Below are 71,402 nucleotides of genomic sequence, written 5' to 3'. Positions count from 1 at the left end.
GTTGTATCCAAACGCCCAACGGAGTGACATAAGACAGCTCGGAGTTATCAACAATAACCAATACACTAGTGTATACCTATTCTCAGTTCGTTTCTATTGTTGTAATTTGCTCAAGCTACGGGTTCTTACAAAATATTACACAATAGCCCTTTCATTCATTAAATCGACCAAGTTGAGTTTTATTCAGCATTTGGAGTAACAAATTTTTTCGCTTATAAAATACATCTTAGTATACACTTTAATGAGTGGTTACTACAAGAATCAAAACAAGCAGACTGACTTGGATCCAACAAATGTATCGTAATAATACCAGTTGCACTATACATAAGCTGTTTTATACATAATTACATAATTCCCAATTCAAAGCGGTTATGTGAATGGCTAGACAATTTACTTGAAACATAAAGTCAACTTACCTACGGGTATTAGCATGCAAATGCACACCAACTTAAGATTATAAACCAGTTGACAAACTCATCGATCGTCCATTGAATCAAATCCCAATAAAATCACATAATTCCAAAAACAAGGACACTAAAATTCGATAACCAAATACCACAAAAATTAGTTCATGATTTTAAAATAGCAACATTACATCAGTCACGAGGCATCCCTCGCCTTCAAATCCAGCATCCTCTCATCAAGGCTGTTCATCGATGGGACGATTTGCTGCGTAGTCTCGAATGTAGTCTTCAAAGGAATGTCCAGACACGTTGAACCCCGCTGAAGCAAATTGTCCATAGCATCGACCATAGCCATCTCCCAAGGATTTTCCACTATCTTCAACACCCTTTGAAGCTCATCCTTCAATTCCCCATTATCTTTCACGACAGTCTCATGAGCCGTTCGAAGGTCAGCCAACTCCTTCTTCAATGCCTTATGCTTTAACCTCTCCTCGTTCCTTGAAACCTCGACGTCCTTCAGCTTCTTTCCCATGCTCTCAGCATCCTTTGTCAAGATCACATTTGAAGTTTAAAGATCATTCACTTATATACAAAACATTAGTCAATCAATCCATAAAATATAACCTCAAAGCAATTAACAAATAAAATATATAAATATATTTATCTATACCAAAAATATACCTTAGATTGATACCCGGAGTTGGCTCTGGAAAACTTCCCAACATAGATCTTTAGCTCATCCAACTCACCCTCAAGCTTCTTCTTCTCATCATTGAAAATAACTAATTCCTCAGCATTCGGTGAAAGAAAATTCCGGTCTTCATCAGCCTTATACTCCTCAAGAATATGCATGACATCAGACATATATTGCATGCCAAATATACAAAACACAAGAATTTATACATTAAAAATTAACTCCGTAACAAGAAGAAAAATTCCGTTGATAAAAAGTAACTTGTATTACCCGAACAACACGGCCCAAACATCGATTCATGAGCTCGCTACGAGATCTCTTCGCATAAGCACTTGCATCTTAAGGAAGGTTAAACAGTTGGAATGCGCAAAGAGGTACTGTAGAACTAGAAGTCCAACGTTCGCTAGGACGAATCTCCACTCGAACAACCTCTTTACTCGCTAGTGGATCATGGCCATGGGTGGGGGTCATTATACCTCGGTTACCGACGATTGTCAAAGTTTTGCTTCCACTACCTCCTTCAAGCCCCTGTTTTGTCAAACCAAGTGAATTTGGAGCCTCGTCTCCTCTATGTCTGTCACGAGACACTTTTTTCCACACCCTCAAGAACACCAACAATCCGTTCCGAACCACCAACAACCTTTTTTCTGGAATCATCTAACAGTTCAATAGATACTGAACGAACAAGACGCACATCTTCAAACCTCGGCTTATTCGCAACTCTAGAAGCTGACTTCTTAACCAACATCATTATAGCCTTGTCCATATCTCCATGAAACCCACAATCCAAGTGCTTTTTCAACGACCTACCTGCAACTAAGAAAAACATAAAGAAAGAAAAGACGAGCAAAATGTTAGATGATAATCAACAAAAAAATTTAATGGCATGGATAAAAACATTCACATGACAAAAACAGTGAGTCCCAATGAAGTTAAAAGATTAATCCTTACGGTTATGATCCTCTAAAACTTAGTATCCTTGAAGTCAGTATGAGTAAATAAAGGTCTCCAACCATGAAAGGAATCTAAGTAAGAAGCCTCATATTTCTTTAAACCATTCAAATATTCGAGGGTCGCGGTCGTTATCTTTCGACATGGATGAACAAATTCCAAATCAGGTCCATTAAAATAAGTCCATCGAGGGTGATACCCTGAGTTTGATAACCGAACGCTAACAATTTTAGATCTCTTAGTCCTCGTATCAAAGAAAATCTGACCATTGTAATACCTCACCCCGTATATCGAGAAAAATTACTTGATGAAAGGAATCTTATCCCTCTCACAGCAAGTGCGATGAACCCACTTACCTGGAACAAATCATTAGGAGTCAATTATGAAATACCACACTTGATAGCCTCAAACATGGCCAAATAAAATGGGTGCATAGAAAGTGGAAGCCCGAACTCGAACAAATTTAATGGTATCCCATGCATACCAAACTCAGACATCATCCAAACTCTATCATTGGGCCTCGGTACCAAATGCTTGTAACCACCACTCAAATATATCCATGATTTCAATTTGTCCATATTTACCTACCTTATGCGTGACAAAATAGCTAATATTATCCAAATTACAACCTTGAGAAATTTCTATTTGACCTAATGCAAGACTATCGCATACAACACCTTCCCAATAAGCCACGGTATCAGGACTTAATGACGGGGGAGCTCTAGGAAGCACATCTACAACAGAAAATAGTTCTTATTCATTCATAAAATCAAATGAAATGCAAGAACTAAGATTGGGGATCTCCAAATCATTAAGTTTACACAAAAACTCTTCATCCCCCTCGGCAAGAGGACGTTTCTCAGGATTACGGGTAGCAAAAGTCTTGGATGAAGAAGAGCTAACATCGGTCATGATTCTATAACAACTCTAAGAATTGCAAATACACTATACTGACTATTAAAGATCCTACTAATAAGATGCTAAATGGATTAAACGAGCATATAATGTAGAGAAAAAGAGGGAAATGTTAGAACTTACAGAAAAGGAGAGCAGAGAAACCAAGAGATACCCAAGAAATATGCAAATCCGCGACAAGCCCTTTTATGACAAGGGTGGGGAAGCCGAACAGTTAAGTAAATTTCAAAACACCCAATAAAAAAAGGAAAAAAGAAAGAAAAATAATATATATACAAAATAAATATGTATGTGTTATAAACCTTGAATTGAAAATATTAGTTATGTTTGATGTAGAGGAAGTACAGGAGAATAGAAGATGGAGAGAAAAGTTATGTTTTATTTCATTAGCTAAATGAGCTATTTATAGTAGTTGGTTTACAAGGTTTACTAAGTAAGCTATTCAAATCTTCTTTATTAAGTATTACAAAACTTTCTCAATAAGCTTTACAAGTCTTCGTTGATAAGGTTTACAAGTCTTCCTCGATAAAATTTGAGAGACTTCCTCGATTCACTTTGGCAATCACTTTATATTTATTCAAATATTTTAACACTCCCCCTTAATTGTCAAATGCGAGTTATTGCAAAGATTGACTGCCTCGTTAAAACCTTGCAAGGAAAAACCCAGTGGGATAAAAACCTTGACGAAGGAAAAAGAGTACAGCCTCCCCCTGAATAAAATGTCTCACATTCTGACATTTTGATGTAGCAAACTTTTTAACCTCCGCATACCCATATTATTTCTCAGCTTCTCAAATGTTGATGTAGGTAGTGACTTTGTAAGTATATCTGCCAGATTATCGCATGAGCGAATTTGTTGAACATTAATATCACCATTTTCTTGAAGTTCATGAGTGTAGAAGAATTTTGGCAATATGTGTTTTGTTCGGTCCCCTTTAATATATCCTTCCTTAAGTTGTTTGATGCAGGCCGAGTTATCCTCGAATAGAACAGTAGGACTGTCTGAAATACTTGATAATCCACGTGATTCTCGAATATGTTGAATGACCGACCTTAGCCAAATACATTTTCTTCTTGCTTCATGAATTGCTAGTAATTCTGCGTGGTTTGATGAAGTTGCAGCCATATTCTGTTTTGTAGACTTCCAAGAGATAGTAATATCACAATATGTAAATAGGTAACCTGTTTGTGATCGCCCAAAATGAGGATCTGACATGTATCCAGCATCTGCGTATCCAACTAGCCGTGATCTTGAATTATTTGGGAAGAATAGTCCAAGATCGATTGTCTCTCGAAGATATCTGAATATATGTTTTATTCCATCCCAATGCCTTTTAGTAGGGTCAGAACTAAATCTTGCCAACAGGTTCACTGCAAATGCAATATCAGGCCGTGTGTTGTTTGCAAGATACATGAGAGCGCCAATTGCACTGAGATATGGAACTTCAGGTCCAAGAGTCTCTTCATCTTGCTTTCTATGACGGAAAGGATCCTTTTCAACCTCGAGTGATCGAACAACCATTGGTGTGGTTAGTGGATGAGCTTTGTCCATGTAGAACCGATCAAGAATCTTTTCAGTGTAGTTTGATTGATGAACAAATATTCCTGAAGATAAGTGCTCCACCTGTATACCTAAACAAAATCTTGTCCTTCCAAGATCTTTCATTTCAAACTAATTTTTCAATTAGTTAGCAGCATTAGTAATATCTTCAGTAGTACCGATAATATTCAAATCATCCACATATACAGCAATAATAATAAAATCAGTTGATGATCGTTTAATAAAAATACAAGGACACACTTGATTATTAACATATCCATCATTCAATAAGTATTCATTAAGCCTGTTGTACCACATATGACCAGATTGTTTCAAACCATACAATGATCGTTGTAATTTAACAGAATATAAATGTCGAGGCTTAGTGTCCTCAATATTTAACCCTTCAGGAATTTTCATATAAATATCACTATCAAGTGATCCATATAGGTATGCTGTCACAACGTCCATCAAATGTGTTTCCAGTTTTTCCATACAAGCCATACCCATTAGAAAACGAAAAGTAACTCCATCCATCACAGGAGAGTATGTTTCCTGGTAATCAAAACCAGGTCTTTGAGAGAATCCCTGGGCTACTAGCCGGGCCTTATATCTCACAATTTCATTTCTCTCATTTCGTTTTCGTACAAACACCCATCTATTCCCGACAGGGACTACACCAGCTGGTGTTTGGACTGCAGGTCCAAATACATTTCTCTTGCGCAAGGATTGCAATTCTTCTTGAATCGCAATTTTCCATTTTGGCCAATCATCTCGGTGTGACACTCTTCCACACTTTGTGGTTCAGGATCGGAGTTCATAATAATATCAGATGCCACGGAAAAAGCATATACATCATCAACCTCAATACTTCCACGATCCAGTAATTTCGCGTTATGGACATAATTCATTGAGATCTCATAATTTCCAGGTACCTTTGCTTCTGTGAAAGCATTTGCCACTTCTGGGGCATATGCCACTTCTGGGGCAACATTCTCTTATGGAGGGAATCCCACGTCTGGGAGTTTTGTTACAGCCACTTCAGGGGCTTGAACCTTTTCAGGAGGCAATACCACTTCTGGGGTATTTTCAGAAACTTTTGCCACTTCTGGGGCAATTCCAATCAATTTCCGTTTTCGTGGTACAATATCTTTTGCACCAATAGGTCTACCACGCTTCAGGCGTGGCTTTGAATCACCAATCAATTCTTCAGGAATTGATTTCTTAGTAGGGATTTCAACTCGTGCCGGAGCATTAATAGCAGGTATATGTGACCTTATAATATGTCTAGAGTCACTAAAGGCATCCGGCATTTGATTAGCAATATTTTGCATATGAATAATTCTTTGAACTTCAGATTCACATTGATTAGTACGTGAATCAATAGAATTTAATCCTGACACATTCCATGATATTTCGGAATTTAATTTATGCAAATCATTATCTTCCCCTAATTTAGGGAACATGGATTCATCAAAATGACAATCAGCATAGCGAGCAGTAAAAACATCACCAGTTAATGGTTCCAGATACCGTATAATAGATGGAGAATCAAAACCAACATATATACCAATTCTTCTTTGAGGTCCCATTTATTTCTTTGTGGTGGTGATATAGGAACATACACAGCATAACCAAATACTTTTAAATGAGATATATTAGGTACTTGACCAGAACTAATTCTTGAGGGGATTGTTTGTGGTAAGCAGAAGGCCTTATTCTAATTATATTTGTAGCATGAAGTATTGCATTACCCCAAACAGATATAGGTAACTTTGCCCTTAGGAGTAAGGGACGGGTAATAAGTTGAAGTCTTTTAATTAAGGATTCTGCTAAACCATTTTGTGTATGTACGTGAGCCACCGAGTGTTCGACTGAGATTCCTACTGACATACAATAATCATTAAAAGTTGCAGATGTGAATTCAGCAGCATTATCTAGTCGGATTGATTTAATGGGATGGTCAGGAAATTGAGCTCGGAGTTTAATTATTTGGGCAAGTAATTTGGCAAAGGTTGTATTTCGGGTTGTAAGTAGACATACATGAGACCATCTAGTTGACGCATCAATTAAAACCATAAAGTACCTAAATGGGCCAGAAGATGGATGAATAGGACCACAAATGTCACCTTGAATTCTTTATAAGAATTTTGGGGACTCGGTTTGAAGCTTAACCGGGGATGGTCGGTGTAACACCCCCAGATCCGGGGTCGGGGATCCGGGTCGTCACGGTCTTTCTTTCCACAATATCACTTCACTTAATCAATAATAAATAACCTTATGCAGTGACCCCACACTAACACACACCACACCCCGTTATAGTCTCAGAGATGAAATTGAAATAAGTACAAGTCTTTGAATCCATAATTTAAAAGTTATTACAACCCAAAATGATTACTTGATAAATTTACAGTTAATTACCATTATCTGCCACAAGTTATAATTATACATAATTTGATTCTCAAAAGTAGAGTGCCTGGGTCTGCTGGAGTCTGGCCATCTTTCCTAACTGTTGTTGTGTGATGAAGAAATAAAGCAAGAGTGAGCCTTACAGCTCGCAAGATAATATATAGTGATAACAATAATATAAGTATCTAAATGGATACTTACTAGAATCTTTTATCATGTGTAAGATAATTACTTACTAGATATAAGTAAAAACAAGGGATAAAGTTACCAGATACTTCACTACACTTATATCATTTATAAAGCTACTTGAACTACCACTGTTCAAAGTATAATGAGCTTTCAACAGTTCATCACATAGATGAGACTACAAGACAAGATTTGAATAGATTAAATCTTTGAAATATTATTAAAGGAAATGAAGTTATGATATACTTCATTAAGTTCTAATATATATATATATATCCACATATACATCTTCTTTATACATTTCCTGAAAACCTCTGTCATGTAAAGTATGAACAGAGTTTGAAACATCCAATAAATTTTGGGAAAGGAAAAGAATTTTGGCATAAACCAGGTATCTTGCTGATCAGGCAAGGATACCAATAAGTAACCTTTTCTACTAGTAGATGGACGAATTCCCCACTGGTCATCACCCTGGTCGTAATAGGACCTTATGCTGGACTGCCACTCAGCCACTTATGCATTTGATGGACTCCCACTGAGCCACTTACACTATCATGGACGCCCACTGAGCCCATGTTGCTTATGCCGACTCGATAGATGGACTTACTTCCCGAGTGTTGGGTAAGTAATCAATTCATTTACCAAAACTGCAACCTTGTTGCGAATATAAAATACACCACAGAGCCGGATCCCACAGATTTTGAGCGAGTATTTAAATCCCCTTAAAAAGGAAGATCTTAAATATAAAAAATGAGTTTTGGGATCCGCTCTAACTTTTAAAAATCATTTTGAAGACTCGAAAATACTTTAAAGAGTGTTTGGAGTAAAGCTGATTTAATGAAGTAAATCAGTCCCCAGTATATTTAGAAAATGTCTGAATATTATTATTTAAATAATATTCTCATAAAGATAATCTTTATAAAAATAATCGAAGTAGAAGTATTGAAACTTATACTTGAAATGGTTATTAAATAACCAAAGATATACTTATATGAAAGTACTATCTTTATTTGAATAATCGAAAATAAGTTTGATTATTGACACCTTATTCTTTAATAAAATAAAGAATATATTGCAGTAATAAGCGGAGTCATAATACCTCGAATGAATATTATAAATAATATTCATAAAATAAAGGAGTCATACATCCTCAAATGAATATCCAAGTAATATCCAATAATAATATAAAAGAGTCATAAGCCCTCGAATAATATTCGAAATAATATTCAATAAATAATATAAAGTTATCGAATAACCCTTATTCGATTAATAGTTTTGAAAACTATAACCATATATATATATATATGAATATATATATATATATACATATATACAAAATCTACTCGGGATCCTCGACTCCCGGTTTTAGAAAATGTTTTCACCTTTTGGGTCCTTATAATAAGGGTATATGCAAAATACTGCTAACCTCTAGCATAGTTATTATCAACTGAACCAACAGATATATATATGGCAAGAATACGAAACAGGCATGCATATGTACCATATAACATGCTACAAAATATCGCAAGAATCTGCTATAACAAATATGCATTTAACGCAAGATCATGCATATACACAAATACATCACAACAACAGTATAACGGATAGAAAACTTGCCTGAGCGACTTGGGGTGATAAAAGGCTCGGGATGAGTTTGGTAACCTATAAACAACAAGTAAGTTGGAATTAAACCAAAGTCACTTGTAAATCTATACTTTAACTAACTTAGACTCTAACGCTTGTTTTGCGCTTATTGATTCTCTTAAGTCACTCGAGTACCCTCGGCTCCACCATTTTTAATAATTTAACCTTTATGAGTTTTAAGGCGATTCCTTCGCGAGTGTCTTACTAACTGCCTAACACACTTACCATAAATGTTTCATACATTAATTAACCCTTTTTGTTCTTTAACCTATGTTTCAAAGTAAGGCGAGGGGAAAAGTTTCGTTCGCGAAACGCCGTTACTTGAAACGGTCGTTTCTCCTAAACTGTGCATCGGAATCGAACGAACTACATATCAAAACGAAGCTCGTAACACGAGCTATCTAGATATGGCAATGGTCAAAATCTAACAGGGGGTTCTCGGGTCCTAATGTTATGCACAAAAGCAGTCCAAAGAAAATCGGACGTTATGACGGTAATATTTACGCGATTTCCCAATTTAAAACCATTCAAAACCAACCCAATTCAACCTCAAATCAAACATACAACCAACATCCATCCTTATCACATCATATCAGCCCCAACCAATTCAATTTTAACATTCATACTTATGCCTAAGCTTGAATTTAACTATACTACAATCTTTTAACCAAAACAACAACATTTACCATTCCATTTCAATACCATTTCAATCCCAAACTCTAAATCACAAACATTAAGCTACAATATCACCCTACTAATCAAAATCATCTTATAATACATAGGAATCTAGGGTTTGGAGATGATATACCTTCCTCGAAGTGGTGGGAGGAGCTAGGAAGCCTTAAGAAGCCTTGAGAAGTCTTAGGAATGCTTGGATCTTCAAGGAAATCAAGAAAAATTTCAAGTTAAAAACTTGAAAACACTATTCATTGTCTTCTTCATTGATTAAATGAAGAAGATTGAGAAGGAATTGATGGCTCAAACTCATGATATAGCCCTAACTAAGCATAAGGATGATTAGGGAATTAACTCACCAATTTAGGAAGCTTGGATCTTGAGTTTTGAATTTCTTGCCCTTTTGCAATAGTAAAAGCCGAGAGCAAGCTTGCTTGGATAAGAGAATGATTTTTGTGTTTTGATGAAAATGATTTGCTTGGCTTGGTTGGTTTGATTTTGTTTTTGTTTTAGTAAATTACCTAGTTGCCCTTGATTTTGTGTGGTTAAAAAGCCACCACATCTCCTTCCTTCCCATGTCATGCCTATGTCATGCTGTGATGTCATCCTTCCCTCTTTGTCCTCCTCTCATTGGTTGGGTGACATCACTCTCTCTCTAATCCCCTTTGATTAACTTCCTAATTGTTTGCCTAATGACCGCTGATCTGCTATACAGTTCGCTTAACTTTCGTTTTCATTTATCGTTTGAAGGATCATACCCGGGATCTTATTACTTAGGTTCCCTTAACCTTTCTCAATACATTATATTCCTTTTTATGATCCTCTATTATAATCCTTTAATTTAAATCCTTTTTATCCTGCTACCTTATACTCAATTCTTTCCGTATCTAGTGGATTTCCGGGAAAAACCAAAGTGTTCGGAAATTGGATTCTGACGATCTTTACATACACTCATATACCATATAGAGTACTAATAAAATCTCAGAATATTCATAATAGAACCCCTACATAGTGTGGCATGAAAAGTTTTCTCATTCAGCAAAAACACTATTCACAAGGGTTACAAAAAGTTGAAAATTTTGGGGGTTATTACAGTCTCCCCTCCTTAAAAGGATTCCGTCCCGGAATCAAACAGAAAACAAATGGGGGTACTTTTCTAGCATTGTGCTCTCTAGTTCCCAAGTTGATTCTTTCACATTATGATTCTGCCATAGTACTCTGACTAGCTTGATTACTTTGTTCCGAAGCACCTGCTCCTTCTTATCTATAATCCTTACTGGCTTCTCCACGTAAGTTAGATCTGGCTGCATATCCACCTGCTCGTACTCCACTATGTGTCTGGCATCCCGATGATACTTCCTTAGCATTGACACATGGAACACATTATGAACTTGTTGCAAATTAGGGGGTAAGGCTAGCTCGTAAGCTAACTTTCCAATCCGTCTTAATATCTCAAAAGGTCCAATGTATCTTGGGCTTAGTTTTCCTTTCCTTCCGAACCTCATTAATCCCTTCCAAGGGGATACCTTTAGCAGTACTAAGTCCCCGACTTCATATTCCTTGTCCTTTCGGGCTAGGTCTGCATATTTCTTCTGTCTGTCTTGGGCTGCTACAAGCCGTCCTCTGATGAGATCCACTATATCTTTGGTCCTTTGGACCACTTCGGGTCCGAGCATCTTCCGCTCTCCTACTTCATCCCAGTATAAGGGAGATCGACACCTTCTTCCGTACAGGGCCTCATAAGGCGGCATTCCGATGCTAGCATGAAAGCTATTATTATAAGAAAACTCGATCAACGGCAAGTGATCATCCCAACTCCCTTTAAAGTCTATTGCACAGACTCTCAACATATCCTCTAGTGTCTGGATGGTCCTTTCACTCTGCCCATCCGTCTGGGGATGGTACGCGGTACTCATATTTAACTTGGTCCCCGCACATTCCTGAAAGCTCCTCCAAAATCTGGAGTTGAACCTGGGGTCTCGGTCTGAGACAATGGACGCTGGGACTCCATATCGCGTTACTATTTCCTTAAGGTAAATGTCCACCAGTCTATCGACTGTGTATCTCTCATTGATAGGAATGAAATGAGCTGACTTTGTCAGTCGGTCTATAATTACCCAAATGGCGTCGTGATTGGCTTTCGTCCTTGGCAAGCCTACAACAAAATCCATCGCTATCTGTTCCCATTTCCATTCGGGAATCTCCAGGGGTCGTAAGAGTCCACTGGGTCTCTGGTGCTCTGCTTTTACCCTTTGGCAAGTCAAACATTTATTTACCCATTCTGCTACGTCCCTCTTCATGTTGGGCCACCAGTAATACTCCTTCAAATCCCTATACATCTTGGTACTTCCCGGGTGAATTGAATACCTTGAACTATGGCTTTCATCCAAAATCTCATCTTTAAGCTCTTGAACATTCGGAACCCAAATCCGGTAGGAGTACCTCATTATCCCTTTATCATCTTTCTCAGTATGGATCTCCTCTCCAGTCATTGACTCTGTGCCTTCATTCATTATTTTCTCTTGGCACAATCTGATCTTTTCCAATAACTCTGGCTGCATTGAGATCTCAAAAAGCTTTTCAGTTCCGGTTCCGGTTACCTTTACTTCTATTTCCATTCTCTCAAAATCCCTTATCAATTCTTCCGAAGTCGTTATCATTCTGAGTCTTTCCTTTCTACTAAGGGCATCAGCCACCACATTGGCTTTCCCTGGATGATAGAGAATCTCACAATCATAGTCCTTGATTAGTTCTAACCATCTCCTCTGGCGCATGTTGAGCTCTTTCTGCGTAAATATGTACTTGAGGCTTTTATGGTCTGTGAAAATCTCGCACTTCTCTCCATAAAAGTAGTGCCTCCAAATTTTTAAGGCAAATACTATTGCCGCGAGCTCAAGGTCATGAGTAGGATATCTAACCTCGTATTCCTTCAATTGTCTCGATGCATACGCAATCACTTTACCGTGCTGCATAAGCACACATCCTAATCCTTTGTGCAACGCGTCACTATATATCACAAAATCTCCTTTTCCGTCCGGCAATGCCAACACCGGAGCCGTTATCAACCTTTTCTTTAATTCCTGAAAACTGTTCTCGCATTTCTCCGTCCATTCAAACTTCTCTGTCTTACGAGTAAGTCGGGTCAAAGGGGCTGCGATCTTCGCAAAGTCCTGTACAAATCTACGGTAGTAGCCGGCCAATCCTATGAAACTCCTTACCTCTGTGGGTGTGGTTGGCCTTTCCCAATTTGAGACCGCCTCTATCTTGGAGGGGTCGACCAATACTCCTTCTTTATTGATCACATGTCCTAAAAACTGTACTTCATTCCGCCAGAATTCACACTTCGAGAATTTGGCATACAACTGCTCCTCTCTGAGTATTCCTAGAGCTATCCTCAAATGCTCTGCATGTTCTGCCTCAGTTCTTGAGTAGATCAAAATATCATCAATAAAAACTATCACACATTTGTCCAAGTACTTCTTAAATACTCTATTCATTAAATCCATGAAAGCCGCTGGGGCGTTGGTTAATCCAAAGGACATTACCAAGAACTCATAATGCCCATACCTGGTACGGAACGCTGTCTTGGAAATATCTTCGGGTTTAATCTTTAGTTGGTGATATCCAGTTCTCAGGTCGATCTTGGAAAAATAAACAGCATCCTTTAGCTGGTCGAACAGATCGTCTATTCTAGGTAATGGGTACCTGTTCTTTATGGTTAGCTTGTTCAACTCTCGATAGTCTATGCACAGCCTCATGCTCCCATCTTTTTTCTTAACAAATAAAACTGGTGCTCCCCATGGAGACACACTGGGTCTTATCATACCCTTATCCAAGAGTTCCTGCAATTGGATAGCTAATTCCTTCATTTTTAACGGGGCTAACCGGTAAGGTGCTTTTGAAACTGGCGCCGTCCCTGGGGCCAACTCAATAGCAAATTCAATCACTCTATCGGGTGGTAATCCCGGAAGGTCTTGTGGGAATACATCTTCAAATTCGTTGACTACTGGAATATCTTGTAAGTTAGGCACCTCCTTCTGCGTGTCCACCACATAGGCTAGGTAGGCCTCATTTCCTTTTCGTAGCATCCTTTTGGCCTGGGCCATAGTCAAAAATTTCTGCGTCTGCCTCTTTCCTCTAAATATAACTTCTTTCTTCCCTGGGATATTTAGCTTAACTTTCTTCCCTTTACAGTCTATCTGAGCATCATTGCTAGATAGCCAGTCAATTCCCAAAATTACATCAAACTCCCCTAATTTAAAAGGAATAAGATCAACACTAAAGGATTGCTCCCCTATGCCTATCTCACAGGCGGGGTGAATCTGGTTAACAGGAATAATTTCATGATTGGCTATTTCTACTTGTAAGGGTTCTATCAAGGGTTCAGCCTTAAGTCTTAACTTACGCGCAAGGTCCTTTGATATAAAAGATTTAGTTGCTCCCGAATCAAATAAAACGTTTGCACTGACTGAATTTAGAGAAAGGGTACCTGCTATCACATCTGAATCTTTCATAGCATCCTGTACTGTCATGTTGAAAGTCCTCGCAGTAGGTGGCTTATTAGAAGCAGCCCTGCTTGCTCCCGAAGCTGCTGGTTTGTTCATTGGGCATTCCCTCTTCCAATGACCTGGGCGTCCACACTGATGACAAGTGGTGGTTGGAATGACGGCTGGGGTTGATGATGGGCACTTAGTTGAATAGTGGCCTTCCCGACCGCACTTAAAGCAGGTTACTGGCTTTCCTTTACACTTCCCAGTGTGATTCCTTCCACATATGTTACAGGCTGGCAATGGGGGTCGAGACTGGTTGGAATAGGACATTCTTGATTTCACCCTCACACTCATTGGCCGCTTAAACCCAGTGTTCCTTCCTGGTAGGGACACTGCTCCTCGATTAAATCTAGTTGGGAAGCTCCTTCCTGCGGAACCTCCACCCATGCTCATACTTTTCCTCTTTATTCCTTTCTTCTCTCTTTCCTTCTGCATTTGTTCACTTCCGACTTCTACAATCGTTGCCTTTTGCACCAGAGTGGCATAATCCGTAAGCTCAAGGATTGCCACCCTATTCTGAATCCACGGTTTCAGTCCCTGCTGAAACCTCCTAGCTTTCTTTTCCTCGGTGCTCACAAACTCCGGCACAAACCTTGATAACTCAGTAAATTTCACTTCGTACTCTGCTACAGACAAGTTATTCTGCTTTAGCTCCAAGAACTTGAGCTCCATCTGGTTTTCCATAAACCTCGGGAAATACTTTCCCAGAAACAACTGACTAAATCTCTCCCAGGTTATAATAGCATCTGTCTCCATGTTTTTCTTGGCCTCCCACCAGTAGTTAGCTTCTCCTTTCAGAAGGTAGGTAGCAAATACAGTCTTCTGTGCCTCATCGGTACTCAAAATCTCAAAGGATTTCTCCATTTCCTTTAACCATGCCCTTGCCTCAATTGGGTCGGCTGATCCGTGGAACTAAGCCCAGAAAGAGTTTGCCACAGTATTGTTATTTCCTTGAGGGGGTGGGTTGGGTTGACGTTCCAAATTCTGCCTTAGGAGTTGCATGAACTGGCCTATGGGATCCATGCCCGAGTTTGGTACCGGTTGCTCAACCTCAGTTTCTCCTTCTTCAGCCTCTATCTCAAATCCCTCAACATCATATGTTTCCTCTTCCTCTTCATACAGGGAGTCATCCTGTTCCACATAATCCTCATCTTCCTCTTCACTGTGTTCCTGGTTCCTATCATCCTGGTTATGGCTTCCCTGGTCCTCAGATCCAGGGTTCGCCCTAGTTCCAATCTTTCTTGGCGGCATGATTCTGATAATAAAAAAAAAATTTGGGAAATTCAACGTTAGGTCACAATCATATACAACATTGTGCCTTGCACAGCTTCATAATGGGGAGAACGTATATCGCAATTCTATTATTTTAAGAAAGTTCTAATACGAAGTGCAGTAATAATAATGATAAAAACAGTGACCTCGTCACTAAGGAACTGAACCGAAACGAAACAAATATATACTTAATGCGAGAAATACATAGTTTGATCTAGTCAAAAGTACAACAGTGCTACAGTCATCTGTCCCAAAAGTGATACATAAGAGTCTATCTGTCTAGTCAGAAAAAGGGATGCTATATACAAGTTAACTATCCCAGAAAATTGGCTCCTACTAAGGCCTCGGCTAACTAGACAACTAGACTATTCCATCATCAATCCTGAATCATACACCGGAGCGGGTCAGCTCCCATACCCTTTCCATCGCACGACGGAAGATATAGTCGGCCTGCCGGCTGGAGATCCTACCATGCCTGTCCCCCTGGAGCGATCTGAGCCTCGCTCGGGATGTGAGCTCTATCCCCGTAAGCTCCCTCCTCAAGGATCGGGGTATAGAAGCCCTAGTCTCATAAGCTCGGGTACGCCTACCCGCCCTCTCTGCATCCAACTCTCTCCTGGCCTCATCCAGTCGGCCCTCGGCAACAGCCACTCGGGTCCTCAGAACATCCTGAACATATCCATGAGCTAACGAAGACTGCCTGTGGGCAGGGTCAAGAGGTGGTGAATCCGGAGCCGCTGAGGGTGCCTCCTCGGTCTGCCTAGGATCGGAAGTATGGGTCTCTGAGCTGTCATCATCGGGAATCCAAGATAGTGGTGGAGGGGTAGGGGCTCTGACCACCGGAAGTGTGGGTAATGGGGTACCAGCATACACTACCATAGATCCAACACGCTCCTCAGCTACTGGGACCTCATCCGGGTCCTCCTCATCTGGAATAGCAATAACCTCTGTCTCTGACTCCTCTGAGGGGTCCTCCTCATCTGAAATAGCAATGACGTCCGTCTCCGACTCCTCTGAGGGGTCGTCCTCATCCTCCTCCATCTCAGGCTCCTCCTGATCCTCAACATCTAGCAGTGCCTCATCATGCTCACGCTCGAACATCTCAGGGTCCTCTATCTCAGGCGCCTACACATTAAACGAGCTAAGTTACTATCATGATACTTATAAGGGTTCCCGTAAGGGTTTTAACTGTCAGCACTACTTTAAGTAGTCCGACCATGAACTTGGCAAGAGTTCTTATTATCTTTGTGAGTTTATTATTATATCGTCGCATCATCTCTGAGGTTTATAACGCTTAGCTCTGATACCATTTCTGTAACACCCCCAGATCCGGGGTCGGGGATCCGGGTCGTCACGGTCTTTCTTTCCACAATATCACTTCACTTAATCAATAATAAATAACCTTATGCTGTGACCCCACACTAACACACACCACAACCCGTTATAGTCTCAGAGATGAAATTGAAATAAGTACAAGTCTTTGAATCCACAATTTAAAAGTTATTACAACCCAAAATGATTACTTGATAAATTTACAGTTAATTGCCATTATCTGCCACAAGTTATAATTATACATAATTTGATTCTCAAAAGTAGAGTGTCTGGTCTACCAATAGATCTACCTCTGCAGCTATAGCAGCTACAACATCATCGGGAAGATGCGGGACGCTTCCCACGCGCTTGCACTGGGTCTGCTGGAGTCTGGCCATCTTTCCTAACTGTTGTTGTGTGATGAAGAAATAAAGAAGAGTGAGCCTTACAGCTCGCAAGATAATATATAGTGATAACAATAATATAAGTATCTAAATGGATACTTACTAGAATCTTTTATCATGTGTAAGATAATTACTTACTAGATATAAGTAAAAATAAGGGATGAAGTTACCAGATACTTCACTACACTTATATCATTTATAAAGCTACTTGAACTACCACTGTTCAAAGTATAATGAGCTTTCAACAGTTCATCACATAGATGAGACTACAAGACAAGATTTGAATAGATTAAATCTTTGAAATATTATTAAAGGAAATGAAGTTATGATATACTTCATTAAGTTCTGATATATATATATCCACATATACATCTTCTTTATACATTTTCTGAAAACCTCTGTCATGTAAAGTATGAACAGAGTTTGAAACATCCAATAAATTTTGGGAAAGGAAAAGAATTTTGGCATAAACCAGGTATCTTGCTGATCAGGCAAGGATACCAATAAGTAACCTTTTCTACTAGTAGATGGACGAATTCCCCACTGGTCATCACCCTGGTCGTAATAGGACCTTATGCTGGACTGCCACTCAGCCACTTATGCATTTGATGGACTCCCACTGAGCCACTTACACTATCATGGACGCCCACTGAGCCCATGTTGCTTATGCCGACTCGATAGATGGACTTACTTCCCGAGTGTTGGGTAAGTAATCAATTTATTTACCAAAACTACAACCTTGTTGCGAATATAAAATACACCACAGAGCCGGATCCCTCAGGTTTTGAGCGAGAATTTAAATCCCCTTAAAAAGAAAGATCTTAAATATAAAAAATGAGTTTTGGGATCCGCTCTAACTTTTAAAAATCATTTTGAAGACTCGAAAACACTTTAAAGAGTGTTTGGAGTAAAGCTGATTTAATGAAGTAAATCAGTCCCCAGTATATTTAGAAAATGTCTGAATATTATTATTTAAATAATATTCTCATAAAGATAATCTTTATAAAAATAATCGTAGTAGAAGTATTGAAATTTATACTTGAAATGGTTATAAAATAACCAAAGATATACTTATATGAAAGTACTATCTTTATTTGAATAATCGAAAATAAGTTTGATTATTGACACCTTATTTTTTAATAAAATAAAGAATATATTGCAGTAATAAGCGGAGTCATAATACCTCGAATGAATATTATAAATAATATTCATAAAATAAAGGAGTCATACATCCTCAAATGAATATCCAAGTAATATCCAATAATAATATAAAAGAGTCATAAGCCCTCGAATAATATTCGAAATAATATTCAATAAATAATATAAAGTTATCGAATAACCCTTATTCGATTAATAGTTTTGAAAACTATAACCATATATATATATGAATATATATATATATATATATATATATACAAAATCTACTCGGGATCCTCGACTCCCGGTTTTAGAAAATGTTTTCACCTTTTGGGTCCTTATAATAAGGGTATATGCAAAATACTGCTAACCTCTAGCATAGGTATTATCAACTAAACCAACAGATATATATATGGCAAGAATACGAAACAGGCATGCATATGTACCATATAACATGCTACAAAATATCGCAAGAATCTGCTATAACAAATATGCATTTAACGCAAGATCATGCATATACACAAATACATCACAACAACAGTATAACGGATAGAAAACTTGCCTGAGCGACTTGGGGTGATAAAAGGCTCGGGACGAGTTTGGTAACCTATAAACAACAAGTAAGTTGGAATTAAACCAAAGTCACTTGTAAATCTATACTTTAACTAACTTAGACTCTAACGCTTGTTTTGCGCTTATTGATTCTCTTAAGTCACTCGAGTACCCTCGGCTCCACCATTTTTAATAATTTAACCTTTACGAGTTTTAAGGCGATTCCTTCGCGAGTGTCTTACTAACTGCCTAACACACTGACCATAAATGTTTCATACATTAATTAACCCTTTTTGGTCTTTAACCTATGTTTCAAAGTAAGGCGAGGGGAAAAGTTTCGTTCGCGAAACGCCGTTACTTGAAACGGTCGTTTCTCCTAAACCGTGCATCGGAATCGAACGAACTACATATCAAAACGAAGCTCGTAACACGAGCTATCTAGACATGGCAATGGTCAAAATCTAGCAGGGGGTTCTCTGGTCCTAATGTTATGCACAAAAGCAGTCCAAAGAAAATCGGACGTTACGACGGCTATGTTTACGCGATTTCCCAATTTAAAACCATTCAAAACCAACCCAATTCAACCTCAAATCAAACATACAACCAACATCCATACTTATCACATCATATCAGCCCCAACCAATTCAATTTTAACATTCATACTTATGCCTAAGCTTGAATTTAACTATACTACAATCTTTTAACCAAAACAACAACATTTACCATTCCATTTCAATACCATTTCAATCCCAAACTCTAAATCACAAACATTAAGCTACAATATCACCCTACTAATCAAAATCATCTTATAATACATAGGAATCTAGGGTTTAGAGATGATATACCTTCCTCGAAATGGTGGGAGGAGCTAGGAAGCCTTAAGAAGCCTTGAGAAGTCTTAGGAATGCTTGGATCTTCAAGGAAATCAAGAAAAATTTCAAGTTAAAAACTTGAAAACACTATTCATTGTCTTCTTCATTGATATGAAGAAGATTGAGAAGGAATTGATGGCTTAAACTCATGATATAGCCCTAACTAAGCATAAGGATGATTAGGGAATTAACTCACCAATTTAGGAAGCTTGGATCTTGAGTTTTGAATTTCTTGCCCTTTTGCAATAGTAAAAGCCGAGAGCAAGCTTGATTGGATGAGAGAATGATTTTTGTGTTTTGATGAAAATGATTTGCTTGGCTTGGTTGGTTTGATTTTGTTTTTGTTTTAGTAAATTACCTAGTTGCCCTTGATTTTGTGTGGTTAAAAAGCCACCACATCTCCTTCCTTCCCATGTCATGCCTATGTCATGCTGTGATGTCATCCTTCCCTCTTTATCCTCCTCTCATTGGTTGGGTGACATCACTCTCTCTCTAATCCCCTTTGATTAACTTCCTAATTGTTTGCCTAATGACCGCTGATCTGCTATACGGTTCGCTTAACTTTCGTTTTCGTTTATCGTTTGAAGGATCATACCCGGGATCTTATTACTTAGGTTCCCTTAACCTTTCTCAATACATTATATTCCTTTTTATGATCCTCTATTATAATCCTTTAATTTAAATCCTTTTTATCCTGCTACCTTATACTCAATTCTTTCCGTATCTAGTGGATTTCCGGGAAAAACCAATGTGTTCGGAAATTGGATTCTGACGATCTTTACATACACTCATATACCATATAGAGTACTAATAAAATCTCAGAATATTCATAATAGAACCCCTACATAGTGTGGAATGAAAAGTTTTCTCATTCAGCAAAAACACTATTCACAAGGGTTACAAAAAGTTGAAAATTTTGGGGGTTATTACAGTCGGACAATCAGTTTTCCTATGGAACATGCTGAACAATGAAGTTCATCTTGAGATATTATCTTTTGAGTTTTAAGAGGATGTCCCACAGAATTTTCAATGATACGATGCATCATAGATACTCCTGGATGACCGAGTCTTTCGTGCCAAAGGGAAAGTAGTTTCGGGTTTATAACTTTGGGGATGTTGACACTATGAGATTCAAGAACTCGTATACTCGTAACATATAATCTTGAAGAAACCGAGTGGAATTTTTCTAGGACCCTTTTATTGTCAACGGTGTTTGAGGTGATGAGAAGGTATTATTTTTCATTCTCATTAGTAGTTTCAACGTGAAACCCGTTAAGACGGATATCTTTAAAACTCAATAGGTTTCTAGTTGACTTGCTAGAGTATAGAGCCTCTTGTATGAGTATGTGTGTCTTGTTTGGTAGAAGAAAACTAGCTTTCCCAAAACCTTCTATTATATTTGATGTACCTGATACCGTCCAGACATGTGAGTTGGTTTTAGTTAATTGTGAGAAGTATTTCTGACTCTGTAAAATAGTGTGTGTGGTTGCGCAGTCAACAATGCATATATCTTCCATCTCTATACATATATAAACAAAAAACATCTTTATTAAAAACACACCGAGTACATAGAACAACAACATGAAACAAGTACATAAAATGAGTACATAATGGAAATAAGTAAAACATAAAGGAAATAAGTAAAGCAAGACAATACATATAAAGTCTAGTCGTCTAAATCATAATAAAGATCAGCACCAGTGTTTATTTCATTTGAGGCCTTATTGACTGGTTCATTAACTAGATTATAATTAGCGAAGTTGGTTTCCACTCTCTTTCCATTATTCCTTTTGGATGACTCGTAGAGATCAACAAGATATTTGGGTGTGCGGCAAGTACGTTGCCAGTGCCCCTCAGATCCGCACCTATGACAGATGCCTCGGTTCTCTCTTTCTTGGGGTGCCTTTCTTTTATTTGGCACTTCACATTGCCATTTCTGGTGGCCGGAGTTACAACCATCACGTTGCCACTTCAGGTGGCCAGAATGATATTGATTGTGAAACCGACCACGAAAATTTCCACGTCCACGGTTTCGTCCATAACCCCGTCCTCCTCTATGCCCTTTCCCACATTCATTCTTCAGGAATGACGTGTTATGTACTTCAGGTAACTGGGCAGAGCCTGTGGGACGTATCTGATGATTTTTCAGTAGCAACTCATTATTCTTTTCAGCCACAAGAAGGAGAGATATCAGCTCACCATATTTCTGAAAATTACGCTCCCTATATTGTTGAGCCAGGATCATAGTGTTGGGGTGAAAGGTTGAAAGGGTCTTTTCAATCATTTCAGCATCAGTAATATTTTCAACACATAAAATTAATTTTGAGCTTATCTTGAAAGAGCATAATTATATTCAGCTACAGATTTGAATTCTTGTAACCTCAAATTAATCCAGTCATATCGGGCAGATGGCAAGTGAACAAGTTTCTGGTGATCAAATCTATCCTTGAGATTATTCCAAAGGGTGAGTGGATTTTTGATAGTGAGGTATTCAGATTTTAGATCTTCGTGGATGTGATGCCTAAGAAAAATAATCGCTTTTGCATTTTGTTCAACGGTTGGGATTTTTTCCGGGTCAATAGTATCTTTTAGGCCATTAGCACTAAGGTGTAATTCTGCATCAAGGACCCATGACAAATAATTATTCCCCGAAACATCCAAGGCAACAAACTCAAATTTTGCAAGATTCTCCATTCTGAATAGATTTTAAATAAGATATAATATGTCACATAATATTTAAACAGGCAAGTTGAAATAATAACTTTATACAAAAGTTACGACGACTATAGCCGGCCAGAAAACTTTTGATTATTACTTGACGGCAGCGCCATCTTTATAGTAGTATTACTTGACGGCAGAGCCATCTTTATAGTATTATTTGACAGCATAGCCATCTTGATAGATTTCAATCAGTAACATAAATATGTAGTGATATTTAGAATAAAATGAGGAAAAGAAAACGTACCTCTTTTATGAAATAGTTTTAGTTGATAGGGACTCGTTGGTCAGAATAAGTCGTAGCTCTTTCGAGAATAAAGCTTTAGTTGGCAGAGACTCGTGCTGATAACGTGTTATAAACCTTGAATTGAAAATATTAGTTATGTTTAATGTAGAGAAAGTACAGGAGAATAGAAGATGGAGAGAAAAGTTATGTTTTATTTCATTAGCTAAATGAGCTATTTATAGTAGTTGGTTTACAAGGCTTACTAAGTAAGCTATTCAAATCTTCTTTATTAACTATTACAACACTTCCTCAATAAGCTTTACAAGTCTTCCTTGATAAGGTTTACAAGTCTTCCACGATAAGATTTGAGAGACTTTCTCGATACACTTTGACAATCACTTTATATTTATTCAAATATTTTAACAGTATGATCAACACCCGCATACGCAGAAAATAGCAAATGTTTTTACCGACTTTCATTTTCCCCGCATTTTATTTTATTTTATTTTTTCTTAGTTTATTTTTATTTCGGTCTTATTTTAAAATTTTCCACAGAAAAACATTTTCTATTTGTTACCTCCTGTTTCTTGTAGATTTAAGAACAAATCAAAAATCGTGAATCTAAAGATATTGCCATACGAGCAGGGGGACAAATGTTAGAACAAGGGAGAAATCCAAGAAAATATGAAGACCTAGAATTAGAAAATTGATTGTATAAATAGGAGGCCCAAAAGGCCCACTTGTAAAATAGCCCATTAAGGAGGTCCATTAAAGACCCCTATAAATTTGTAACACTTGCCCTACGGGTTGGATAATTTGATATCAATAAAGAGTAGTTCCTCTAAATATGATTCTAGTAAACTAATTCGAATATAATAAACGATACAAATAATACTGGGATCATCAGTTTCCATATCCCGAATGTGAGTATCATTATCGTGTGTCTGATGCTAGACTTATTGGTTCTTGTTAGAATATAGATTCGATTGGGCCTTTCTCTAACACTTTAAGATTTTAGATGAGCTGGCTACTTAACATAGTATCAGAGCTCAGGCTGGCGAGAGTACTCAGGTTCGACTCTTTGTGGAATCTTGTTATTAGACAATCCAAAATTATCCCATCGTTGTTTAATGCAAGTGATAACATTGATTTGAAGTAGATCATGATTTCAAGGTTGCAACTTGACTCAGGTTCGACTCTTTGTGGAATCTTATTATTAGACAATCCAAACTTATTGCATCGTTGTTTAATGCAAGTGATAACATTGATGTGAAGTAGATCATGATTTCAAGGTTGCTACTTGTGTACGGATGAATCCTCACTCAGGTTCGACTCTTTGTGGAATGGGTTAATTATCAACTAAGTCACTTACTCCGTCTGAATGTATCAAGTGAGTCACTCATTACAGAAAGGACTCAAATGAGTCACTCATTACAAAAAGGACTCAAATGAGTCACTCATTTAAAATTTTGTATCAAAAAGATCACTCTATCGTTAGTCGAAATTCTTAAAAGTATTATATTTTGAGTTTCACACATTTTTTATAAATAATATTACATCTAAATGAAAGATTTTGAGTTCTAGTATTTTAAATAATATTTTTAGATTTTTAAAAATTTATCTACTATTTATTTTTATTTAAATCAAATAAAATAATCAAAAAATTAAAAATAAATAGTTGATAAAATTTTAAAAATCTAAAAATATTATCTAAAATAGTAGAACTCGGAACCTTTCATTTGAATGTAATATCATTCATAAAAAATGTGTGAAACTCAATATATAATACTTTTAAGAATTTCGACTAACGATAGAGTGATATTTTTTATACAAATTTTCAAATAAGTGACTCATTTGAGTCCGTTTTGTAGTCAGTGTCTCACTTGATACATTTGGACGCAGTAAGTTACCTACTTGATAATTAACCCTTTGTGGAATCTTGTTATTAGACAATCCAAAATTATTCCATCGTTGCTTAATGCAAGTGATAACATTGATTTGAAGTAGATCATGATTTCAAGGTTGCTACTTGACTCAGGTTCGACTCTTTGTGGAATATTATTATTAGACAATCCAAACTTATTGCATCGTTGTTTAATACAAGTGATAACATTGATGTGAAGTAGATCATGATTTAAAGGTTGTTACTTGTGTACGGGTGAATCCTCGTTTTCATTGTTTTCATTATGAGGTGTATTCAGTAATCAGAATGTTTGGATAAATGTACCTCAGCCCATGTATTATCCTCGCGTGGATAATTTTCATGTAAGCATTAATGGAATCCTTTGTGGTATTTATGGTATGATGATCGCTTTTGATCTGAACAAGGAGGTGCTGAATTATGGAATTTAAGCTCCCTGTTATCGATGATGCTCATGCTCAGCCTATTAAGATCCCTGTCATCTATGATGCTCATGATATTAAGAGTATATGCACCGCACTCCTATTTTTAGTTGATTCGGCAGGTTTTCTGATGGATCAGGCAGAGAAGCACATGCAGCGCTGCTATTTCGAAACCATTAATTTTCAAAAGAACGTTGATTCATCAACCAAAACTTTAATAATTGACGGAGAGGTTGACGGGCAGCAATTAATGGGCCCACATAATTTGTACACTGAATTGGCCAACAGTTTTCATAACATCTATACAACGGCTATATATCAGTAACGGTTATATAATAAACGGTCACATTTCTGTTTATAAATACTGATTTCTTTTGGGTTCATTTCTTACACAAAATTTTATAGTACCCATATATTTAACTTCTCAATCTCAAATTTTGTTTTCTAAATATATAGATAAATATATAATGGGTACTAATTGGCTTCCTTCCGAAGAATTACAATTATGTGTTTCGTGGGCTCGACAATCCGTTGATCCGATCACCGGTCGATATTCAAACAAGAATAATTTATTGGGACGAATTCATGAGGATTATGTAAAAAATTGGTGTGGCACTCCCGAAAATCCTCATGCCGAACCTCGTTCAAAAGTTGCTCTTGATTCACATTGGACACCATTGAAGAGAGCACTAAAAAAATGGCATTGTGCCAAGAATCAAGCTAGTAGACATAGTGCAAGCGGAACCAATTTGGTGGATGAGGTAAGATTTTTTATTTTTTACTTTGATATGTTATATATTATTCGTATGATAATTTAATATGCATAATTTATCATTTTATTTAGATAACTCAAGCTCAAGAATTATATTTCAAGGACATGAATAAAATATTTGATAAATGGGATTGTTATGAAGCAGTTGCAATACATCCACAATTTGTAGACGTTCCCACCACTTCTCCTCCATTTCAACGAAACTTTCCAACACAAATGGAATCACCAATTAATTTGAATAGTGATGATTTCGTTGATGAAGAAGGATTCACAACTCCGGAGTCTAATCGAGAAACTGAAGGTCCTTCTAGTCCGGTTAGACCCATGGGCGTGAAAGCGTCAAAGCAAGCCAAAAAGAAAGGAAAACAATCTATGACTAAAAAAGATGAGATGTCTATAGCAATTTTCAATAATATGCAATGTAACCAAAAACGGCTTGTGGAGGCCAACATCAAAAGAGACGAGGAAACCCTTCAAATGTCGAGGGAGATATTAGAACTTGAAAAACGAAAGGAAGCGAGACAGGCAAGACTTGATGCTCTAGAAGAACGAAAAGAAGCAAGATTGGCAAAAGGAATTGCTATTGAAGAATTAAGGGAGCAAACAAAGATCATGATAATGGATACTAGCCAAATGACTCTGAATACGAAGAAGTGGTTTAAAAGAAAGAAAGCTGAGATCATGGAACAAGTGAATGAGACTACTAGTGATGGTGCTTACGTTCCTCACTTTGACGATGATTATTATGATTAGATTTATCTATGTTTTTCATTCAACTATGTACTTTGTTTTTTCATCCAACTATGTATTATGCTTTTTAATTTAATTATGTTCAATGCTTTTTAATTCAATAAAAGAAATTTATTCAAATTATGGTTCTTGCTTTCAAATTATCAAGTGGTACATTGGAAGAGATAATAATTTGACATCCATAACTATTCATTGGCTTCCAGTGCCCAATTGTGCTCTACCAAATCATTTTGGAGCATTGTATGGACATAAGCTGATTCCAAGTTTTCAATACGATCCCAAAATGCTTGTTGATTTCTTCCATCTCTTTGTACTGGTGCAAAAGGAATTCTAACTCCATTATAATCTACCGGCCCGTCATAAACCCGTGATGCTAATGGATTCATTAGATCTTCTTCTACTGACTCCACAAATTCATCTTCAACAAATTCATCCTCAACTATCATGTTATGCAATATGATGCAAGTCATCATGATACTTCTAAGTGTGGAACGCTTATGCATCCGAGCACCGTGACGAAGAATTTCCCATCGAGATTGCAAGATACCAAAACACCTCTCTACATCTTTGCGATATGCTTCCTGTTTCTTAGCAAATAATTTATGTGCTTGAGTGGCAGGATTTGATATGGTTTTTACAAATGTTGAATACCTAGGATAAATCCCATCAGCAAGATAATAAGCATTATTGTATCTTTTGCCATTGACGTGAAACACCACCGTTGGGCTATCTCCTGCGATAACTTTATCAAATACGGGAGATTGACCTAGAACATTAATATCATTTTGAGCTCCAGGTACACCGAAAAAAGCGTGCCACACCCAAGTGTCATAGGAAGCAACGGCCTCTAGAATGATAGTCGGACGTCCTTTTCGACCACTCTAAGCTCCACCCCACCCACTTGGACAGTTCTTCCATTCCCAGTGCATACAATCGATACTCCCAATCATCCCTGGAAATCTTCTTTGTTCACCTCTTGCTAGAAGCCTTCTTAAATCTGCAGGTGTTGGAGCACGAATGTACTCTTTACCAAATAGTCCTTCCACTTGCTCACAAAAATTTTTCATGCACTCAAGTGTAGTTGATTCTCCCATTCTACATATTTCGGCACATTGATCAGCTGCTGCACCGTAAGCTAGCATTCGTAATGCAGCAGTCATTTTTTGTTGGGGCAGCAACCCCAACAATCCAACCGCATCTATTTTTTGATGTCAGTAGGAATCTTGAGTGCAAAGAGCTGTCTTGATGCGATTGAAAACATGAGGGCGCATTATATACCTTCGACGGAAGTCGTCTTCACTGAATATTGGACGATCAACGAAGTAATCTTCCATGAGATTTTTCCCCCTCGATAGCCTTTGTCTTTGATGATTGGGAGATTTGCCACACTGTGAGCCGCGTCCTTGTAGTTCATCTGAAGTGTCGATGAAGTCTATCACTATTGTCGCTTCGGTGACCATGGTATTCGTGATTTCAGACTCTTCTTGACTGTGTTGTTGCCTCTGCTTCAACAATCTTTTCAATGCATTCATTTTGACAACAAATTATAATAATTTTGAGATACTATACTCAGAAGATCATGGTATTATTTATGGACAATTTTTCTATCTACAAATTTAGATCAAGACACGTGTCATTACGTGATTCAATGAAAATCTTATCAAAAATTTAAATTTATCCACAGCCTTATCAAAAATCTAAAATTAGATAACAAACTATTATTAGATATTATTTGTGGGGCCTTTAAATAATGGAGATGGACTTAAATTTATGATACAAATTTAAATTATTTATTTGATGAATAGTAATCGATGAATTGATGGAGTTTCATGATGAATGTGATTCTCTTAATATCGATTTTAATAACTCTGTTGCTGTTCTTATAATGATGGGTTCGAATAAGAAGATCAACATGTGGACATTGGATGATGATGGATGTCTTCGAGGTGGTGGAGTTGAGGCATCAGGGACGCCAATGTTCAGCATTGATTTAGGTATACGAGCAGACAATTTTCATGATTACTTCAGTAATGATTTAGGTATAAGACATGTCAACTAGAATGTCGATGATTCTGGTGTCTTTGTGCTGACCAGTGATGGCAGTATCTCTGTTTGTGTAGTCACTTATGATCTAATACATTTACGTGCTTGCAAAAGAGGGCGACAATGTTAATTTTCTTGAGCTGTCAACTTTTCATCTCTCCTGCTGTATTCGTTTCAGTCTATTATGTTAATTTCAATGTTCCTAGGAGCTGATATATTGTATACTCGTGGGTATCCAATTTCGTCAATTATGTTGGTCTTATATTTTCTTTCTGTATGTAGCTTTCATGCATTCTTCACTCTGCCCAATGATTCTTCAACAAAATTTATCCACTTCAATGTAAAATGCAGTATTATAACTTGTTAATGCACTTGTAGATTGAAATTTTGTCATACTTGGTGTCTATATATGACTCCACCAACTAGTATACTGGAACAGTACTCTCCATCATGCAGTATTATTCAATTAGTATAGTCTTCCTTTTTTCCATTCTACATACATGCCAGTTCTTTGCTGGGACTTGGGACTATGCCTTGACATCGCCTCTAATTTGACAAATAAGGATTAGAACTGAGCTTAGCTCTACACTTGTTGTGTGGGTGTGTTTGTCTCATTGTATGTGTTTAATTAGGGGGGCAGGGTGCAGAGTCAATCTGTTGCGTAAACACATTACTTTCTATTTTGCTTTTTCTTGTTTTCTTTTCGTTTCTTGTTTTCTCTTTAACTCGGTGCCCATGGGATTTAAAGAAAGAACTACAGTATAATTGGTGATGGTGCAGTTAGTTACGATGTGTCAGATTAGTAAAGTATGGAAAATTTTATTTACATAGAAAACTAACAGAGAGGGAGTACTTGAAAAGTTATACCACAACACTCCTCGACAAACTTACTGAAGGATTTGGCCAATCCTTCTTTGGCTCTTTCTACATTTTACAATATCACCCCTTGTCATCTTTTGCTCTACAGTCACACAGGGCCACTGGAATCCAATGTAGATATTGGCATTGGTAACTCAAACAAGAACGTGGAACATGGGACTAAATTCATCATAGGAATCTTGGAGGCATCATTGCGTTCTGCATTCCTCGTCATGTCTGATTTTGGTTAACCATTCCAAAATGGATACAAATGACCTCCACAAAAAAAATGTAACATGCATGACCAAATTGACCCACGGGGGTGTCCAAAAACAATCACTCTGTTCCGTTCAGCGACTGCATGTGTCTCTGCCATTTCAGCAAAATGGCTCTCCGTTGAGCGAAAGGGCAAAAAAATTGGGTGCAAACATCCCAATACCCTCTTTAAATATTTCACAGGAAGGGAGAAGCAATATATATTTCGAAAAAATAAGAACATCAGCATACTGATAATCCAAAACATATGACAAATCCAAAATCTCATTATATAACAGTTTCCATTTCTCAAATTACTCTAAAGAAACCATTCGTGAAGAATAACTAGAGTTATTAAAGGATAAAACTGAAACTGTCTAGGCCGAGGCTATCAAAATGAATAAATACATCCAAAGGATGTCAATGCCTAGTTGGCGTACCATTTCCAGATGCACCATTGTCTACAAGTTGAGATATATCACTCTCAAAAAAGGCAGAGTGGAGAGCCCTGACACATTGTTCTGATTCACTATCATTTACGATCAAGGATATATTCACCTAATAGAAAATAAAAATAAAAATTGCTTTAAGATTAAGCTGAGATACACCAAACAACATATATATAAAGATAGAGTTGAATGTATCTGAATGCGAGCATGTGGCTGACTGGGTGCAGATATCTATCCAAATATCTTGTTCATCTTACCTTGGATGCACCTTGAGAGATCATCTGAACGTTGACTCCATTGGCGTGAAGGACATGAAATGCCTGTAAAATGCACAAGAGACGAAGGCTTAGATACTACAAAAGAATTATTTACATACGAGGAAGATATCTTGACTCTATGTATCAATTGGCTAGAGTTACACATTGCAATGTTAATACTTATAAATAAAAAGGAATGACACATTACAAAAGTGCTGGTAGCTGGCCAAATTGACCTTACAACTGTCACGTCTAAATTAGAACATATAAGGAAAACTGTAATTTTTGCCTCCCAGATAAGTTAAAAGGAACAGAAAAAACATGATCAAGGGATACAACACAGAAAACCGTGACTTTAAATCATTCACAGGCTTTTAATTTACTCTCACAGGTAAATGCTATTACCTTCTCCAGTATCATCGAAGACCTTTGGACGTTCCCAATGAGTGAGATAATAGATCTGTGTTGAAGGAGATTTACCACTGCAATTTTCTCAAGTTCTTCTACGACATGATCAAGTTCCTGCATAACGAATGGTGAAAGGGGTTAGATGTCAACTGAATAATATAACCAAATGATGTTGAAAACAATATATATTCAAACAAAAGAGTGATAAATCTGATTATAAAGCAAAATAATGACCGACTGGGGTTTAGCTCTGTTTTCATAAATATTAATATTAAGCTGGATATCGTACGCTTGCCTGCTGAATCAATTCCCTGCTCCAAAGCTTTGAAGGATCCAGTGTCAAAGAGATACTGACTTCACTTGTGGCTACGACATCGACAGAAATGCCCAAATCTTCGAAAATTGAGAATACCTTATACAAAGACCATGAAAATATATCATCAATTATTTTTATGACATGGTCATCATAAATTACAGCCATCCTATTAATTTACAACACTATAGTCATTTGTAAATTATAACGATTCAATAAACAAGGATGAACGATAGAGGTAGAAACTAGATGAGCCAGCAATACAGTAAATACCAACATCTCCACCACATCCTTTTAGTCAACTACTCAGCCAGCCAAACTAAATAAGTACAAGATTATTAACAAATAACATACAACTTGTCAATTGGACACCTTGTTCTTACTTATCTGGACTATAGGCAGCATCAGATGAGACCATAGAAACCAAAATACAAAAGCACAAAATATTGTGTACCTTAGCAAGGAACCCAAACTGACCAAGCATACGAGTGCTAACAATGTCTAACATTGTTACATTCCTTTTCAAAACAATGCTAGTCAGCAATGCCTGAAAATAAATAAGACAAGGAGGAATACATCACACTTCTACTTCAAAAATACTATATAGTTTGAACAATATCTCGATACATACTTTCCTCATGTCTCTTTCTCTGGTTATCAAAGTTCCTGGAGCATTACGGTTGTAAGAATTCTTAACCCTAACAGGAACATCTCCCTCTCTAGCTGGTCTCATCGATTGGGGGTGCAGCACCTGCGACCAAATAAAGAAATTTTAGAAAAGATATCCAGTGTATTTATTTGAATTCAAATAAAGAATAAACCTCTCCATTTAGGACTCTCAGCCTTATATTAGACACCATCCATCGTAAATTTACAAGCCTGCTTAATTCTATAAGTGCCTTTCGCATGAGGAAAAAACATAGCAACAGCAACAACAAAGGGTGATATTAGGGATAATTGATCACAGTGGTAGGGTTAAATACTGAGCCCAGCTCAAAAAACTAAAAGACATAGTTACCGATATATTAAATTATTACATACTATTTGGATGGGCATTGAGTAATATAAGAGAATTTCAAAACATAGTAAAATCTGTACTCTGCGCATTTTTAATAAGAGGAAAGTGCAAAACGAATTAAAGGATCAATAACTACAACCAAATCTTACTCAACTATATAACATATAGACTATAATACTACAGTGGACTAAAAACAACACAACAAGCTACACGATAAAAACACATAACTTGTTTATAGTAAAAATCATAAACTATACAAAGTAACAATCTTGGGTAACAAATTTCCCCTCTCATCTCTTCCAAATAACAGATATTTAAAACAAAAGGTCAGTTATCAAAAGTACTTGTTTTCTTTATATTAGAACTTTTTCTTTTAAATTGTTTACTTTCTACGGAATGGGGCTATTATCAATATTTATAAGTTAATTTTGTTTTACAAATATACGAAATCAAGAGGCCTACGGCCTAACTCAAACTTTAACCCTCCCAAGGTTGTACCACTTTAAGTACTAAAAGGAAATGCGACCATAGAGAATATTACCCAGCCCTGATAACAGATTACTGCCATTGCCACCCATGCAAGAACAGAAGACGGTCTACAATAATATAAAATCAAAAGGAGTGAAGTAATATAACACCTGGGCTCCAAAATAAGCAAGTTCAGCTGCCTCGTCGAAAGTCAAATATGGCACTGGCTCTGCGTGTTGATATATATTAGGATCACAAGTTAAAACACCGTCAACATCTTTCCAGACCTACGAAGAGAGCACAAACAACTTTAGTGCATGTATACATGTTGTATAATACAACTATTCACTAAGAAAAAAATTCCTGCACCACAGATGTCTCCCCAAACCTGAATTTCTCGCAATCCCAATGCTTTACCAATAGTTGTAGCCGTCAAATCACTTCCACCTCTGCCTAATGTAGTCACTGCACAGGACTTCCAACCCTAAAAACAAAAAACAAATCAATATACTCCATTGTTAGCATATAAAAAAACCCTTATATAACTTACATACAAATCAAAATCTACTATTGCAGATATTAATATATATTCCATAATTCTTGTTCAGTATTTCATTTTACCAGTCTTGAATTTTTAGGAGACCGCTCTTAATAATACATAAATCGTACATCAGACCAAATGGATGTGACCAGAACAAGGGGTACACACCTTTCCAAGAAAACCAGTGACAATAGGAATGGCAGGATCAGCAATCCAATCACCGTGTAATCTCTTTGCAACAGCTGGATAAGTTGCTTCCAAGATATCCGCATTAGTGAAATCATCTGTTGTAATAAAACCAATTGCAAATGCATCGTACTGCAAATTATTCACACAATTTCAGATAAGTCATGATCAGAAATGTTGTGTGAAAGAAAACCATATGTACAGGGAAATTTGACTATGAAGTACATAATGGATATCAGCCTATATCACCACAAACAGATTCCTAATGTCAATTACAAATCATTAACGCAGTTCACAAAATACAAGTGAAAAGGTTGAGAAATAACTAAATTCCTTCCGGAGACCAACATGCAGTGGAAGGATTTCATGATCCAAATCCTAGGCTAAAAATGTATATCCACTTTAACCTTTGCTCCCATAATAACTTAAGTATTTAAAATTCATAATGTTATAAGAGTTTCCATCTTTAATATAGCTATTTAGTCTAGTATCAGAAGATGACATACTTGGCGGGCTTTGACACCAATCTTGTTCAGATATGCGGAAAATATTCTCGTGGACATGCATTCCCCGAACGATACTAAAAAGTCTCTTGTGCGTGGAGTCAACTCTTTCATCATAGCAATCCCACTCAGAAGTTGTTCCAATTCTTCTAGGTGTGCTGAAAATATTTACAAAAGAATGTATTAGCTAGGTCACAAGATTATCTCAGTAAAAGAACATTACTGGATTGGTGAAATAAGAACTCACATGAAATTGTGGATCTTTCTATTCCAAGCTCAACCACAGTCCTAAATATAAAACAAAATTCTATCAGAATAAATGCACCATGACATACTGTACATAACTTGCAAACAAAATAAACAGAAAATACAAAAGAATATGCACCGAATACTTTTACCTTAAATGTAATTCTTTCAGACAGGTCAGCTCATCAATATCTAAGACATTAGAGACACCGCAACTGACAGCCTTTTCTCCGGCCTAAGACACAAGCCAACAAATTCTCTTGATACTTTCGGAAGAATTTTCAAAATATAGCCTAACCCAACAAATAGGCAATAAAAATGGCAAAGTAGTAAATACCAGTAATAGATTGTTAGTTGTCTTTCCCATGGCAGAGAGAACAATTACAGGCCTTTCTTCTGGAAAGCTTAGGATAAGTTCAGCTACCTCCCTCATCCTCTCCGCTGAGGCCAATGACGATCCACCAAATTTCATCACACATGTTAATTCATTAGCTACTCCTTTGATTCCTTGACTTTCTGTCTCACTTCTACGAAGCACATCTATTTTTCCTCCCTCACAGCAGATACTTAAAACTCTTCTCCCAAGAGAACTCTTTGGAGCTGTGTATGATCCAAGAACAGAACCCACAGATGCGGCAAAATTAAGGCTATGTTTTGGCCACATAGGTTGGCTGTTCAGAGCTCTCATTGACAAAGCAGGTGATGGTGATTTAACTCCACATAGATCCATTGCAGTCGCCATGACACGGTAATAAGGATATAAATGTTCCTTGTTATAAAAAATAAATTCGACGAATATTGCAAATTATATAATTCCCAGCAGCAGAGAGAGCCAAATCCTTTCCTGGCTCTCCCTGCTAAAAGTTTTTCCTCAGCTGACAAGCGCTAATTCACGTGTATAGTGTCCTGCAGAAAATAATTGAGAAGTGTTTGTTACTAAGCTGGATTCTGCACATTCAGTCACTAAGATTTATTGTTTCTAGCTTTCTAAAGATTAAAGCGCATTAATGTTATATTTTGTTCCTTTGCTCGGACTAAATTAGCTCTATTATGTGATTTCTTTAAAGTGAACAAAATTAATTATATAGTAATATTTCAGCATAATCTTTACAATTGTATGGTTGGATCATCAAAAAATTATCACAAAATAAACTGCAAGATGCGACAAATAGATAAATTGTACATTGCGACCTTCAGAAACTCATTTTCACGTGTACACATATTATGTAAATAAGTTGCTTTCTGTAATTTATAATTACTTAACCTCGGAACTTTTTCAGTGAAAGGTAACAACCAGGAACTATATCATGCTATTTTTTGGTGATTTCCAAGTAGTGAACCGAGAGTCATAGACTTTTCTTAGTAGAGGGTGACAATCATATACTTATAAACTAGATGACAAATACCGAACCCTGAACCTTTTCGTAGTACAAGGGTAGATCACTACCAGTGCAAAGACCAAATATCCCTCTTAAGCTTAATATGTATAATACATTTACAATTTCAACCCGACTGCACAATACTTAAGCTAATAGGTCCACTGTACCACTACATTATTCAACCTTCATTCTGACCACACACCTTACATCCAACATTTCGACACAAAGGTCGCTAATCTAACATTAGAAATACAAGAGTGTACCGTGACCCGAATCCATCAACTAATTACCGAGATACTACAACAAGCAGCCAATAACATATAACAAAATGTAGCTCGCCAATTATTCATCAAACAAGCAGTAAAAATCATACAAACACAATATGCACATAAAATGTAATACACAAAAAAACAGAGCGAACCAGATCGAGAAAAATATAAAAGAAAGATAGATAAATTTGAGAGAAAAGACGGACAAAAGCAATAATTAGATTTTATCAAACATATTAATAAGAAACAAACAAAAAAAGGCTAGAAATGATAAAGTATATATGTAATTAACATACCTTAACGAGAGATTTTAAAAAACGAGCTATTTAGGGTTTTAGCTGAGAGCCGCCGGGAAATGGAGAGTGGAGAAAAAGAAGACAAGGAGGAGCTTCGAAGAGCTAGCGAGCAATTTCTGAGACGCGGCGGCGCTTCATTTATACTAGTAGGACTTTTTAGTATATATTTAACGTGTTTCATATTTTCCAATTTTTATTTATTTCACTTTCCCCCTTTTCCAATGTGCTTGCTTGTATTATTCTAGTTTATGATTTTTCTCCCCCCTTTTAACTTTTTCTAATAATATTATTTCTAGTATTATTTTATTTTTCTTTCTATATTCCAAATCGTGTTTGTCTGTTCGATTGTAATAGCATAATAACCCGTGCGAGTCAGGGATCATTTTCTAGATTTTTTTTTACTGTCATATAATTATATTAGCAACATTCTTGATTATTTTTTTATTGGTAAATATTCTGTAACATATATATAATATATCAAATGTATGTTGAGTTTTTATCAATGTATATAATTTTCATGTGAGACATTAATAACGTACATAACATTTATAATATAGCTCATTAGTCAAATTATATATTTTCTTATTTACATCATGTAATTTATATATACTGAATAAATACAAGTAGGGTAGTCACTGTGTGTTTAAATGAAAATAATTTAAAGTTAATTCATAGAATTTTTTTCAGTATTTTCATAAAAATTAAACTAAAAAATAGCATATATGTTTAATGCAGAGTCGAATAATAAGATATTTAATTGATAAAGTTAATACTAATTTATAACTTCCTTACTTCATTTAAAATGATTGGTAATGTACAACTAAAGTCGTTAGGACCTGCATTCATATATTCAACAAAGTAGAATTTATACTACTGTTAATATAAATTGATTTTTGATGGAAAATGTTATTTTAGATTTAACGTCTGTGTTGATCTTATATTATTGTTAATGTATTAATTTATTAACTAAAGTTGACACGACCGAGTTTTAAATCTATTGTACAAAGTTAATTTATAAGAAGATGTCAGATTATTGTTAATGTTATAATTTATTCATTCAAAATTGGCATAATTCACCTAGTTTTCAATACATTAAAAAAATCAATATTTAATTGATCATTCTCATTTTTACAACATAAAATATTTTTGTTATTCTCGTCAAATGTATCAACATTAGCACTGAATCTTATAAAATTAGTAAAGATAAAGTCATATGTTCGTGTGTATATATGTAAATTATCGTTTGTTATATTTTTGTGATTATATATGTAAATTATCGTTTGCTATATTTTTGACTAGATTATGTTAGCCTAATTTATTTATATTATAGATATCTTAGTTATTTATATGTCTAATCATAGTCAATAAATTACTCAAATAACATTCATTTATAATTATTCAAAAATATAATTATCTAATAAGTAAATTGCAATTATTTATATATTGCAATCGCAGTAACACTGATAATAAATTCATATCTTATTTTACTCAACATAACATCAATCATTGATGCTAAAAATAATTCATATATCATAAAAACTAACTACTGATATTCACATGTTTTTTTGAAGAATTCGAAGAGAAATTTGTACTAATATCATTATTGAAATTGTTTTCCAGTTTCGTACGTATATGATTCTAATATTTTTTATAATAACTTGATACCATTATATATTATTTTTCTAAAATTAAATATTTTTCAACTTGTTAAATTTTTTAAATATTATTTGAACTCGTGGAAAAAAAGAAAAAAATATTAGTTGAACTTGTTAATCCTTTTAAATTATCGACCAATATTTTTTTTTCTTAGATAGCATAACATTGATTAAATCAAATGGTACAATACATTATAGTTTTAACTTTTTTGCTAAATAATTCAAAATATTAAAGTAATTTCAAATAGTCATACGATGTTTTCCAATATTATATATTATATTCGTAAAATTATTATTGCTCGACTTAATTTTTTTTCGAAAGATTGGATTTTATAATTTTTTAAGTTTCTTATATAAATATATGTGAGTTAAGTTCTAGTGAACCTCTATTTTTGTTGAGTACGGGAGTACACATATGTTCTGCAATTAAATAGTACATAAAAAGTTATAAAACACATTATAATGTGAATCATGTTCTACAAACATCACTATTTTAATAAAAATATTGCAAATCTAATACATTTGATAAGTTGAACATTGCAAACATATGATTCTATAAACCATGATTAGTTTGTAGAACATACATCTTAACGTTGTACAACACGTACATGTTCAACTTATTTAACATTAATGATACAACACCATAATACATGTTTATATCCTGGAGTTTATTATTTTAGTTTTTAAATTAATAAAAAAATTAAACATGATCCATTAGATTGGATTGTAATATTAAGTTAAAAAGAAAAAGAAACTATATGAATAAAATTACTTATAATAACCATATCAAATTAACAATTTAAAATTTAAGATCCCTTTCACAAATATCTGAATAAAAATGTATTTTCAATTAAATAATGAAATAAATAATCTATATTTTTTTATGAAAAAATATCAAATGTCTTATCATTTTTCAAATAACATGTTAATGAAAAATCTAATTTTTACTATTTAGTTGTGTAATTTTTTTAAAGATAATGAAAAAAGTAGGACTTTGGTATCAACTTTTTATATATTCACCATCATTGAATAATTTCATAAATATAATTCTTTTTTTATGTTAAGCGTTAAAAAAATATATCGATTTAGTCTATGTTGTAATTTTAAAGGATCTTGTGAAATCTAATGTCAAATTTCGAATATATTTAAATATTGGGTGAAGTTCTAAAAACAATAATGTATAACCGGCCAGTTAGTATTTTGAAACATATTATCAGTTGAATTGATCGTAAAAATACCTCAAAAAAATAATTTTTATTATTTTGAGATTTTACAAAATAATTTATATTTAGTAAACCTACACAATAGCGATGTATTTTCGACCGGCCGGGTCATGTAGTCAAATTTTGAGTATTTTTTAAAAATGGGTAAAGTAAATTTGATACATATTATCAATTGACTTGATTTGATAAACACCTCAAAATATTATTTTTTATTGGCATAAGATATTACAAAAATTTCCCTTATTGGTAAGATTTTCTCGTCCGACTCATAATTAAATTTAAATCTAGATAGTGAAATTATATTTTTGACCGATTCATGTAGTCATAATGGGTGAAGTTCTGATTTCGAATTTGAAATAAACCGAAATACACTGATTATTTATGACCCTAATTTTAAATGTGATATACATATATATTCTTTATATATAAGTGTATCTATTTTCAAAAAAAATTAAAAAAATCAATTATATGTACAATTTATTTATTTTATTAAAAAATATATATTAAAAATGTATGAGGCATACTTTTCAAACTAAAAATTATTTAATAAATAAGGTAATGATCCGTATATATATTATGCTTACCTTTATATCTTAAATTCAATTCTGTAAAACTAACTCTACAAATATTCCGATAATTAGGTTTTTAAACAAAACCAGTAATTATGTTGAAAGTTAAATAAATTGTCATTATTTACGACACTCACATATTATGCGTATAATTATAAACACAAATAACAATGTGGTGTAGTCTTAAGAAGATGTGCATGTGAATGTAAAGACTCGAGTTCGATTCCCACAAATAATATTTTTTTATAAATACTAAATAGGAGGGCAAAATCGTCATTTCACTGAGATTAAAAAGTATTGCTAATTTATAGCCATGTTGGGCTATTATATATAGTTTAGATTTTCCATCTGGTTTATATTTTATTATGGATTTTTTTTTCTAAAAAGCTTTCACATTCTTTTCCTACGGGCTAGTGTAGTTGTATAAACAATTTTTAATAGTCATGTGAGTTTTTTTTCCCAAATGCCCCCTGCAATATTTTCCAATGTGCTCGTCTTTGCTTTTCACCACTTGTTTCTTTAGGTGGTTTTAAATTTGCTACATAAATTCATCTTCCGGAGAAATTTCCAAGTAGGTTTTCATAATATGGTAGAGACCATGACCACATATGCATCATCAATATATAGATTAATGTATAAAAAAATTAGATTATGACTGGTGTGCCACGTGAATTGTAATCTTAACACGAGGGTTTCATGTAAAATTTAGTGGCGTGAAATGAAAAAAGGTTGATACATTATCGGACCTATCATACCTCTTAAGTTTCCATTTCATTCTCATATATGTTAACCTACAATGTCACACCCTCCGCTCCCAATTCTGATAATGCAATTCCCAATTCTGATAATGCATTCAAACGGCCCCTAGCCTTGCTACATCCTACAAAATTTTCTTCCACTAGGTACAGTGACGAGAATGGGACCTTTAAAACTTACAATGGTAACGTTCAAGTAGTAGCTATACAACTTTGGATACTAGTTTTAAAGCAAAATCAGTAGTAACTTGAAAAATCAGATGAAAATTATAACAAACTAATCATGTATGTAGTTGTGTAGACTGTACAAACTCCAGGTTTATCTTCCTACCTTCCTTTGGAATTATAATGTTTATTTCTTCTACTTCTTCATCCATTGTATGAGTTGAGGGGTAGATGAGCAGATACACAATGCAAGAGTTAAATTGCTAAAAAAAATTATAGCGGCTATGACAAACCAATTAATCTAAAACAAGTCTGCCTGTCCAGGGTAGCCCAGAAGTAGATGTATGTAGCCTTCATTTATCTCTTTATCTTCACGAGAACTCCTATAACAAAAGATTGTGTCACAATTGAAGATTTTTTCTTCATCTCAAAGCTCGTTTAAAAGATAGAACCGACTTAGTGGTTCCTCAAACATTCCACATTCCGCAAGAACCTGCATTCTACTTTAGACTCTTTGTGGCTTAGTACGCTCACCTTGTCTGTAAACTATACGTGCAAGTTGATCATAACCTGCAAGGACTCCAGCCCCTGCAACACCAAGAAGCATGTTTGCACTCACTCCACGAAAGAGTGCACTGTAACCTTCAAGGCGGATGATTTCTCGAAATGCATGTAAGGGATTACGGTACTTTAGAGGTTGACCAGAGGTTAACATCATTCTGCGCCGAACTGTGTCAAAGGGGTATGCACAGACCCCAGAAACTGTTGTTATGCTCCATCCTAGTAAAAAACTTGCAAAAAAATTATCCTGCAATTTGAATTTAAGATCAGCAATCTAGTTCTGATAGTAGGAAACTATGCAAATATATCAAAAGATAAAAACACATGTTTCACACCAACGAATCATAAAATTAATCATAACTTAAATAATGATGTGAGCAAGGTATGCAGGGATTATTGGGCAGACATAAAATGTAGTAAAAATTTTATGGATGAAATTTTCAAACTGGTGTAGTATGACAGAAGCTCGTGCACCTCGTGCACCTGGTTTCAGGAAAACAATGAAAGCAAATTCAAATGCGAACCATCATGCCACACACATTTAACTTTTCGCAAGGAGAATGTACTTACTTGCAAATTTCCAACTAAAATTACAGGTTTCAAGGTGTCATAGAGCCCAAAGTACATGCCTCTGTAGAGAGTGATTCCTACTATTGATACTCCGAAACCTCGATATAGGCCCTTGATGCCATCACTTGCCCATGTTTGACAATAAACATCAGTCAATCCTTTGTATTGACGCTGACCATAAAGTGGACACCACTTTGAATCCATTCCCAAGCGTGTGCGTGCATAATCAAGGTGATACAGAAACAATGAAGTGGTGGCACCAGCAGCACTTCCTGAAGCAATATTTCCAGCAAACCACTTCAAGTACCCATCCTTCTCTTTGGAGCATCCGAATATGCTTTTGAAATAGCCTTTGAAAGCAAAGTTGAAGGACTACGTACAATCCAGAAAATTGTCTTTAGTACCAACATTCGGCCAGATGCTTGTATACAAACACTTCAATAATCAATATAATGAAAATACCTACATTTCTTCCAGATAAGAACATGTCAGTATCTAAGTATATCCTGTGATGACATTTTACAGACACTCTTAGGCATGTATTCAAAACCAATTGTGCCCATAGATAAAAAACAAAGGAAGGTGCTTCGGTGTCATACTTTTAGTGAAACCCAGACTACTATCAACTATAAAGTATTGAAGTCAATAATCAGATTCAGAATATTCGGTAAGCTCTCACCCGCAAAATAAAGGGCGGATTATCAACCACTTGGAAACCCAAATTTAAGAGAACTGGATATGTGAAACATCCAAGTAGAACTGGATAGCCTCTGCTAGACTATGTGGATAGCCTATTGTTTATGAATCTTTGAAGCAGTTTATGCGCAATACAAAAAACAAAGTTATGTTTGTGGTTCACTAATTTAGTTTTAATTGCTACTTCTCAAAGTGTTGTGCTAGTTTTAAGCCAATCTAGGAAAAAACAGTTAAAATAAAGCTATAGGAAGAGTACATCTACCAATCATAAACTAAAAAGTGATAATGTAACAACCCGGGTCGAGCCTTTTTCGAAGATCGAGTCCCAATTCCGTATCCGAAATAAGCCAAAGTATACTGGCTCAAATGCAGCAACTTGGATAGTCTATCCACAAGCCCAGCACAGCCCCCAAAAGATCACGATGATTTGTTGGTGCACTTAGTTGTATTACTTTGCCTTACAAATTGAACTAAAGTCTCAAATCTCCTTGATGTGTGGGAGCGGGGTGTTACACATAATCCATGTAAACCAATTCAATTTAAAATGAATATTTATAGAATAAAACAAAATGAAGAAAGCGTAATTATAGCTGCAAATACACTTGAATTTAAGCATTCAGATTAACAGTTCCACAGGCAATGGATACAAAAATGTATGTAACAATTTTCAGAAAGCAGAATCAGCATAGATCAAACTTTAAGCAAATTTGGTAAAATGAAAAGTAGTCACCTGAGTTGGAAAATAGCGTAAGACATTTGCCTGGTGACCTCTCCAGAAAGATAATACACCCTCTTCTCTCAAGATCCTTCCGAAGCAATCACCGATACCCGTATAGGGTCTGTTGAGCTGTCCCCTTTTTAACAATTCTCCTTGATTTTGCAATAAAAGTTTGACTCTCTCAATCGGAGCTGCTGCGCTCTTTGACACTATAGCTGCCATCCCTCCCATCATAAAATCAACCGAAAATCTTTCAGATTGCGGCTTCATTACCAGCCTCTCCCTCTTTTCGCAAGTAGGCTGACAAAAACAACACAAAATGCACTCAAATCAAATAACTCCTCTTACAAACGAAAGAGAACATTTACAGTTAGCGCAATTTCCTGCTGCATTCATTTAAATAGTAGCTATAAGGCACAATATATTTCATTCTAAATGGAGAAGATAACTGCAAGAAACCACCAACAATACTAACATGGGTGTGTGAGCATCCATTCTTGAGAAATACTAATAGAAAATGATTATTAATGATCCCAGATGAACTGGGAATCATAAATTCAATCCTTGTCATAATAAAATCCAGGCTCAATTTTTTTAATTATAACTTGTTATCATAAAATAAAAATAAAAAGATGCCCAAATTAAAATCTTTGAAAAAGTTGCATAGCAATGGGAAGAAAAAGAAGATAGAGAAAGCAAAATAAAAGAAGAGACAAGGCAAGGCAATTTTGTTGAGAAATATGTATGATAGGAAAATAGTAACCTCGGAAATGGAGATGTATGTTGTTCCCAGGACAAGGCAAGCAGGAGCAGCGAGCAAATTGATGAATATAGGGTCTGGCCACCAACATTTTTCGAATTTTTTTAGTCCATAAAAATGTACTCTATCCCCATGTCAAGTTGTTGCTGCTAAATTATGTTTTTGACATTTTACATGCACTTTTATTTAAGTGATTGCTAAATACAGTAAAATTTTATTCACTCGGACCTTGCAGCATTAACCCTGACTAGCTCCGCCTGTTTTACAGAAAATTATGGTGCATTTAATTTTTAGTCTCTATCCTCTCTCTTCTTCAAACTAATAATTATTCATAATCTGTTCCATGTTCTTTTTATTTAATATTTGTAATACTATTGACTAACATATCACAAATATTTTAGTGGCAAAATTATTATATAAAATGATGGTAGGAATGCTAAATTAAACAAGTATACTCTATTTATAATAAGTAATATACTCATTTCATCATCATTTCAAATTAAATTTAAGTAACAAAAGAAGTCTATTTTCAAATTTTAACTTTTGTTTATATTTTTTAATTATTATATTTAAAAAAATACATAATATCTTAATTTAAAAATAATAATTTCACATCCGCGTACTAGTCTAATTTTTTTTATTTAGTACACTTACATGTAAAACTAATACAATTAATATGGGTAAGACTGAAAAATACAATTCAACTAACTTTTTTTCTTAATATTAGTTATTTTTTTAAAAGAGACTATTAAAATGAGATGAGATTGAGGGAGTATTAATAAATCAATGAATTATCAACATATTTATTTCATATTAAAAAAACTGGTAGTGCGACATAGGTTTAAATTAGTAAATTGAATTAAATTAGTGTCAAGTTAGAATATAAAATTTTTGGCAAGCCCTATTTATTTTACAAAAAATATTGTTGATATCAGTTTGAAATTTTATAACCTTATATCTTCAGTGCGGTATATATTTAAATAATTAAATTTGGAATTATGTAAAATTAAAATTTAATTGGATACATGTTGGCAGCCCTAGAAAAAGGTGTGTGAGTAAGTAATAATTGCAAACAATAAATAATCAAGAATATCTATCTATATGATAAATCCTGAATCCATGTTTGAAGGCTATTTTTACACCCCCTACCCTATGACTTGCTGTTTAGTTACACAATATGCCACTGAACATTTATCTATATGATAAATCCTGAATCCATGTTTGAAGGCTATTTTTACACCCCTTACCCCTATGACTTGCTGTTTAGTTACACAATATGCCACTGAAAATTTCAAAATCTGCATGCATATCTAGTGTCTTATATTTTGTCTTTTAAACACATCAGCACATCATCAATACACACACCTACACCGTTCCTAATTTAAAATTATATAGTACACTGCACACCCTATCCATGTTGTTATGCAAGACATGCATGTACTATAACAAGACTAAGTTAAATTGACAACCCTAAGTAAGTTGTCTTGTAATCTTAGTTTGCATTTTGTATTCTAATATTTAAAGTTTGTAAAAGTGTCAAAGAGCAGACTGGAGTCTTTTTCTGTAAACAGTATCAAGCCTAAGAATTATATCTGGAAGAAGATCAAGAAAATTATGCCTCAGAAGAATTATGAAGAAATTTGGAGTTGAATAAATCTGTTTCGAGAAAAATGTTCTAAGTCAAGATCTCTACAAGTCACAAATTTAGTGTTATAGAGAAGTCATTCGAGAACTCCAGAATGACTTATAGAGAAGTTGGGAAATCTACTTGAGAACTTAGAGATATCGACAAGCCAAATTGAAGACATGAAGATTGGAGATATCGACAAGTCATTTTTTCACGAGAGAACTCAGAGATATCGACAAGTAATATTTCACTAGAGAACTCAGAGATATCGACAAGTCAAATTTTACTAGAGAACTCTGAGATATTGACAAGTCAAATATCACTAGAGAACTCCGAGTTATCGACAAGTCAATTAGTCACTCGAGAACTCAGAGATATCAATAAGCCAAAAGTGAAGACATGAAGATGAGAGATCTCGACAAGCTAAATTCTCTTATAGAGAACTCAGAGACCTCTACAAGTCAAAATAACCATAGAGTAATGAGAGATCTCGATAAGTCATTATACTTATCGAGATGTCAAGTTCTCTATATACCAAACTGGAGATCGCGAGGTAAAATCCAAAGTACAAAGTGCAGATCAGTTCAATATCCAAGATTAACAATCAACAAACAATCCAATCAGTTAGATTGACAAGTCTACAAAAAGCAGCTTGAAGAGTACAAGATCAAAGACCAAGATTAACTGACAGAGTAAAGTCACAGGCGTGCAAGATTAGCAAAGATACACTAAGCCAAAAATAGAAAGATTTGATTATCTAAAAATAGGGTTTAGTACATGTTGTTGCATGCTGTGTAATAACCAGTATTTACTATTCTATAAAGTAAACACTGGATCCTTTGTAAGTTGTAACAATTTAGATCAGAAAAATCTTGTATTCTCTCAAGGAAGAAGCTAAGTTCTTTATCAACAAAGAGCCTAAAAATTTTGTAGCAAAATATTCTTAATTTTAATATAGAATTAAGTTAGTTTTGAAAGATTTGTGTTCTTTAGTGTTACTTATTTAATTTCAGTTTTAACACATTTCACCACAAGGTTTAATTTACTTTGTTCACCACTACAAACAAATCAAGAAAAGCAGAAAAACTACTAAAACACATTCACCCCCCACTCTGTGTGTTATTCATTACCTAACAAGTGGTATCAGAGCAAAATCTGAAATTAAACAGATTCAAGATCTTGGAAGAATGAATACACAGAAAATTAGTAGCATCAAAATCTCTACTTTTGATAAGACTAACTACACTCTATGGAAGAAAAAAATGTTGATGTTTATCAGGATGGCGAATCCATTATATATTCAGATTCTCAAGAATGGGCCTTTCACTCCTATGGTAAGAGTTGAGGAATCTACAGATGAAGATATGGTCATTCCAGCTGATTATGCTCTTAAAGACCCTTCATAGTACATTGAGCCTGAGAAAGAAAAAGTCTCCCTGAATAGTGGCTTGCAGTTGATCCTAATAGAGTCGCTTGATAATCTAATGTACAACAATATTGTCAACTATGACACTGCTAAGTAGATCTGGGAAAAGATTGAAATACTATGTGAATTAACTGAGGAAGTTAGATCTAATCAAAGAAGAATATTAATTTCACAGTATGATGGTGTCATGGCTAAGCCAAAAGAAAGTATCACTGATGTTTGAAAGGTTTAACAAGCTGATAAATAACTTGCAGCTGCATGACAAATATTATGAAGCTGAAGAAGTGAACTTGAAGTTTTTGCTTACACTACCTGATCATTTGGAACAGAAAATTTCAGCAATCAGAGAAGGGAGAGACTTGAGTAGAATAACTCTAGAAGTTCTATATGAAATCTTAAAAATATATGAATTAGAAATGATTCAAAGGAAATCATTAAGAGCTTGTCAAGGGCATGTTGTAGATGGTTCAAGTGATCTAATTGTCAATGAAAGCCAGGCCTCTAATGATGAGCCACGATCTCAGACTCCAATTACCTCAGCAAGTGAGCAAAGAAATAATGATTCACAGGAACAAATCATACTGGAATTGGAAGAAGATGAGTTCTACACCCTGGATGAACTTGATGAGCTTGATCAGTCAATGGCCTATCTGGCAAGAAAGTTCTCTAACATTAGAGTGAAGAAGCCAAGATTCTTCTAGGGTAAAGGACAATCATTCAACAAAGACAACAGCTGGAAAGGAAAAGGGAAGTACACATGTGATAGCAAAAATGGTTACAAAACTAGATATGTTGACAAATTAAAGATAAGGTGCTATAGTTGTGATGAGCTAGGCCATTTTGCTACAGAATGCAGGAAACCCAAGAAAACAAAGAAAGACAAAGCTTATCTTGAACTGGAAGCAAAATATGAAGCTCTTCTGAAGAAACAACAAAGCAAAGCCTATATTGCAAAGGGAAAGACTTGGGATGATTCTGATAATGATGAAGATGTGGAAGTTAGAAATTATGCATTAATGGCTGTTATGAATAAAAAACTAAGGTTATTATTTGCTGTATTTATTGCTAAGGTTCGGGAGCTCAAGGCCTTTAATGGTTGCTCTCGTGTTTCGTAGCTTAACTCTGCCTTTACGAGATGCCTACGTATTTCTTTGAATTAGAGAATCAAGCCAAAAAACATAGTTCTGATTTGTGGGGGAGACCCCTTATATAGATGTTGATGGTCCTTGAATTGGACTTGGTATAGGAGACTTGGTAGCCAAGTCTCAGAATTAGAATGGACTTTGGAGTCCTAAATAGTAGGAAACTGATTCCTTATCCTTCTAGGTCCCTTAGAGGCTAATCTGCAAGGATTTATGTCCTTATCGGGACTCTTCTCAGTAGTTGATTTTTCCCTTATTAATTAATTACGAAATTAATTAATATTCAGGATTTTGGGGCCTTCTTTGTTCCATCAGGCCTGATCTGGTCCATCAGGCCTGATCAATGTGTTAACCTTTTTGGTCTGAATGTCATACATCTTCTTATTGGGCCTAGCGGCCCAAATCATGTATAATTACTGTGATATTTAATTAAACAATAAGGATTTATTTATCCCTATCATTTTCCCCCCAACTTTTGGGAAACCGTATAAGATTCCGCAAAAGTTAAGTTCGTTCATTCCCTTTCAGGGTATCGTTTTGCGTAAAGTGTGGAGCGACCTACACGTTTACAACGATTTGCCTTGTACGCGGCTTCTGGGTCGTTTAAAAAATTCCCTTTCTATTTTCTTACCTTCTCCCTACTTTTAGGAATTTTCTGGTATTTTTCAGGAATTTTCCCTTTTTCCTGAGATTTTTCCAATTTTCTGCAATTTTTCACAAATTTTTAGCCCTTTTTCGACCAGGATCCTAGTCGAAATTTCGACCTGGATCCTAGTCGAATTTTGGGCCAGCTTTCCAATCCTGGTCGAAGGACTTCGACTAGGATCCACGACCTTGGATTTCGACCAGGATCCTAGTCGAACCTTCGACCTGGATTTTTGTCGAAAACTAGTGTCTTTCTTTGCTTCCTGGTCATTAGGTTTCGACTAGGATCCACGACCTGGGTTTCGACCAGGATCCTAGTCGAACCTTCGACCTAGATCTTAGTCGAGACTTTTGTGCTTATTTGCTTCCTGGTCATTGGATTTCGACTAGGATTCACGACCTAGGTTTCGACCAGGATCCTAGTCGATTCTTTGACCTGGATTTTAGTCTAGGTTTCTGTACCCATTCTTGAAAAATATTGTGCTTAATTCAGGAATTCGACCTCAATCCTGGTCTGGCTTTAGACCTCAATCCTGTTCTATTATACCCGTAATTTTCGGGTGTCTGTTCGAAAGAATTCGAGCAGAATTCACGACCTGAAATTCGACCTCAATCCTGGTCTATTATACCCGTAATTTTTGGGTGTGTTCGAAAGAATTCGAGCAGAATTCACGACTTGAAATTCGACCTCAATCCTGGTCTATTATACCCGTAATTTTGGGGTGTCTGTTCGAAAGAATTCGAGCAGAATTCACGACCTGGAACTCGACCTCAATCCTGGTCTTATTGAGCTTCCTTCTCATCCAATTTTGATTGGGCCTTGTTTGGGCCTTATCTTTTTTAGGGCTTTGATTTGGGCATTCTATTTTCCAAATCCTAATTGGATTTGGGCCTTCTATTTTCCAAATCTTAATTAGATTTGGGCCTTCTATTTTCCAAATCTTAATTGGATTTGGGCCTTTTATTAATCTGGGCTTTAATATATTAAAACACCTTCTTTAGAATTCTTTAGAATTCTCTGGAATTTTTATTTAATTTCTTTGGAATTCCTTGGAATATTCTGGAAAGTTCCATTTCTGGGCTTTTTTCTTCGGGCCTTTATCTTTACTGGGCTTTTTGTCCATTCAACTTCACTTTTTCTCCTATATAAAGGAGTGAGTAGAGTCTATTGCTCCTCACTTTCTCATTTCTAAATTCTCCTTTTTTTTCTTCTATTAACAATCTTAGAGAAATAACAGTAGGTCGGAGTATTTTAAGCCCCAAAGCCTTTTTTTAGGAGCATTACTTCAAGTAACACTTCTTCCTTTTTCTTCTTGTGCTTGTTTTTGCATAGTTTGCGTTTTAAAATTGTCTCCTTATGTGCCCTTTTTTCAGATGCCTGATAAGAAAATGACTCATTTGGCCAAGATGAATGTGGCCAGAAAGTCCAATGAATTCCCCATTCGGTCAAGGTACACTTCCTTGATCGATATGATCAACACCCGAGGGGACGAGTACCCGTCTGATGCGCATCTAGACGCGCACGACCATATTAGTGCCTTGCGGGATCCAAAGGAGCTGGACAAGTTGAGTGGTTATTTTAAAATCAAGGATCCTTTCAAGCTAGTTCTTGCAGGTCCGGCCGACAGGGCCTGTCAGTGGAGGAAGGACGCACTATGCGTCTACAGGGATACTCTAAGCGCAGGTATCAGACTCCCCTTTCACCCATTTATCCCTGTTTTGCTAGCTGATGTGGGCATCAGCCCTTGCCAACTCCCTCCTAACTCTTGGAGGTTAATTCTATGGTATCTATCGCAATGCGCCAAGCACAATGTCCCTACCTCTGTTGCTGTTTTCAGAAAGATTTTCCAGTTCAAGAATAGCCCTGACAAGAATCCGGGGTGAGTTTCTTTAAACCAGCCCCCAACCGTTCCCCACATAGTGAACGGGAAGTCCATCCCTGACAACAATTTGGGGTGGAAGAAAGATTAACTGTACGTCATTTGGGAGGGTGGCGATTGGGGCACCCTATTTCGCTCGTCTTTTGGGCTAGCCGTAGATGGGAGCCCTAATGATATAGTTTTTTCTGAGGAGGAGATCAGAGCTTTCAACCTCCTTACTCAAGATAATGGGACTTCCCATTCTTGGGATCTTATCAGGGAGACCGTTCTTGTAGAACGCGGCCTTTCTCCCGTTCCTAAAAAGAGTATGTTTCATTCCTTCTCTAGTTGTCTTCATTTCTTCCATTTACCACTTTGCTAATTTCTCAACTCACTTATCTTATTTGTTGTAGTGGTTGAGAAGATTGAGGAGGCTACAAAGCCTAAAGACCTGGAAATGACCAGGATGAAGCATGCTGGAAAGGTCTTCAAAGACCCGCGCCTTGGGGATCGTTTCCCGGAGTTCCTACTCCAGGCAAAGGAACCAGGCGAGGAAGGCCCCAACCAAGTTTTACGTACCAAACAAAAACCAGGGTCTTTCTTCCAACCTGCTTGGGGAATCCGGGGCAAGGATTCGATTGTTGGCAACACGGCGCTTGCCAAGGAATGGTCCATGCATTCCATTTCCCCGGTTGACTACCAAGACTTTGTCCTTCAACAGGACTTGGAGGCTAACGAGCTTTTCGGAGCTCAGGCTTTGGCGACGGCACGTCTTTTTCCTTTGCCATTCATAGTTTTTTGCCTTTTTGATTTTTCCCATTTCTTACTTTTGCTGTGTATCTTGTAGGCGAACGCCCATTTTCAAGGGGCGATTCACCAAGCCAAGGCTTGGAAAGTTGGCCTCGAGGATGCGAACAAAAAGCTGGAGGATGCCAACCAAAGAATAGTGGCCCTTGAAGCCCAACTCGCCTCATCAACTTCTGACTTGGAAACGGCCCGGGCTGAAAATGTTATCCTCATGGCTCAAAAGGACAAGGCCTTTGACGGATGAATGGATACTCATGAATTCAAGGATTTAATGGTGGAGCATGATGCCCTCCTTCATCCAGTCAGCTACAATGAAGGCTGGGATGCCGCTGTGGAGGCTATTCAGGACGACTTTCCAGAATTCCTTGAATAGTCTTCCTTTCCTTGTCCTGTACGAGTTCCAGCACTTGGGGGCGTTGCAGATAAGCTCGCCGATTTGATCAAGGACGGTCCATCGAGGAGTCAAGGCCAAGGGCAAAAGAGGAAGGAGCTCGAGTCCAGCTCTGAAGAGGAGGAATCTTCTTCTGAGGAGGAGCCTGAGCCCGTTAAAAAGAAGGCCAAGGTAGAAGAGCCTCCAAAGACAGCGTCTCCTAAACCTAGCGTCTCCTGCAGCATCCAAAGCGTCCGAAGATAGTTCCGAGGGAACCTCTGCGAAGACTTCCGAAGGGACTTCCGAGGGACCGACTGAAGAGACATCCGAGGAGACTTCGGATAGTGGTTCCGAAGAATCCCAGCCTTCCAAGGCCTAAGTTTTTATGTATTTCTTCTTTCTTAGACAATATTGAACTTTATAATTGACTTTTATTGCTTTCAGTCATATTTTGCCCAAGTATCGTCGTATTTTTCTTTCGATTTTTCAAACTCAAGTTTATAACTCGGTTTTATCTTTCACAATGCATCAATCTAATATGATAAGGTTAAGTCGAAGGCTTTATATTATAACTTGGTATTCTTGATACCTTACATGAAATGGGTTCAACCCTGATAAAATCTAAACATATCTTCTATATAGAAAAATCCTAAGCAAGCAAAGCTTCAAGGTGCTTTTAAACCTACTTGTCATTCTGACAAGTGAGAATCGTGCTTCAACTGTTTTACACATAGTAAACCTTCAGGTTTTGCACATGCCAAGTTCTCGGGACTTCAAAACCATCCATAGTCTCCAGCTTGTAGGTTCCTCTACCCTGAACGCTCTTGACTTTGTACGGCCCTTCCCAATTTGGGACAAGTTTCCCTTTCTGTCCTACACCAGAAGCTTCCACTTTCCTCAAGAATAAGTCACCTTATTTGAAGAACCTTTCTTTAACCCTTAGGTTGTAGTAGAACGAAGCTTTTTTCTGATATTCCACTATCTTCGCATGTGCCTCATCTCGTACTACATCAATTAGATCCCGGGCTAACCTTTTCCCTTCTTCATTTTCCTCAGCATTGAAAGCTTGAATCCTGGGGGAAGAATGTGATATCTCTACAGGAACAACTGCTTCTGCACCATATGCTAACATGAAGGGAGTTGCTCCAGTCGTGACTCTACAGGTAGTCCTATAGGCCCATAGTATGGGGAGTATTTCATCCACCCAGTTATTCCTTGACTTCTCGATCCTCTTCTTTAGTCCATCCAGGATTATTCGATTTTCCACTTCCGCTTGCCCATTGGCTTGCGGGTGAGCCACTGATGTGAATCGTAACTCAATTTCATTTTCCTCACAATACTTCTTGAATTCCTCGTTGTTGAACTGTGTTCCATTGTTAGTGACTAGGATGCGGGGAATTCCATACCGACACATAATAATTTCCCACAGGAATTGTTCAACCTGCTTAGTTGTGATCTTGGCCAAGGGTTTTAGCTTCAATCCACTTGGTGAAATAATCAATGGCTACAATCAAAAACTTCCTTTGTGCCGTGGCCATGGGGAAAGACCCTAATATATCCATTCCCCACATAGCAAAGGGGATGGGCGAGTTGATAGAGGTCAGCATCTCAGGGGGTTGTCTAACAACTGGTGCGTGCTTCTGACAGCAGTCACATTTTTTCACATATTCTTTGGCATCAGCCATCATTTCTGGCCAATAGAAGCCTAAACGGGTTATCTTATGAGCCAAGGCCCTGCCTCCCAAGTCTTGCCCACATATGCCTTCATGTACTTCTTCAAGAGCCAAGCGAGCTTCATCGGGCCTGAGACATCTTAAATAGGGAACCACGAAAGATCTTTTATACAGAATTCCATCTATCAAATAGTATCTTAGTGCTCGAACAGCCAATTTTCGTGCTTCAGTAGCATCATTTGGTAACCAACCGGTTTGAATGTGAGCCTTAATGGGATCAATCCATGATGTCCCCAGGCCTATAGGAGCCACAAGCTTAACATCAATGCTCCGTGTTTTCAAAATGCAATAGTATACACTTTCAGAACTTTCTTCCATCTCAGATGAAGCAAACTTTGACAATGCATCTGCCTTAGCATTTTCCTCCCTTGAAATGTGCTCAACATGGCATTCATCAAATTGGGTCATCACGGCCCTTACTAGGCGGACATACTTAGCCATCGTTTCATCCCTTGCCTCAAACTCTCCCTTCACCTGGGATATGACCAACTTCGAATCTCCACAGACTTTTAAGTTCTTGACTCTAAGTGTCCCCGCTAAGCCAAGACCAACTATCAGAGCTTCATATTCTGCCTCATTGTTTGTGTTTGGGAAGTCTAACATTCATGGCATACTCAATTAAGAACCCATCAGGGCTTTGTAAAACCAAACATGCTCCACTTGAATTTGTTTTTGATGCTCCATCAAAAAAGAGAACCCAATATTCTTTCTCCTTATCATCATTCTCTTTGTCCCCCTTATCAACCTCCTTGTCTTGAGGTATGGTATCTTCCTGCCCCCTGACTTCTTGGTTGGGTATAGTACATTCCACCATGAAGTCAGCTAATGCCTGGGCTTTTATTGCCGTTCGTGGCTTATACTTGATGTCGAACTTTCCCAGCTCTATTGCCCACTTGATTAATCTCCCACTAGCCTTGGGACTATGAATGATATTTCTCAGGGGCTGATTCGTTAGCACCTCAATTTGATGAGCCTGAAAGTAAGGTCGTAACTTTCTTGAAGCCATTACCCAGGCTAGAGCAAATTTCTCAATGGTTGAATAATTCAACTCAGCACCATGCAGAATTTTGCTGACATAGTATACAGGTTTCTGGATTTTCAGTTCCTCCTTAACCAATACAGCATTCAAGGCACTCTCTGAAACAGCTAAGTACAAGAATAAAACTTCATTCAAAGCTGGCTTGGCCAACAACGGGGCCTGGGCCATATATTTCTTTAATTCCTCGAATGCCTTCTGGTTTTCCTCATTCCATACAAAGTCCTTAATATTCTTTAGTGACTTGAAAAATGACAAGCACTTATCTCCTGACTTGGAGATGAATCGTCCCAGCGCATCAACCCTTCCTGTGAGCTTCTGAACATCCTTGACAGTTTTTGGTGGTTCCATGTCCAGGATTGCCTTTATTTTATCGTGGTTAGCCTCGATCCCTCTCTTGGAGACCATCAATCCCAAAAAAATTCCAGACCCTACTCCGAAAGCACACTTTGTAGGATTTAACATCATCTTGTGGTACTTCAGGACCTCAAAAGCTTCCCTCAAATGGGTTATATGGTCAGTCATTATTAGACTCTTGACTAACATGTCATCGACATAAACTTCCATAGTCTTGCCAATAAGATTCTTAAAAATTTTATTTACCAACCTTTGATAGGTGGCTCCTGCATTCTTAAGACCAAATGCCATAACTAGATAACAATAACCACCAAAGTCAGTGATGAATGATACCTTTGGAATGTCATCCTTGTGCATCTTGATCTGATTGTATCCACTAAATCCATCCATGAAGCTCAGCATTTCATGCCCAGCAGTGGTATCTATCAAAGTATCGATCCTTGGTAACGGGAAACAGTCCTTGGGACAGGCATCATTTAGATCGGTAAAGTCCACACACATCCTCCATTTTCCATTGGCCTTCTTCACCATTACAGGGTTTGCTAACCACTCTGGAAATTGAATCTCCTCAATGAAACCAGCCTCCTAGAGCTTCTCCACTTCCTGTTTTATAGCTTCTTGCCTTTTTGGAGCAAAACTTCTTTTCTTTTGTTTCACTATTGTTAGTCCCTTAACAATATATCAAGAATTACATAAGGGGGTTGAATGGAATTCTTGAACCTTTTTCTTAAAATAAAAATGTTCAAACTCGAATACAAATATAAGTGTTTTGATTAGCACAATGCGGAATAAAAACTTAAGTGAATCAAAACACAAGTAATTAAAAACAAGAGTCTTTAAAAACTTTCTGGTGGATTTAAACAATTCCACCAGAGATATATATATTATATCGAGAGAACTCTGTGTGCAAGAATGCTCACAGTTGCTTACAAATTTGAACTACTGAGAATACAGAGAAATGCTAATGATTCTGCTTACAAATGTTTCTCACTTTTTTTGTATCTCAGATCTTGTTTCTATTTGCTACTTCTTGGTTTATATATTACCAAGATTACAAAGTCAAAAGATAGAATCATTATAAAAACTATCGGGTCTAATGCTTTGTTACTTTGTTCTCTATTACCCGATTATAGGCTTCCTCATTCCATTTGCATACATCCCGACGCATGTGACCAGTTGTCACTGTCAACTGATGTTTGAATTCTTTATCCGTTGAATATATGATTATCCGTCGACTTTATGATCATCCATTGATGGCTTCATTGATCATCCGTCGACTGCTAAATTAAACATCCGTTGATAGCCATTTGATCATCCGTCGATGGCTTTGTTAATCATCCGTCGGTAGCTATTTTGGCACTTGACTTTAATTCATTTATGCAGAATTACAAGACATCATCTATGTACAATTAATCAACCTATTCTGCATATCTAATTAAAGTCAACATGACTTATATGCTACTACAGAATCTATACAAAGGTGTATGTAGAAATGTGCTACAGACTCATTATTACATAAGCTACTCACTCGATGGATAATAAATCATTATCCGTCGGGGCTATAATGAGTTATCCGTCGGGGCTATAATTCTTATCCGTCGAGTGCTACATTATTTCACTAAGTAAAATCTACTTAGGTGTTTTGTTTATGAAATCATCAAGTACACAACATGTGCACAACAATCTCCCCCAATGTCTACTGGAATTATAGCCATAAATTAAGAGATACTTGATGATAACAAAACATCCTAAACATACAGCTTTAAAGAAAAGTAGATAATACTGAAAGTGCTTCAATTAATCAAAATGTACAAAGTTTGGCTCACAGTCATTTCAAGATGCTCCTCTAGCCTGAGCAGATTTTTCTGGTTTCTTGAGGGTCTGGATCTTCTTCCTAGCTTTCTGTTGTTTTTATCAATCTGATTTTGGAGCTGCCTGTGGATTTCCAGTTCATCAGATTCTGAGAGATTTAGCTTTTCTTGCATTTCAAATAGAGTCTCATTGCTAGAGATGCTCAATTGATCTTCTAATCTGAAGAATCTTCTCATCCCTTTATCATCTATGAACTCCATAAGCCAGTAGGGCCTTAGATGCACTCTTCTCCCTGTGTATGGGATGATTAGAGTCTTTGGGAGTGCATCTTTAGCTCTAACACTCCTTAGTTCTTCAATCTTCTTCAATACTAGTCTTCTTGTAGTGACATTGAACCCAAAGTTCTTCTTGAAGGATGAATAAACTTTAATCAGTACTTCTTGGCTCTCTTGAAGAATCCTGTGAAGTGGCCACACAATCTCCTTTCCTCCTTTGTACTTGAACACTAACCTTTCAGGTAGGTTTCTGTATGCATCAATTCCCCTCACTTCATCTAGTTCATCCAGATAGAGGTTTAGATCAGAAAATTCTTTGATGTCACACAAGTACAAGTAGTCTCCTTTGTTGACTTTGGGCTGAGCTTTGACTACAGATTTGGATTTGAGAGGAGACAGCTTCACTTTCTTGACTGCCCTTGACTTTGTCCTTTTTGGCTTGCTAAGGATTGGTAGACTGAAGTCAGGAATTGGTATGTTATCCCATTCTATTGGCTCATCCTTGGGCACAATAGGTTCACCATGAATATTCCTGTAGGGATCCACCACCCTTATATCTTCAAATACCACAGAGGGTTTTGATGCTTGAGTTGTAGCTGATGTGGGTTAGGAAATTGATCTCCCAATTCCTTGTCAACAATATCCAGTTTCCTTTTTGTTCTTTTAGCCAATTCTTTCTTCCTTGGAGATTTCTTCTGTTCTTCAACTTGCTCCCTTGATTCAGTGGCTTCAGAAGGTTGAGAGGGAATTTGTTGAGATAAACTTACAGCCTGTAGCTTGGCTAAGATAGCAATTTGCTCTCTCTTTTGTTTAGCCTTCTTTGCATCTAGAGCAGCTTGCTTCTTTTCCTGCTTTAATCTGGATTTTTCTTCTCTCTTTGCTTGAGCAATTTGAGGATGTCCAGCTATCACACAAATTTCCTTCCCATTTCTGAATATCTTAGCAATCCTCTTTTTAGAAGCTGAATCAGTTGGATCTTTGTAGAAAATAATTGATCTTGACAGAAGCTTCTTTTCATTAGGCTTGGGTGTCTCATACACAGTATCCAAGGAGTTCTTCAAGGATGATTTTGAATAGTTTACCCTTGGTTTAAGGATCATTTCAGCCTTTGGAGACTTGATGCAGGAAGATTGTCCTCTTTCCAGATAGTTCATGCTCATCTCATTCACACTTATTTGCTTGACTTGAGAGTGATTGATGGCTAACTTAACTGGTTCCTTGACAAGTTGGAACTTCTTCTGTATCTCCTCATCAATCTTCTCCCAGTTGATCAAACTCAACTTTCCTTTCTCAGCAACTTTCAAGTTTGTTGCTGCTGCTTGAATCAGATCTATTCCATCTGCAACTGGTGGCTTTGAGACAGTAATTGAAGGTATAATTACTTTGCTGATTTGTATTTGAAGTTTCTCCCCCTCACTTGGTCCTTTCTCCCCCTTACTTGGTTCTTTCTCCCCCTTTTTGTTATCATCAAGTTGAGGAGTCAGGCCTTGTGCTTTAGCCAGTTGCATTAGAAGATTTGTCTGAGACTGTTGATTTTGAAGAATGATTGTAATAACCCCAAAAATTTTGAACTTTTTGTAACCCTTATGAATAGTGATTTTGCTGATTATGCTGAATAAGAAAAATTTTCATGCCACACTATGTAGGGGTTCTTCTATTGTTATTCTGAGATCTTATTAGTACTGTATATGGTATATAAGTGTATGTAAAGATCGTCAGAATCCAAATTCGAACACTTTGATTTTTCCCGAAAATCCACCAGATACCGAAAGAATTGAGTATAAGGTAACAGGAAAAGAAGGATTTAAATTCAAGGATTATAAGAGAGGATCAAAAAAGGAATATAATGTATCAAGAAAGGTTAAGGAAACCCAGGTAATAAGATCCCGGGTATGATCCCTCAAACGATAAACGAGAACGAAAGTTAAGCGAACCGTATAGCAGATCAGCGGTCATTAGCCAAGTAATTAGGAGCTAATCAAAGAGGTTAGTGATGATGATGTCATCAAACCAATAAGAAGAGGACAAGCATGGGAAGATGAGATAAGAATGATGACCTAAGCATGACCAAAAGGGAAGGAATTGTTGGATGATTGTGAGCCACACAATTTTTACCATGGTAACAACCTTATTAACAAGAAAATCATCACACAAATACCTAGGCAACCAAACAAGAAGGATTTCTTCTCCCCCCTCATTCTTGCTCTCGGCTTTTCCATGAAAAGCAAAGGAAAATTTTCAAAACTCAAGCTACACACCTTCAAAAATCAAGAGGTTTGTTTCTTTAGCTTCCATAATTCATAACTTAGATGAGCCATAAGTTTAAGCTCAACATTCCATGTTTAACATAGCTAATCAATTCATCAAAGTTCTTGGTGAATAGTGTTTTCAAGAAACTAACTTTGTGTTTTCTTATATTTTCTTCAAGATCCAAGCTTAGTAGAGATAGTTAGTGGTTATTTAAGGCTTCCTAAGTGATTCTCCACTCTCCAAGGAAGGTATAACCCCTCCAAACCCTAAATTTATTTTGAGTATTAGGTTTGGTTTTGTTTGTTATAGTTCATAAGAGCATGATTCTTGTATGTTTAGAGTTTGGTTGGAATTATAATGATTTTGGGTTATAAATCTTGGTTGTTGGTTGATGAACCTTAAAGTTAGTAGCTCTTGTTGTGATTGAATAAGATGGATAAAACATGAAGTAATGGACTGATTTAATAGGATTTGGATGAAGTTTGGTTGTATGGTTGATTTGTGGTTGAATGATGGTGGAATGGTGTTGATTGGTGGTGGTTTAATATTGAATTGATTGGGTAAAAATTTGGGAATTGCTAAGTTATAGTCGTCGTAATGCCCAATTTTCCTTAGACTGTTTTTGTTCTTAACTTCAGAACCCGTGAACTCACTGTTAGGTTTTGACCATTGCCATGATTAGATAGTTCATGTTACGAGCTTCGTTTTGATATGTGGTACGCTTGAATCTGATATACGGTTTAGGAGAAACGACCGTTTTAAGTATCGGCATTTTGCGAACGGACCATTACCCCTCGCCTTACTTTGAAACCTTGGTTAAGGCCCCTAAAAGACTAATTGGATTACGAAACAATTATGTAATGTGGATTAGGAAGTTGGTAAGGTACTCGCGAAAGAATCGCCTTAAAATTCGTAATGTTTATTTATTAAAATTGGTGGAGCCGAGGGTACTCGAGCGACTTAAGTGAATCGTTAAGCGCAAAAGCGAGCGTTAGAGTCTAGTTGGTTAAAGTGTAGATCCTTAAGCGACTTTGGTTTAATTCTAACTTATATGTTGTTTATAGGTTACCAGGCTCGTCCCAGGCCTTTTACCTCCCCCAGTTGCTCAGGCAAGTTTTCTATCTGTTATACTGTTGTTGTGATGTATATATGTATATGCATTATCTTGTGATAAGTGCATGAATGTTATTAGCAAATCTTGCGATATATGGGAGCATGCTGATATGGTATATATGCATGTCTGTTTCATAATCTTGATATCTAATTATTGATTCAATTGCTTATAAGTTGCATAATACCTATGCTAGAGATAAGCAGTAGTTGCGTATACCCTTAGTATAGGGGACCCAAAGGTGAACATATTTCTAAATCGGGAGTCGATGTTCCCGAGTATAATATATATATATATATATATTTATATATATATATATAGATATAGTTTTCAAAACTCTTAATCGAATAAGGTTGATTCGATAGCTTTATTTTATTTAATGAATATTATTTTGAATATTTATTCGAGGACTTATGACTCCGTTTAGCTTAATTAATGAATATTATTTTGAATATTCATTCGAGGACTTAAGACTCCGTTTATTTTATTTAATGAATATTATTTTGAATATTCATTTGAGGACTTATGACTCCGCTTATTTATTACATAATATTCTTTATTTTATTAAAGAATAATGTTTCGATAATTAAACTTATTTTCGATTATTCAAATAAAGATCATAATTTCGTATAAGTATATCTTTGGTTATTTATTTTTCATTTCAAGTATGAGTTTTAAAACTCCTACCTCGATTATTTTTATAAGGATCATCCTTATGGGAATATTATTTAAATAATAATATTCAGATACTTTCTAACATACCGGGACTGATTTATTTTATTAAATCAACGTTACTCTAAACATTCTTTAAAATGTTTTCGAGTCTTCAAAATGATTTTAAAAGTTAGGGAGGATCCCATAACTCATTTTTATATTTAAGATCCTCCTTTCGAAGGGGATTTAAATACTCGCTCAAAATCTGAGGGATCCGGCTTTGTGGTGTGTTTTATATTCGCAACAAGGTTGCTATTTTGATAAAAGAGTTTTTGATTACTTACCCAACACTCGGGAAGTAAAATTCTTGGAACAAGTTAATCCATTAACAGGCATCGCCTGGGAAATATCGGCGAGTTTTCCTTTCCAACTAGATACGACTTCTTGGTGGAGCCGTATCAACAAGTTTCTACTTGGGGAAAGGGGGGACGAGCTTTACGTTTCAGAGTCATGGATTTCATCTGAACTAGGAGTGGTGTAAGTGGTCGAGTGGCGCCGGCCCAGCCTTATTTATTGGCCCAAATGGCACGGAAGTTCCGCTAAGACGGTCCATTCCTTAGGAGTCCAGTGTTCGGTTGACAAGTAAATCCGACAGGTTCTCCTCTACATGTAGAAAATGGTGGGGTTGCACTAGTACGACTGAACATCGTAAGTGGTCTTCCTGGCGCGGCAAACTCCCGTAATGAGTTCATCATCCAGTTGGATATTTCTGCAACACTACCTAGAGCACTTCGATAGAAAGGCTACGGCTGGGCGATTGTTGAGTGTTGGCAGGGTCGAGTTTTCAAAATGATGTTTCCATCAAATGAAGTATCTCATAACTTTATTTCTTTTGAATGATATTTCAAAGATTGATTCTATACAAGTTATGCCTTGTAGCTTCATATATGTGATGAACTATTTATACCTTGAACGGTGGTAGTTCAAGTAGTATTCAGAAAGGATATAAGTATATTGATGTTATGGATAAAAAACCAAGGTTATTACTTGCTGTATTTAATACTAAGATTCGGGAGCTCAAGGCCTTTAATGGCTGCTCTCGTGTTTCGTGACTCAATCTGCCTTTACGAGATGCCTACGTATCTCTGTGAATTAGAGAATCAAGCCAAAAAACGTAGTTCTGATTGGTGGGGGTGAGACCCCTTATATAGATGTTGGGAGTCCTTGAATTGGACTTGGTGTAGGAGACTTGGTGGGCAAGTCTCATAATTAGAATGGACTTTGGAGTCCTAGGTAGTAGGAAACTGATTCCTTATCCTTTTAGGTCCCCTTGAGGCTAATCTCCAAGGATTTATATCCTTATCGGGACTCTTTTCAACATCTGATTTGTCCCTTATTAATTAATTACGAAATTAATTAATAATCAGGGCTTTTGGGCCTTTTTTATTCCATCAGGCCTGATCTGGTCCATCAGGCTTAACCTTTCTGGTCTGAGTATCATATATCTTTTTATTGGGCCTAGCAGCCCACAGTTTGTACAATTAATGCAGTATTTAATTATACAATCATAATTTATTTATCCCTATCATTTGCCCCCCAACTTTTGGGAAACATTGATTAGGTTTCGCAGAAGTTAAGTCTATTTGTTCCCTTACAGGGTTTCGTTTTTCCGTAAAGTGTGGAGCGACCTACACATTTACAACGAATTTTTCCTTTTATTCAGGAATTATCTTAATTTCCAGGAATTTTTCCCTTATTTCCGGGATTTTTCCTTTATTTTCTGGATTTTCCCCTAATTTTCTGGAATTTTTCCCTAATTTTCTGGGATTTTCCCCTAATTTTCTGGAATTTTCTGGGATTTTTCCTAATTTTCTGGATTTTCCCCTAATTTTCTGGGATTTTCCCCTAATTTTCTGGGATTTTTCCTAATTTTCTGGATTTTTCCCTAATTTTCTGGGATTTTTCCCTAATTTTCTGGGATTTTCCCTAATTTTCTGGGATTTTCCCCTAATTTTCCGGGATTTTCCCTATTTTTTTGGGATTTTCCCTAATTTTCTGGGATTTTCCCTTAATTTTCTGGGATTTTTCCTAATTTTCTGGATTTTTCCCTAATTTTCTGGGATTTTTCCCTAATTTTCTGGGATTTTCCCTAATTTTCTAGGATTTTCCCTAATTTTCTGGGATTTTCCCTAATTTTCTGGGATTTTTCACATTTCCAGCCCTTTTTCGACCAGGATCCTAGTCGAAATTTCGACCAGGATCCTAGTCGAAAATAGGGGTCAGCCTTGCCATCCTGGTCGAAAGATTTCGACTAGGATCCACGACCTGGAATTCGACCAGGATCCTAGTCGAAATTTCGACCAGGATCCTAGTCGAAAATAGGGGTCAGCCTTGCCATCCTGGTCGAAGGATTTCGACTAGGATCCACGACCTGGAATTCGACCAGGATCCTAGTCGAAATTTCGACCAGAATTCTGCTCGATTTTTTTTTTTTTTTTTCTTGATTCCTAGTCGAAGGATTTCGACTAGGATTCACGACCTGGATTTCGACTAGAATTCTAGTCGAACCTTCGACCTGGATCTAGGTCGAAAATTTGTCCTTTTCCTTGAAAAATATCGTGCTTGAATTGGGAATTCGACCTCAATCCTGGTCTTATTTTCCTGGATTTCGACCTCAATCCTGGTCTTTTTTACCCGTAATTTTCGGGTGTCTGTTCGAAAGAATTCGAATAGAATTCACGACCTCAAATTCGACCTCAATCCTGGTCTTTATTGGGCTTCTTCTTTATTCAACTTGGAATGGGCCTTACTTGGGCCTTCTCTTTTTTCAAATCCTAATTGGATTTGGGCTTTGATTTGGGCTTGTATCCTTCCAAATCTTAATTGGACTTGGGCCTCTATTTTTCCAAATCCTAATTGGATTTGGGCCTTTTATCTGGCCTCTTCCTAATTATAATTGGACTGTAATATATTTAAATACCTCCTTTAGAATTCTCTAGAATTCTTGGGAATATTCTTGAATTTTTCTTCCCTGTTCATTTATTTCCTTTAGAATTTCTTGGAGTATTCTGGAACGTTCCACTTCGGGCCTTTCTTCTTTGGGCTTTTAAACTTACTGGGCTTTTTGTCCCTTAAGACTATCGATTTGTGTTTAGCCTCAACCAGGCTTTTCTGATCGTTTTCTAGTAAACGTTCTATTCTTCATGAAACTTGTTTTCGTGGATGTCCTAGTCTTCACAAAATTTGTTCTCATAGACTCTTTAGCCTTCGCGGAACTTGTTCTCATGGACTCTTTAGTCTTCGCGGAACTTGTTCTCATCGAGCGCCTAACTTTTCAAGAATTCTCAAGAAATTTCATAGGAGTTCCACCAGAAAACCTTTAGGAGGGTCTGGATCAACCCTACATAGGTTCCCGTCGGCTATGAGGCCTTCATGTGGCCCGGTCGGCGAATTCTGCTCTTTTTGGACGTTTGGCCCTTTTTCTAGTGAGCGTTATGTACTTGTTCTCGTGAACATTCTATTCTTCACGAAACTTATTTTCCTCTGTGAAGGTTCTAGTCGGCCTAATCCTTCCTTATGGAGGGCTAGGCGTCACTGACTCTTGGTAGCCGTGAGCGTCTTACTCTTTGTGAAACTTATTTCCCTTCGTAAGGGTTCTAGTCTTTACGAAACTTGTTTTCGTGGAAGTTCTTGTCTTCATTAGGAGCATCCCTTGGCTCTAGTTCATGGTTTTCTTGGAACCTTCTTTTAGGGGCCATCCCTATTAGTTCAGGACGTCTCTAGACGTTCCTTTGAGGACATCCTAGTCGGCCTAACCCTCCATGTGGAGGAGTCAGCTTCAAGGACTCTTGGTCGGCCATAGGGACCAAGCCCTTGAGGCCCTTGGTCGGCCGTAACCTTAATGTCTAGAGCTTCTTGGCCCTTCGGGATCCTATTTCATGGAAGTTCTTGAACTTCAATATTCTCAATATCAATTCGTGGATTTGACTTCTCTCTTTTTTATTCGAGGGAGTGCCTTGCCAGGTGGGGACCTCATCCAAGGACCTTGTTAAAGTTGGCCTAACCCCCCTTTATCTTTCCATTGGTTAAGTTTGTTCCAATTAGGCGAACAGCTTCCTGAGGCGGGGATGTGCGGGGCTCATGCCTTGTATTTGGTACATCTATTCTTTTTAGAACTTTCAGTACTTCACAAATTAAAGGAGGAGCTTGGCTGGCTTAGGGCATCCCTTGGAGGCCGGTCTGGCGGAGCCCTTTCTAAGGGATCTCCAGTTGGTCAGGCTTTCTCTTGAGGCTGATCAGCCTTCTTTGGTAGGCTGGAGTTTGTAATGTGGACTCCAATTGACCATATACATTTTGTGAAGTTAGATTTCTAATATCTTTTTCTTATTAGGCCAACGCCTACTTCGCAGCTTCTTTCACTAGGAGTGCAAAATGAAGGAGTGAGCATATGGCCTTGGAGGCATTGATGAAGAAACTTGAGAGAAAGTTTTAGGACTGGGATTCTAGAGCTCTCTTAGCGTTTATCGACGGTCAGAAGACTTATTCAAGATGATGGACACCCATGATGATGCGTTAACATGTCCATTGGCTCTGTTCATAGCTCTTACCCGGATATGGTAAATTTGCGGGGCTTTCCTAGCCTTTGGGTTGTTTCTGAGGTTACCATTATTGGCCAATCATCTGATTTTGGACTATAGATTGTCCTTCAGTGTTTAGGCCTTGCATGGCTTTGTTTGTCGTGTGTGGCTTTTATCTATTTACGGTCCTTTATGGACTTGAACATCTTCAGTATGTAACCTAATTGTTCATTATGACTTGATTTCTGATCCTTCAGGATCTCATGCATTTGTAGTTTGATTTCATATTCGTCTTTTATTTTTGATACTTTGGTCCTTCGGGAATTTTATTCATTGGATGCTCGTACACTGGTCGACCTTATTCCTCCATTTACTACTAAGTACCACGAACATGTCTTTCATGTCCTGAACATATTAAACCTTCAGCTTCGAAACGCGCCAGGTATGAGGCACTTTGTCACTGCTCAGGGTTTCCGACTTGTAGGATCCTCATCCTCATGTTTTCTTGACCTTATACGGTCTTTCCTAGTTAGGGATTAGCATTTCTTTCTCTTCAACTCCCGAAGCCTCAATCTTTCTTAAGATCAAGCCTCTTTGGTAAAAGAACCTTTCTTTAACCCTTAGGTTGTAATAGAATGAAGCCTTTTTCTGATATTCTACTATCTTTGCATGTGCCTCATCTCGCACTTCATCAATTAGATCCAGGGCTAACCTCTGCCCTTCCTCATTTTCTACAGCATTGAAAGTCTGAATCCTTGGAGAGGACTACTGCTTCTGCCCCATATGCCAACATGAAAGGAGTTGCTCCTGTTGTGACTCTACAGGTAGTCCTATAGGCCCATAATATTGGAAGTATCTCATCCACCCAATTATTTCTTGACTTCTCGATCCTCTTTTTTAGTCCATCCAGGATTATCCGATTTGCTACCTCTGCTTGCCCATTGGCTTGCGGGTGAGCCACAGAGGTGAATCGTAACTCAATTTCATTTTCTTCACAATACTTCTTGAATTCCTCATTGTTGAATTGTGTTCCATTGTCAGTGACGAGGATACGGGGAATTCCATATCGGCACATAATGTTTTCCCACAGGAATTGTGCAACCTGCTTAGTTGTGATTTTGGCCAAAGGTTTGGCTTCGATCCACTTGGTGAAATAATCAATGGCTACAATCAGAAACTTCCTTTGTGCTGTGGCCATAGGAAAAGGCCCTAGAATATCCATCCCCCACATAGCAAAGGGAATAGGTGAGTTGATAGAGGTCAGCATCTCGGGGGGTTGTCTGGCGACTGGTGCATGCTTCTGACAGCGATCACACTTCTTTACATATTCTTTGGCATCAGCCATCATTTCTGGCCGATAGAAGCCTAAACGGGTTATCTTATGAGCCAAGGCCCTGCCCCCCAAGTGTTGCCCACAAATACCACCATGCACTTCCTCAAGAGCTAAGCGTGCCTCATCGGGCCTAAGACACCTCAAGTAAGGAACCACGAAAGATCTTTTATATAGAATCCCATCTATCAAAGTGTACCTTACTGCTCGAACAGTTAACTTCCGTGCCTCAATTGCATCGCTTGGCAACCAACCGGTCTGAATGTGAGCCTTGATGGGATCAATCCATGACGTCCCCAAGCCTATGGGAGCCACAAGCTTAACATCTATGCTTCGTGTCTTCAAAACACGGTAGTACACACTTCCTGAACTTTCTTCAATCTCAGATGAAGCAAACTTTGATAGCGCATCTGCTTTAGCATTTTCTTCCCTTGGAATGTGTTCAACATGGCATTCATCAAATTGGGTCATCACAGCCCTTACTAGGCGAACATACTTAGCCATCGTATCATCCCTTGCCTCAAATTCTCCCTTTACCTGGGATATGATCAGCTTCGAGTCTCCACGGACCTTTAAGTTTTTGACTCTAAGTGTCCCAGCTAGACCAAGGCCAGCAATCAGGGCTTCATACTCTGCCTCATTGTTTGTAGTTGGGAAGTCTAGCTTCATAGCATACTCAATTAAGAATCCATCAGGGCTTTGCAAAACCAACCCTGCTCCACTGGAATTTGTTTTTGATGCTCCATCAAAATAGAGAACCCAATATTCTTTATCCTTGTCCCCATTGTCGACTCCCTTGTCTTGAGGTATGGTATCTTCCTTCCCCCCGACTTCTTGGTTGGGTACGGTACATTCCACCACGAAGTCAGCTAGTGCCTGGGCTTTTATGGCTGTACGTGGCTTATACTTGAGATCGAACTCTCCTAACTCTATTGCCCACTTAATCAGTCTCCCACTTGCCTTGGGACTGTGAATGATATTTCTCAGTGGCTGATTTGTTAGCACTTCAATTTGGTGGGCTTGAAAATAAGGACGCAGCTTTCTTGAAGCCATTACCAAGGCTAAAGCGAATTTCTCAATGGCTGAATAATTCAACTCAGCACCATGTAAAATTTTGCTGACATAGTATACGGGTTTCTGGACTTTCAGTTCCTCCTTAACCAACACGGCGCTCAAGGCGCTCTCTGAAACAGCCAAGTACAAGAATAAAACTTCATTCAGAACTGGCTTGGCCAACAACGGGGCCTGGCCCATATACTTCTTTAACTCTTCAAATGCCTTCTGATTTTCCTCACTCCATACAAAGTCTTTGATGTTCTTTAGTGACTTGAAAAATGACAAGCATTTGTCTCCTGACTTGGAGATGAATCGTCCTAACGCAGCAACCCTTCCTGTGAGCTTCTGAACATCCTTGACAGTTTTGGGGGGTTCCATGTCCAGGATTGCCTTTATTTTATCGGGGTTTGCCTCAATTCCCCTCTTCGAGACCATCAATCCCAAGAATTTTCCAGATCCTACTCCGAAAGCACACTTCGTCGGATTCAACATCATCTTGTGGTACCTCAGGACCTCAAAAGCTTCCCTTAAATGGGCTATATGATCAGTCTTTACTAGACTCTTGACTAACATGTCATCAACATAGACTTCCATAGTCTTATCAATAAGATCCTTAAAAATTCTATTTACCAACCTTTGATAGGTGGCTCCTGCATTCTTGAGACCAAACGCCATAACAAGATAACAATAAACACCAAAGTCAGTGATAAATGATACCTTTGGAATGTCATCCTTATGCATTTTGATCTGGTTGTATCCGCTAAGCCCATCCATGAAACTCAGCATCTCATGTCCAGCGGTGGCATCAATCAAAGTATCAATTCTAGGCAGCGGAAAACAGTCTTTGGGGCATGCATCATTCAGATCGGTGAAGTCTATACACATCCTCCACTTTCCATTAGCCTTCTTCACCATTACAGGGTTTGCTAACCACTCCGGAAATTGAATCTCCTCAATGAATCCAGCCTCTAAGAGCTTTTCCACTTCCTGCTTTATAGCCTCTTGTCTTTCCGGGGCAAAATTTCTTTTCTTTTGTTTCACTGTCTTTCGGCTTGGATCTACGTTTAGCTTGTGAGTAATTAACTCCGGGTCTATGCCTGGCATATCAGCTGCTGACCATGCAAACACATCACTATTTTCTTGCAAAAATTTCACTAACTTCCCTTTAAGGGGCTCCTCTAATGTGGCTCCAATGAAAGTCGTCCTCTCAGGATTCTCGGGGTATAAAGGAACCGAGACCAATTCTTCTGCTGGCCTTCCTCTATTCTCATCATTTTCTCGAACATCCATATCTTCAATAGGAAGAACCTGCCCCCCGACTCCATCTGCCCTCAAAGAGGCCACATAACAGCTTCTAGCCATTTTTTGATCTCCTCTCTCTTCTCCAATCCCGTTTCGGGTTGGAAACTTCATGACTGAATGGTAGGAAGAGGGGACTGCCTTGAAGGCATGTATCCCTGTTCTCCCCATGATAGTATTATAAGTTAAACTAGCCTTTACCACCACGAAATCCAGCATCTGCGTTGCTTGCCTTGGCTCCGTACCTATGGTGGTTGGCAATTTGATTATCCCTTCCACAGGACATTCTATTCCAGCAAATCCATATATCGGCATGTCGGTTGGTGTCAACTGGGAGTCGTTATACCCCATCCTTAGAAAGGTGTCGTGGAGCAAGATATCCACAGAAGCACCATTATCCACTAGGACCCTCTTAACCGGGCTATTTCCTATTATTGGTGTTATGACCAGCGGGTCGTCATGGGGAAACTTCACACCCTCTAGGTCGGAATCATCAAAAGCCAATGTTACTTCTGTCCTGGCCCTCTTCGGGGCTTCTCCAACAATATGCATAACCTCTCTAGTATATGCCTTTCTGGAATTTTTGGACAATCCAGCAGCAGTTGGACCTCCAAAGATCGTGTTTATCACAGGCCTTCGAGGTCTCGGCCCTCAATAAATGGTGTTTATAACTGGTCCTCTAGGCTGAAGGTTTCGCCCCTGATCGTCTTGGTCCCTCCTACGATCTTCAAAGTTCTTTCTTCCATTATTATTTCTGTCCCCTGCATCTCCAGTATACTTGTTTAATCTTCCTTTTCGAATCAAAAACTCAATTTCATCTTTCAATTGCCTACACTCATCGGTGTCATGGCCAACATCTTTGTGAAACCTGCAATACTTGCCCTTATCTAGCTTGGCGGGATCAGCCTTCAAGGGCTTAGGCCAGCGAATATCTCTGTCTTTCTCAATCTCCATCAAAATCTGACTTCTGGGAGCATTCAGCTTAGCGTATTCAGTGAACTTTTGCCCAGGTCCTCCCTTCTTGGGGGTTGAATCAGGGTTTTGTTCGGTTCTAGGATATTTGTCCTTAGCAATATACTCCAAATAAGTTTTTCGTTTCTTGCCTCCATTGGGCTCATTACTTACTACGGTCTTCCTCATACTTTCTTCAACCTTGATATACTTCCCTGCCCTCTCTTGGAGCTGCAACATGCTCTCAGGGGGTCGTTTGGCCAAAGACATCTTGAAAAACTCATCCCTAGTTCCTTGTTGCAGTGCTATCATGGCTACCTTATCATCAAGGTCTGGGACTTTTAAAGCCTCCTTTGTAAAACGATTCAGGTAATCTCTTAAGGATTCCTTAGCTCCCTGTACAAGACTCATAAGAGATGCTGAACTTTTCTCATGGACTCTTCCACTGATGAATTGCTTAATAAAAGCCTGACTTAATTCTCTGAATGATCCAATAGAATTTGGGGGTAGGCGACTGTACCATCTTTGAGCCATACCCGACAGGGTTTGAGGGAAGGCCCGACATTTTATAGCATCATTCACGGGTTGCAGCAGCAGTGCATTAGAGAATGTCCTAACATGATTAGCGGGGTCTCCCGTGCCATCATAGGCTTTGATAGTGGGCATCTTGAATTTCCTTGAGATATGGGCATTCATTATCTCTTCTGTGAATGGTGGAGTTGGATCATCAGGATCTCCAAGGGGAAGGAGATTGCTTGGATCAGTTCTTGGGACAGCAGCCCTTCTTCTTACCGGACCATCCAGGTCTATGATAGGAGGAGGATTTCTCCCCCTAGGAGGCATGTGGGGTCTGGTGGCTTGGTGAGCCTCCAAATCACGCCTCAGCCTTTGGATTTCAGCCTCATGAGCCCTGATCTTTTCCTGCACTTCTTGGGGATTCGCCCCTGGGGTGCTTTGGGGGCGTTGCCTTCCATCGGCCCTTGGCTCTTTTCCAGGACGCCTCCTTCTCGGGGCCACTTTATCATCCGAAGATTCGGAGTCTCTCTCAGTGTATGGACCAGAAAATTCCCGATCCTCAGGGATAGGATCCAAACCTCGTATATAGGGGGGCGACCGCCCTCGTGCTTCACTTCGCCCAGCATATCCGCTTCCTCCAACCTCAGGGTGAAGGGGCATCCCATAAGGGGGGTTAGTAGTAATAATAGTTGAATATTCATACCCGACGGGTCGAGAATTCACAGGTATATGTATTTGTTGAACTTGAGGATTCGTACCTTGAATAGTCGGGGGAGTTGTCCCTTGTGGCTGAGGATGAGTTGCCCCTGTCTGGGCTTCCCCCTGAGTAGATGCATAAGTTGAATGGGGAGGAATCTCCACGGTTGATGAAATCACCTGGGTTGCCTCTAATGGTGTTCCTTCCTCTAGAGCTCCAATTGTTCTCCGTGTTCTCGCCATGGTTGTTGTTGTGTTTCCCACAGACGGCGCCAAATGTTATGGATAAAAAACCAAGGTTATTACTTGCTGTATTTAATACTAAGATTCGGGAGCTCAAGGCCTTTAATGGCTGCTCTCGTGTTTCGTGACTCAATCTGCCTTTAC

The 71,402-nt window shown here is 37.3% G+C and overlaps 6 protein-coding genes across 11 annotated transcripts; all 6 read right to left on the bottom strand.

Annotated features, from left to right (window-relative positions):
- Window positions 1-465: 465 nt before the first annotated feature.
- Window positions 466-3,237, bottom strand: LOC141712965 (uncharacterized). Of its 3 annotated transcripts, XM_074516119.1 has the most exons (5): window positions 3,088-3,193; window positions 2,050-2,405; window positions 1,369-1,914; window positions 1,086-1,232; window positions 466-948 (listed from the first exon to the last, which is right to left on the bottom strand). In XM_074516119.1, exons 3-5 carry the CDS (start codon window positions 1,396-1,398, stop codon window positions 601-603), a joined length of 525 nt encoding a protein of 174 aa, XP_074372220.1. In that variant the 5' UTR covers window positions 1,399-1,914; window positions 2,050-2,405; window positions 3,088-3,193; the 3' UTR covers window positions 466-600. The 3 variants fall into 3 exon arrangements, with proteins under 3 accessions (XP_074372220.1, XP_074372218.1, XP_074372219.1); XM_074516117.1 differs by having other exon boundaries at window positions 1,086-1,914; window positions 3,088-3,190; XM_074516118.1 differs by lacking the exon at window positions 2,050-2,405 and having other exon boundaries at window positions 1,086-1,914; window positions 3,088-3,237.
- A 17,945-nt stretch (window positions 3,238-21,182) lies between these two features.
- Window positions 21,183-21,800, bottom strand: LOC141714736 (uncharacterized). Its single transcript, XM_074518238.1, has one exon. It carries the CDS (start codon window positions 21,798-21,800, stop codon window positions 21,183-21,185), a length of 618 nt encoding a protein of 205 aa, XP_074374339.1.
- Window positions 21,801-21,844: 44 nt separating this feature from the next.
- Window positions 21,845-22,380, bottom strand: LOC141714735 (uncharacterized). Its single transcript, XM_074518237.1, has 2 exons — window positions 22,319-22,380; window positions 21,845-22,211 (listed from the first exon to the last, which is right to left on the bottom strand). Exons 1-2 carry the CDS (start codon window positions 22,378-22,380, stop codon window positions 21,845-21,847), a joined length of 429 nt encoding a protein of 142 aa, XP_074374338.1.
- Window positions 22,381-26,510: 4,130 nt separating this feature from the next.
- On the bottom strand, window positions 26,511-27,485 carry LOC141714734 (uncharacterized). Its single transcript, XM_074518236.1, has 2 exons — window positions 27,257-27,485; window positions 26,511-27,091 (listed from the first exon to the last, which is right to left on the bottom strand). The coding sequence occupies exons 1-2, from the start codon at window positions 27,483-27,485 to the stop codon at window positions 26,511-26,513; spliced, it is 810 nt and encodes a 269-aa protein (XP_074374337.1).
- A 2,245-nt stretch (window positions 27,486-29,730) lies between these two features.
- LOC141712964 (aspartokinase 2, chloroplastic-like) lies at window positions 29,731-35,972 on the bottom strand. 2 transcript variants are annotated; one of them, XM_074516115.1, is made up of 14 exons: window positions 35,815-35,972; window positions 34,208-34,776; window positions 34,023-34,105; window positions 33,872-33,912; window positions 33,628-33,782; window positions 33,104-33,253; window positions 32,783-32,878; window positions 32,565-32,681; window positions 31,540-31,659; window positions 31,363-31,455; window positions 30,885-31,007; window positions 30,593-30,709; window positions 30,188-30,250; window positions 29,731-30,039 (listed from the first exon to the last, which is right to left on the bottom strand). In XM_074516115.1, the coding sequence occupies exons 2-14, from the start codon at window positions 34,610-34,612 to the stop codon at window positions 29,902-29,904; spliced, it is 1,701 nt and encodes a 566-aa protein (XP_074372216.1). In that variant the 5' UTR covers window positions 34,613-34,776; window positions 35,815-35,972; the 3' UTR covers window positions 29,731-29,901. The 2 variants fall into 2 exon arrangements, with proteins under 2 accessions (XP_074372216.1, XP_074372217.1); XM_074516116.1 differs by having other exon boundaries at window positions 30,891-31,007.
- Window positions 35,973-40,277: 4,305 nt separating this feature from the next.
- On the bottom strand, window positions 40,278-43,629 carry LOC141712963 (ADP,ATP carrier protein ER-ANT1). 3 transcript variants are annotated; one of them, XM_074516113.1, is made up of 5 exons: window positions 43,202-43,400; window positions 42,739-43,026; window positions 41,313-41,684; window positions 40,716-40,989; window positions 40,278-40,564 (listed from the first exon to the last, which is right to left on the bottom strand). In XM_074516113.1, exons 1-5 carry the CDS (start codon window positions 43,295-43,297, stop codon window positions 40,539-40,541), a joined length of 1,056 nt encoding a protein of 351 aa, XP_074372214.1. In that variant the 5' UTR covers window positions 43,298-43,400; the 3' UTR covers window positions 40,278-40,538. The 3 variants fall into 3 exon arrangements, with proteins under 3 accessions (XP_074372214.1, XP_074372215.1, XP_074372213.1); XM_074516114.1 differs by lacking the exon at window positions 43,202-43,400 and adding an exon at window positions 43,490-43,629 and having other exon boundaries at window positions 40,278-40,989; XM_074516112.1 differs by having other exon boundaries at window positions 40,278-40,989; window positions 43,202-43,386.
- Between the last annotated feature and the right edge of the window lie 27,773 nt (window positions 43,630-71,402).

The sequence above is a fragment of the Apium graveolens genome, chromosome 3 (genome assembly GCF_009905375.1).
Source record: "Apium graveolens cultivar Ventura chromosome 3, ASM990537v1, whole genome shotgun sequence".
In the NCBI taxonomy this organism is placed as follows: domain Eukaryota; kingdom Viridiplantae; phylum Streptophyta; class Magnoliopsida; order Apiales; family Apiaceae; genus Apium; species Apium graveolens.
The sequence above is the reverse complement of the archived record's forward strand: the minus strand, read 5'-3'. Positions and strand labels throughout refer to the sequence as shown.

Excerpts from the sequence above, each read along its gene's own strand:
- LOC141712965 (XM_074516118.1), bottom strand. The coding sequence starts at position 1,277 with ATGCAATATATGTCTGATGTCATGCATATTCTTGAGGAGTATAAGGCT. Across the intron at positions 949-1,085 it reads ACTCCGGGTATCAATCTAAG|GATGCTGAGAGCATGGGAAA; the intron begins GTATATTTTTGG and ends ATCTTGACAAAG.
- LOC141714736 (XM_074518238.1), bottom strand. The coding sequence starts at position 21,800 with ATGATTGAAAAGACCCTTTCAACCTTTCACCCCAACACTATGATCCTG.
- LOC141714735 (XM_074518237.1), bottom strand. The coding sequence starts at position 22,380 with ATGGCTCTGCCGTCAAGTAATACTACTATAAAGATGGCGCTGCCGTCA. Across the intron at positions 22,212-22,318 it reads CCGTCAAGTAATAATCAAAA|AATGGAGAATCTTGCAAAAT; the intron begins GTTTTCTGGCCG and ends AAATCTATTCAG.
- LOC141714734 (XM_074518236.1), bottom strand. The coding sequence starts at position 27,485 with ATGACTGCTGCATTACGAATGCTAGCTTACGGTGCAGCAGCTGATCAA. Across the intron at positions 27,092-27,256 it reads GATGATTGGGAGTATCGATT|GTCAATCTCCCGTATTTGAT; the intron begins GTATGCACTGGG and ends TTAATGTTCTAG.
- LOC141712964 (XM_074516115.1), bottom strand. The coding sequence starts at position 34,612 with ATGGCGACTGCAATGGATCTATGTGGAGTTAAATCACCATCACCTGCT. Across the intron at positions 34,106-34,207 it reads CAACTAACAATCTATTACTG|GCCGGAGAAAAGGCTGTCAG; the intron begins GTATTTACTACT and ends CTTGTGTCTTAG. Across the intron at positions 32,879-33,103 it reads TCACTGGTTTTCTTGGAAAG|GGTTGGAAGTCCTGTGCAGT; the intron begins GTGTGTACCCCT and ends TTTTGTTTTTAG.
- LOC141712963 (XM_074516112.1), bottom strand. The coding sequence starts at position 43,297 with ATGACAAGGATTGAATTTATGATTCCCAGTTCATCTGGGATCATTAAT. Across the intron at positions 43,027-43,201 it reads ATGGATGCTCACACACCCAT|CCTACTTGCGAAAAGAGGGA; the intron begins GTTAGTATTGTT and ends TGTTTTTGTCAG. Across the intron at positions 41,685-42,738 it reads TACGCTATTTTCCAACTCAG|TCCTTCAACTTTGCTTTCAA; the intron begins GTGACTACTTTT and ends GATTGTACGTAG.